The sequence below is a fragment of the Pagrus pagrus genome (assembly GCF_965226575.1).
Source record: "Pagrus pagrus genome assembly, chromosome: 9".
NCBI classification, from domain to species: domain Eukaryota; kingdom Metazoa; phylum Chordata; class Actinopteri; order Spariformes; family Sparidae; genus Pagrus; species Pagrus pagrus.
This window is the reverse complement of record NC_140193.1, coordinates 21,766,588-21,836,995: the sequence shown is the minus strand read 5'-3', so window position 1 is coordinate 21,836,995 and position 70,408 is coordinate 21,766,588. Positions and strand designations below refer to the sequence as shown.

General features: G+C 41.3%; 3 protein-coding genes across 5 annotated transcripts; 2 read left to right on the top strand and 1 right to left on the bottom strand.

The window, feature by feature from the left end:
• Nucleotides 1-20,411: 20,411 nt before the first annotated feature.
• spryd7b (SPRY domain containing 7b) lies at nucleotides 20,412-48,424 on the top strand. 2 transcript variants are annotated; one of them, XM_084361473.1, is made up of 6 exons: nucleotides 20,412-20,499; nucleotides 31,965-32,031; nucleotides 40,074-40,190; nucleotides 40,603-40,769; nucleotides 43,511-43,613; nucleotides 47,185-48,424. In XM_084361473.1, the coding sequence occupies exons 1-6, from the start codon at nucleotides 20,488-20,490 to the stop codon at nucleotides 47,280-47,282; spliced, it is 564 nt and encodes a 187-aa protein (XP_084217599.1). In that variant the 5' UTR covers nucleotides 20,412-20,487; the 3' UTR covers nucleotides 47,283-48,424. The 2 variants fall into 2 exon arrangements, with proteins under 2 accessions (XP_084217599.1, XP_084217598.1); XM_084361472.1 differs by lacking the exons at nucleotides 20,412-20,499; nucleotides 31,965-32,031 and adding an exon at nucleotides 38,752-38,977.
• On the bottom strand, nucleotides 35,684-38,205 carry trim13 (tripartite motif containing 13). 2 transcript variants are annotated; one of them, XM_084361470.1, is made up of 2 exons: nucleotides 37,887-38,205; nucleotides 35,684-37,222 (listed from the first exon to the last, which is right to left on the bottom strand). In XM_084361470.1, exons 1-2 carry the CDS (start codon nucleotides 37,917-37,919, stop codon nucleotides 36,020-36,022), a joined length of 1,236 nt encoding a protein of 411 aa, XP_084217596.1. In that variant the 5' UTR covers nucleotides 37,920-38,205; the 3' UTR covers nucleotides 35,684-36,019. The 2 variants fall into 2 exon arrangements, with proteins under 2 accessions (XP_084217596.1, XP_084217595.1); XM_084361469.1 differs by lacking the exon at nucleotides 37,887-38,205 and adding an exon at nucleotides 37,322-37,869.
• Nucleotides 48,425-48,533: 109 nt separating the features above from the next.
• On the top strand, nucleotides 48,534-67,867 carry kpna3 (karyopherin alpha 3 (importin alpha 4)). Its single transcript, XM_084361976.1, has 17 exons — nucleotides 48,534-48,833; nucleotides 51,320-51,364; nucleotides 56,326-56,415; nucleotides 58,884-58,913; nucleotides 59,037-59,089; nucleotides 59,181-59,276; nucleotides 60,671-60,756; nucleotides 61,905-61,991; nucleotides 62,079-62,248; nucleotides 62,570-62,614; nucleotides 62,758-62,889; nucleotides 62,998-63,126; nucleotides 63,792-63,896; nucleotides 64,189-64,260; nucleotides 64,570-64,732; nucleotides 65,533-65,627; nucleotides 65,741-67,867. Exons 1-17 carry the CDS (start codon nucleotides 48,765-48,767, stop codon nucleotides 65,837-65,839), a joined length of 1,566 nt encoding a protein of 521 aa, XP_084218102.1. The 5' UTR covers nucleotides 48,534-48,764; the 3' UTR covers nucleotides 65,840-67,867.
• The last annotated feature ends 2,541 nt before the right edge of the window (nucleotides 67,868-70,408 follow it).

Genomic DNA, 70,408 nt, shown 5'->3' with positions numbered 1-70,408 from the left:
ATCCTTCCCTTTCAGAGAGGTGAGCTGCTGTTTGGTGATGCCTTTTATTGTCAGTTTGCAGTGGGATCCATTGAAAAATACAAAGTGTTATTTTTGTGAGTTGAGGAGATACTGGTAAGTGACTCGAGAATGTCCACCCCAGAAGTTGTTTCTCTTTTTCAAGTATTACCACATTGGTGCAAAAGCCTAACACGCTTATCATGACAATGAAGGTGAAAAGCTCCTCTAACCATAAAAAGCTGGTCATTTTAACCGAAATGGTTAAAATACCATAACCTTTGCACCGTCACGTCATAAAACTGATTCGTATTTCATCTGTGGTTTGAAACGGTTTGGGAGACGAGTGATGTCATCCTGTCGATCGGGGTGTCAGATCAGAAAACGCTGCCATGTGTCGTCCCAGAGGTTGTGTACCGACAACATTTTTTGACTTTTAATTTGAAGGACTTGTTGCGTAGTTTGCTGCTGGGAGTAATAGGAGAAGATCAAGACCACTTTCATGTCTGTAGCATAAATATTAAATTACAGTAGCAGCTGGTTAGCATAGCTTAGCATCAGGACTGGAAACAGTGGAGAAACAGCAAGTCTGGCTCTGTCCACAGGTAACAAAATCAGCCTGCCAGCACTTCTAAAGCCAGTCTGTCCTCACCATGAAAACAGCCATTTTGGTCGTATGTGTAAGCAGCCTATTACAACACATATCTGCGTTTATTTCTGTTGGGGACATAGTAATTATGACAGGAGCAAATGATGAAGTCAGGTGACCAGAGTGACGACGTTTGCATAGGAGTGAGGAAGTGCTGGATGGATCACACACACCCAGACTTTCACCCAGTAGTCTGCTGTTTGTGTCCTGTGCAAAACCAAAAATTAAAGTTAACTTATTTTAAAATATAATTAGGGTACGTAGCGCAAGTTACAAGTTAGTGTACTTGTTTTAACTCAAACCATGATCTATTCCTAAACCTAGCCAAGTAGTTTTAGTGCCTACACCTCACAAAACTACAACCATTTCATAATGTTAACCATGTGACGGCAATGATCCAATATGCCTGTCACTGGTGTGCTCCCCAGCAGTCATATATACCATTCAGTCAGTTAGGTATGAGAACATGTTGTCTATAGTGCGCTCATTTTCGATGCAGTATGCAAGATTTTAATACACTGACAATCGAATAGGCCTTGCAGAGATATCTATTGGAATTAGCATGCTAACCAGCTAGCCCCAAGCAACTTAAGAGGTGATAGTCCACCAACACTTCTCTGGTGCTGTGAGCTCCCGGTCCAGTTAGTCAGCTATACGATCGCTAGCTGCATGGTTAGCTGAGCTTACCAGCAAATGGCAGCTACAGTTAGCAGTTGATACATGATCTGATGATATGCTGCCCCCCTTTTTGTTCCGAGGTGGACAATTCTTACATATTGTTCCTTTTACATTTCTACATCACATTATATTAAACCATACACAAATCCAAGTGGAGTAATTGTGGTTTTATGGGGGGGGTTCTTGGCTGTGAGCAGCGACACCAGGCCGTTTCCCTCTGCTTCCAATGTTTGTGCTAAGCTATGCTAACGGGCTGCCGGCTGCAGCCTCACATTTAGCGTCATCATGTGAGGTATCAATCTTCTTATCTAACTCTCAGCATTAGTGCGAGCTACCCAAAAAGTCTGCACAAATTAAACGGCAGAATGCAATCGAAAGAGGCATATTTCCCAAAATGTCCAATTATTCCTTCAAACCCTTTTGTTTATCACATTTTACACCAGACTATGAAGTCTCAAATACATCAGTGTTAACAACAGACAATAGAGCCAAGCAGAACCCAGACAGTCTGTGGCACTCCTCCATGTACTAGTTTTAATCTTAATGACAGTGTTTGCTCAGGCTTTGTGGTGTTATGGTAGCAGTAATGTTGTGTAATTAAACTAAGTTGCCCCCTCGGAGCACATCCCCTCCCTCAGTCCCCGCCACACCTCCACTCTTCTTTCTCTGCCCTCACATCACACCACGACTGCTCCGAAGACTAGCTCGCCTCTTTCTTTGTGTAAATGCTTCTACCTTCCTGGCAGTCCCTGTCTATCTCCCTCGTTTTCTCTCCCTCTCCCTCCCTCTCCACTTGTGCTAGCGAGGCAGTTTGGCCGATGGTCTGGGTATAGCGGGTGTGTGTCAAACAGCACCTTCCCTCTGAGGAAAGAAACAGAGGGAGGGCTGCAGGAGGAGGAGGAGGAGGAGGAGGAGGAGGAGTGGTGGGGGGGGCACAAACACACATACACTGCATGGTGATGTCATCTGAAATGACATCATCCCATGGAGGGGAGCCAAGGGACCTGATGGGTTAGCATCCTCCAGTGAGTTAAAGCGAGAAGGAGACAGAGAGAGAGAGAGAGGGAGTCTTGTAAATAAAGGGGAGGAAAGAAAGAGGAACGGAGACGACGAGTGTGATGTGAATTTTCACTCTTTGTTTTCCACACGACCGCTTCTTCTTCTTCTTCTCCTTGATCTTCACGCGGCCACGCTTCGCTCTTTTAGGAATACTTCCTTCATTTCCATTTGCAGGTGCTACCGTCCTGAGGGAAGCATGCATGAGTGCTGCTAGAGTGCAGCTAGAGTGCAAGTGAATCAATACCAGTGAGCTAATACAAACACAAACACATTATACACATAATATCTGCCAGGTACGAGCACGCGTATTGCAGTAGTGCACACGCGGTATATGAACATATGCCGTATGTGCAGCGACATATTTACACACGGGCTCCCGAATAAACACACTCTCTCACACATTGGGTTCTTAGCAGGGACACCTGTGTCTCTGCGTGTTTCCATTGTTGTCCACTTGGCTGTGCTGTGCTCCACACTGTGCTCACAGCACGCCTGCCATCTGAAACCAGACACCTATGGACCAGTATCCTGCTGGAGTGATACACCTCGCCTTCTCTGGAGCCACTGCCGATGCTGAGGACGTTCCACTTGGCACGCGGTGATGTGCTCTTTGTAAAACGCCTACTTTACTCTGTTTATTTGATAACAAGGTTATGATTTCTTTGCAGCCGGCCCATATCTTTTAAACACTTTTAATGAACTGCCAGTAACACACAGCGTCCTCCTTTTAAGACAGCACACTGCTAGATGAAAGCTGGTGTTTCTAATGCACGATGATTCAATCTTCCTTATCGCTCAGTGCTGTCAGTGGCAAACTGACTCAACAGTATAAATAGAGAGGCATGTAGTGTGGGACAGAGAGGAGCAGGGATGAGAGATAGGGAGGGAATGAGGGAGGGCTCGTCGTGATGTGAGGGTGTGAGTCCACACAATGGAGGAAAAATTTGGTCAGGGATAACCAAATAAAAGATGGAGCTGTGAAGATCCGTTTTTGCCCTGACCACAGTCTATTCTTGGCAGGGATGTTACTCACAGCAACGTATCAATAAACAGCAGCGTACATGTGCGCTGCACAGATTTGACGGCCTTGTACTTTTTTAGAGTTTTAAAAAAGTTGGCCTCAGCGCAGTAACTTGCGTCGAACTGAGTTAAAGATATACTTAGAACAGAGAAGAGGAAGTGGACAATTTTAGTGATTACTTCCCCTTTAAGTGCCTTCACTTTGTGTTGTGTTTTGCTGGAATAAAAGCTTGCATGCTATCCCATCGCTGACTCACAAAAAAGTTAATAATTCACAGCGGCAGGCATTTCCATACAGTATGTACTGTACCAACAACACTGATCACCCACACACAACATGACTAAATATAATTCAGCCTGTGGGGTCATCAAAATGTAAATGTTTACACCACTGAGGGGGAATCTCACCACCAGCCCACGCCACACACACTGCCTATTTTTGGTCTTATTTGGTGTATTCGTGCCCGCTCCGATCGACATCCCCTCTGTCCCACCTTCTCTCTCCTCTCTGCAGTATTGGTATGGCAACATTGGCACAGCCACACTCCTACTCCCTTCCGATCTTAGTCATAGGCCTCACTCATGAGGCACCAGCTGAAGCCCTCCAACAGTTGATATGTTTGGTCACTTCCGTGTGTTTTCTCTCCCTGCGCCTTTATCACTCTCGCACACACACATACTGTACGCACGGAAATGGCGCCTCAGTCCAGCTCTCAGCTGAGAATAAAAGGGGAAGCAGGATGCAAATTAAAGGACAGTCCCTTCTTCGTTTGTTATCCGGTTCCTCAGGTAGGTTGGGTTCAGCATGAGTAACGATGAGCCTTTGCAGGTCAGCAGAGAGGGAGCATATAGGACACTGTTGTTGATTAGCCATTGTGTACAGGTTTTCTGTGCAAAATGTGTTTGGCTCAGGTCGCCTGGTTACCTGTTGATTGCCATTGTGCTGACAGAGAGAGCAGGGTAGGTCGGGAAACTTAGCGCATTAACACCGCGTGTCCCTATGGACACCAGCCCATAAGCACCGTGTGAATATGGGACACCTTTTGTGCATGCAGTTGTGGTGCATCGCGGGTGTATGTGTGTGAGGGCTTCCTGTCAGCTTGTGTCAGGTTCTGCTATCTTTATTACATAACCGTACTCAAGATTACAAAGTACGCAACAGTAATTGATTCACTCACTTCTACTTAAATAAAACCGCATTCGTGCTTAGACACCGTGACACTTCTATTGACGTCAAGAAAACTCAGCTGTCTGGCCACTGAAGTAGAGCTGCTAAGACTAATCGATTAGCTGTCAGCTACTGTATTGATCTGCAACTATTTTGATAATCAGTTAAGATTCAACATTCAATTGGCTGTCATTTCTTTGTGTACCTGCATACATAAGAGAAACAAAATGCTGCTCCTCCCAACCCACAGCAGTGTGACAGAAGAGAACAAAAGAAAGACACCGCTGAATATCCTCTTTAAAAACCATATCTGAAATCACAGGCAACACTGATGAGCAGAACAGTATGTTAAAGTGCATTAAAAGTTACAGTTAATCATTTTGAGACATTTCTTCAGAAAACAAGTCAAAATTCTCTGATTCCAGTTTCTAAATGTGAATATTTTCAGGTTTACAACTGTATGATAGTAAACTGAATATCTTTGACATTAAATACTTACTACAAATTTTTTTATTAATTAGGACATTTTATAAGACCAAACGATCGACTGGTTTATCAACAATGAAAACTAGAATAGAGAGCTTACCTTTGTGAAGCCCCAACGGCCTTCTTTAATTCAATCACCTACAACCACAGACCACAAGATCTAGGATCCACATCAAACTGCGTTCACTCATAGATACCAGCCACCTCAATACAGCAGATGTGTTTTTTAAAGATCCAGCCATTGTTCCCTGAGAAATTAACAAGAAGTTGAAAAAGAACCTCGCAATGTTAAAGAAAGTCAGAAAAAAAATCTAAAATGTAATGGGGTTGCGCTAAAAGTGAACGGGGCCTGTTCTAGGCTGAGACCCATCCTCCGTCCAAGTTTCATGGAAGTCGGTTCCATAGTTTTTCTGTAATTCTGCTGCAGAGGTAATGGTCGTTAGATGCAGCCCTACTTTTAAGGCACAGTGAGATGCAGCTCTCAGTGACAACGTGACGATCTCTGTCAGAGCTCTGCTGGTTGTTCCATGAGGTAGAGGAGTAATTACACCAGCTAATTAAAGGCAGACTTAAAAGAATATGAACATATCCTTTGTGAGCGTGTTCTCTAAGGGTGTTCTTATTAATTCAAATAGCCTCTCAAAGCACACCTTCACAGAAAATCATCATTATTATCTTGTTTTAAAGGCACAGTGTGTGATTTCTAGGGGTCATTTGCACTGGAGACCCTGAGGACGTGTCCCCACCGCTGTTTGAAAGGACCAATTTTGAAAATTTTGACATCACTTTTACTTAAAAAGCATAATTATCAATGAAAATGTGCTTTTACTTAAATAGTTTTGATCATGAAATGTTAACTAACAAATTAATTTGCATGCGCCAATATGCAAGTTATTTCCCGCCATTATCATCTACTCTGACCTCATACAATCCCCTCATTACTTTGCCTAAATTGCAAATGTGGAAGAACATTTTAAAAATGGTTTTCCTCTGAGCCTTTATGTCCCCGCCACTTTGCCGCCCTTGCCACTAGGGGTCTCTCGATTTAAAACAAAGCAGAGGACGTACGAAGCGTGGGATCATGGGAGTTGTTGTCTCCATTGTTAAACAACCAACACTGCTGATGAAAATCTATCTGATGTGAGCGCAGAAAGGCAGGTCATGTTTTAAAGTTTGATTCACGTTATGTTTATTCTCATCAGCCGACTTCCCTCCTCACCCTCTGACTCTCCCTGAAGTCACAGCGACAGGCGACTAAATGACGCGCACCGTTACCTCAAATATAATTTGATTTTACTGCGTTTGAACATTGTTAGAAACATTTGGGATAACCTAAGTATGCAACGCAACATAATACAACAAAGGTCTGGTGTTCTTTAGACATTTGAATGCAGAAAAGTTACATATTATATCTTTAAGGCCTGTTTTCACTGTCTCTGTCCCTGACTACCTCCTTTTCATCATTCTCACCTTTTGGTCCCCATTTTTCTGTGTAGTTACATCACAGCAGTATCCTTGTGCTTAATCTGCTCCGTGAAGCACTAATTCAGTCTTAGTTTGTCATATTATCTCCACCGAAGCCGGACTGTTCAACACACCCTCCTGCTTTATATGATGGCAAAGACTGTGTAATTGACTGAACGTCTCTGAATGTTAGTTGTGTCAGAGAAAAAGAAGGGGAGAGAATGGGGAGACCTTTGAACTTAGTCGGGCAATTTGCCATTAAAAAGCATAATTGGAGGGGTCCAGCGAAGGGCTCAGTGTGCTCTCAACCCACTCCCAACTAAATGGCCAACAGTTTATTTAAGGGGACAAATAGGTCAAACAGTCTCTAATTATCCCTCAATCGAAGGCAAGGATTTTCTTCTCTTGCTTTTTTTTTTTTTTTTTTTTTTTTAAACCTCCTTTTCTTTCCTGTGTGTGTGAGAGAGCAGCATCGTTCCAACTCACCAACCAGCGGTCTCTGTTGACCTAGTTCTGCTCTGGACACAGGGTGCTTTGGAAGGGACAGGCCTCACCCACTGTCTCCTCTCTCCGGGGCCCGTCAGTCCGGGACGTAAACATATTCACTTGGAGAAAAAAGAAAGAGCTCTGCTGCACTCACATCCATAACCTCGGTGACATCTGATCCATCAGGTTCATTGAGTGAACATCATTGATCTCTGGATGCGTCCCCACCGCTGACAAGGATACCATTGACAGAGTGACAGTGATTATGTTTGCATGCTGGCGGGTGGGTGGGTGAGTGAAGTGCACGGCTGTCACATGAAGTGTGTTGTGCAATTGTCAGATTCTTTGAGATCTAAGGCTCTAATTGAATTTACAAGAAAATCACAGTCACTCCGAAGCCATCAGATGAAGGCCGGCAGGTTTTCTTTGACTTAGCTGATGACTTGTGCTGAAAATATGAGTTAGGACAATTAACTCAGTGATTCTGTTCTATGAAACAATTGTATGCATTCATTTTGTCACAACTAATAACCTAAAAACCTTTTAAAGTCTGAAAAACCGCTGAAATGTTGATAATTTGATCATGTGTGATTTGCGCGATTACACACACACACACACACACGCCACACAAACAAACACACACGGGCTACTGAGTTTTTCGTTTTGAGTCACACAGATTCCTCCCACACAATATGACCTTTCAGTTGCTCCTCATATTCTAAATATCTCAACCAAGTCACACAAAAGGTGCGATGTGTTGACTGGCCCGCTCTTGCGCAACGTGGATGCGCTCCTCCGTGCGCGCTCGCTCCTCGCTCGGCCATATCTGCACGCTGAAAACGGATCAGATAAGACAATCGATGGTTAAGAACATTTTGTGAACAGCTGCTTCAGAGCGCAGAGGAGGGAATGTTTGGATCCGGTCGTGGTTGTTTTGTTTTTTTTCCCTCTCCCTCTCTTCTTTGTAACGCACACGTAGGTTAGATAATTCTCCTGTTGATCCATCTCTCAGACGCACGGTTTTTGATGCGTCTAATTTGCACGAAAAGTGCGCTAACTACCAATTTCTAAAGCGAGTGACACCTCTTCCACAACTGACTTTAAAAGGTCAGCCCTGTTGCGTGAGCAACTCGGAGTTTGGAGGGTGTATTTTATGCGCATCTGTCTGATATTTCCCAAAAGTCAGCTGTCAAGTGTTAAAGCAGAAACACACACACACACACACACACACACTGAGAGAGAGAACGAGCCTACACAAACGATCGTGAGCACGTGAGTTTGAAACATGGGGTGGTGGACGGATTTTTAAAGTCGAAATTATTTCTAAACAAGCACATCTCTCCACAACTATTTTGGCGCTCTGGTCGCAGTCTTGTTCTTCATCGATGACCTTTAAGGGGGAACCGCAGCCCATCAGATTATTGTGCCTGTTTACTGTTTCTTCTTTGCATTATGACTGTGCATCAGCCCACACATCGGGCAAATATTCAAATACTGCTGCATAACTGTGAGCGTGACACTCCCAAAAAACTCTCTCTCTCACTCACACACACACACACACACACACAGGCAGAGAGAGAGAGCAAAGCGTCCGCACAGTTCTGGTTAGTATTCTGTAATTTGCGCACAGACCACAGGAACCTGAAGGTAGGTTAGCGATTGCACACAGTCACTATGTGTAATTAACGGCAAATCCAATTAGCAGAAAATGTTTTTTATGTGTTTGAGGACTCGTCCGTCTGGTTGTTCAGCCTTCAAAGCTTCAGGTTTTACATTATGTTTTATTCCTTTGCACTGTTCTGTCAAACTCGACGGATGAATATGTTCAAATCTGCTTATGACAATTTATTATTTGCAGTTTTGCCACAATTGAATCGTTTAATTGGCTGATCAGGTCCAGTTTTCAGTCAAAGTCTCTGTTTTGGTCAAAGATTAAAGATTCATTCTGTGCGGGTTTTTTAATTTGTACTTTTATTAGTCATCCACAGACCGAATACGATTTCAGTACCTCCTCCAACCATCAAATTCGCCATTTAAGCGCCCCCCTGCACAATAAAGCCTGCATATATTTAATTGCAATTGAGATTTCTCACAGAAGACTGCAAACAAGCTCTGTGGAGTCTACAATCAAATGAGTGACAGTGTTTGGTGCGTGTGGACTTGTTAAATATGGCTGACGTGTTTTTCTTTTCCTTTGTATATTTTGTTTTTTTATATATTGTTTTCCTTCATCGTCACAGCAAAAGCACGTGCAGCCCAGATGACCTGTGGCGCGTGTCAGGCGCACAATGGCCGCCGTGCACCTGCTGTTACAGGGATAAAGTCTGAGTCAAACGTGCATGAGATCGTTGTTAACTTGAGGTCTAAAGTGTTCTCACCTTCTCATTGAAGCTGTGGTGGCGCAGCAGTGTTTTCTGGACAATAAGGACGGTGTCCGTGGATTGCTTCCTCCTAGGGCTGCTGATAAAAGAGCAACCTTTTGAATTTATGCTTCTGATAACGAGCAGCAGCTTTCACTCTCATGCTCTCCAACATACAGGATCATTCAGCGTAGACAGCCTCTGAAAAAGCCTCGGGCACAACTGGGAAAACAAGTGACAAAATTAGAAGTTTCCTGACGGGTGATGCGTCTTTTACGCACGCACACTTCCGCCAGTCCGGGGCTTATTTTGGAGTTCCTTTTGCAGAATCTCCCAAAATCATCCTCCTGCGGCCTTGTTTATTATCTTACTGTTAACCATTCATATTAGCAAAGCCCTAAAGGAGTTTGGTAAAGCCAAGATACACAGTAGGCCTCAACTCTGCAGGCCTGCAGCACTGTGCGTCTCGCATGAGCTCGTTTTATAAAAGCGCTTCACAAACACATTTCCCCCCCTCAGTTGTCTTTTTTTTTAATTCATCTTCCACCTCCAAAATCCACCTCCTCCTCGCTGAAACCCGCAGCCTTTTATTTCCCATCGTACCAAACATTTTGTCACAGCCTCTAACGCCGTGAGGTCAAAATCCTTTCAAGGGCATCGAGGAGCTGAGGGCACCGGGCTGCTTTTTTCATGTGCGATAGAAAACTGATCTGAGCGCTCTCTGTCTAAGCATGTGCTGCCACGGTCGTCAGGCTGGATGGAGAGAAAAAGGGCGTCTTGATGGTGACTTCACTGACACCACCAACAACTTCCTGACGCAACGCTACTGTAACAGCGGCGAGGAAACAGGGAGCTCACCTTTTTATCCGATGAACCAACATGATCCTATTTCTGCATAGTAAGCCGCCTCAGCTCTCCCTCCCCTCGCGTCCGAGTACAGTGACGGACTCGTTACATCAAAGAGTAGAGTAGTGTGTGTTCATGCTTCAGTTTTTCTGCAACACGAGGGGCACGGTGCCTCGGCCGTTACTTGTTGCGTTGGTCCTGTCTTTGGCGCCAGAAAGCAGGAAATCCAGCTAACCTGACCCGTTTTTGTCTCTCCATCCTTTTTGTTTGGCGAAAGCCGGAGAGAGTAAACTTTTTTTTTTTTTTTTTGTGCCACCTATAATCTGCGACAGAGAGCCGCCAAGATGGACTCGACCTCAGCCCGGCTTAGGAGCCGAGAGAGAGGTGGACTTCGTGTGACAGCGAAAAGAGTTTTGGAGCGGAGGGATAATCGTAAGTCTCGGCGGTAACGCGTTACTGAGCATCTCGTTACCGCCCCGCGCCGTCCGGGAACTAGTTTGAAGTCGAGAGGCGTGTAGGCTGCGTGCGCTCTCGTTCTGGAGACTCGGTGAAGTGAGACGGAGAGCCCGTGCGAGCGCCATTGAAAGCCAAGAAGGGACGCCTGTGTAAAGAAATCCCGAGTTACACGCCGCGCTAATGCAAATGTGTCCGCTCCCGTATACGCGCGCACGGGGCGCACCGACCTGTAGTAGCCTGATCTTGGGCAGCCTATCGGACCCGTGCGCCGTGTGGCTTTGCCTATTTTCACTTTGAAGGGATGCTGGTCGTCCAGGACACGTGAGCTGAGCCGATGAGACGAGTTTATCGCGGATTTGGACGAGGGTTTTTTTTTTTTTTCTCTGTGCGTTAATGGCCAGGCGTGCGAACTAGGCTACGGTGCGCTCAGATGTTGTTTTCTCTCTCTCTCTCTCTTTCTCTCTCCCTCTCTCTCTCCCCCTCGGTCGCTCTCTGTATCCACCGCTCCGCCTCCCCCCCACCACCACCACCACCTCCTCCTCCTCCTCCTCCTCCTCCCCTCCTCCTTTTCGCAACATTGACGCAACCAAAAAATACTGGAACAAAAGAAACAACTTCCTTGAAGCTTTGCTGAAACTGCACTTAGTCGGGGAAAGGAAGCTCGTTGTCAACTTGGCTGGATGGAAACGTCGAGGAGGAGGTGAGGGTGGCACCAGTGGCCGGGGCTGGCTTGGCTGGCTGACGGAGAGAGAGAGAGATGCGGTCGATCACTCCGAAAAGGCATCCAGGCTGTCGCGTAAGTGCCATTAAAACACTCAGTGGAGTCATTTCAACTTTTGCTGTGTGACCTCTCGACTAGTTGAGTTTGTCGCTGCAGAGGTAAAGTGGTTTCGGTGGATTCTGTGCGACGCGGGGCACAAAGTAAAGTCCCTTTGAGGTAATGTTGTCGAATCGCCGCTGTAGAATATAAGTTACGGGCCTGTGTGTTCACCGTCGACGTGCACGCTGCTTTTTCAAATGACAACTGTGTCATCTTTCCTACAACATTTGGACATTTAGGGAGCCGCTGACAAGCGAGCCTGTAAACTACACTGCTGTCAGCGGGGTTTGGAGGTTTTGTTCGCTTCATGGCCAGTTTTTTGTTTGTTTTTTCTCTGTGAGGAGAGCGCGAGTGTTGTGTTGGTGACAAGTCTCCAACGCGGTCCGAGCTCCCAGTTTATTATTGTTATTCATGCAGCAGCCCGGAGCAGTCGCCGGTTGCGTGAAGATCCTGGTGCTCAACAAACATGCCCGCAAACAGGAGCGGCAGCGCGGCGCTTGTCGGTTAAAACAGCGCCTCGTGTGAGCTCGCGTGTCTGAACTTTGCTTCCCGGGCTGTTGGAGCCGCAGGTTCGGGGCGGACGGGGCCGCCGTGCCGCTTTTGTCGCGTCGGTGCTTTCGCTGCATGAACAAAGGACTGGATGGAGTAGTCGGCTCGGCACAGAGCGTCGGTGGAGGAGCAGGCGGGCTGTTTACAATAATAACACGATCGCGGTGACGTCACGCGACTGACAGCGGCCTCGGCCAGTGGCGGAGCCGCGTCGCCATCAGCAACACGCTATATTTGGAAAGTGGTTACATCATCGAGGTGCAAGAGCGGCCGGCGGAGGGCGGGACTTCCGCATGGGATTTTCAATTTGTAGTCCAGAAGCAGGACAATGAGTTCAGTCGGTTTGTCTTCGGAGCTTCAAGTCGGGTTTTTTTTTTCTTTTTTCTTTGAGAGCTAATCATCATTTCACACTGTCCGAGCAGCCAACATCCTGTTAGGTGTGCCTCCAACACTGCGTCTGACTGTGTCATTACTGCACAGGCATGGTCAGGTAGCCTATAATTTAATATAACCTCCAGAGTGTCAATGGAAAATGTGAGTATCTGTCAATAGGGTGCTTACAGTTTCACTGCTAAAAATACCTGGCTGTGGAAACACTAAGGAGGTTTAATTTTTCACACATACATCACATTTCTCAGTACCAGCCTACTCAATAGCCTAAATGTTTACCGGTGTAGAAACTTCTGTTATAGAGGCTCTATAACAGAATAATTGATCCTTTTTTAAAGATATCAAATTCTTGTATCAACAGTACGGGAGCGTTGAGGCTACCAGCTGCCTCCGGCCCTCCTGCCCCTCAGCTCCCTACAATGGCCGAGTGACACAGCATCAAATTTGGTCGGTTTACAGTCAGACACTCGGCTCCAGGACTACAAATTTGTTCCAACACGTCAGAGTCAGTCGTTAGGAGAGCCTACAAAGCTGCAACATGATTATTGTCGCTGATAGATGCTGTTTGGAGGGAGTCTTGAGGTGGGCTGCACACAGAACCTTTGTTAGGAACTGTTGCAATTAAATGCCGGCTGCCTTGTGACAAGCTGCATTACGACTTTATTGCTAGTCATAGTATATTAGGCAGTAATGTAATAATAAATGCAAGGCTGTAGACAGTATTCACTTCTTGTCTAAGTTAGATGTGAGCACAGGAGCCAGGAGTGTGCAGGAATGTTGTGTGATTTTTTTTTTTTCACGTCAGTTTAGATGGAAGTCCTCTTCTACATTGAATTCAAAGATTTATCGATGCAGACTATCAGAATCAATTATGAATTATTAAAGTATTCAACCATCACCACTGCACTGTGAGAACGGAGTCACCTGTCCGTCTTAACACTACTTCTCATGAGAGCAGAAGATCCTGAAATTCAGGCAGTGTACATGAGACAAGCAGCCAGGCCCTTCATGTAAATATTGGCTTAACGTTTCATGAATATCGGGCTTCCATTAGCTCAATGCGCTTGAGAAAATTTTAAACAGACGTCTCACTAGAAAACATATTTTTTTTCCAACATTAGAAAATATTACAGTACCAAGAGACGGTGCAGGCTTTACAATGAGCTGACATTTGGCATAACCGCAGTCCAATGTAAAGCTCCGGTTTTGAGCATCGCCTAAAAGTCAGCTGTATCTTGGCTGATTGTGATAGGTGACTCATTTAAATCTAACACCTAGCCTACAACCGTTTTCTGTGTTTTCAAAACAACAACACTGACAATGGAGTCTCAGATCAGATAGTGTGATGAGTCAACGCATATACGCTTATGAAAGAAAAAAAAAAAGAGGACCTGCTCGGTTTTGAAATGTGAAAACAGTCACTCTAGACATTATCTTAAATATTTATACAGTATGACGATATGCGTGCTATGAACGCTCAGAAATGCAATTAAGGAAATTTGCTGATGGCTTTTAAATGCTCTCTCCGGTCTAGAAAATATTGTTGCATGCCGTTAACTAAACACCACATAGGTCTGTATTGTGCTAAATGTTATAGATGAAATGAGAATTTGGGGGAAGAGGCACACGCACATTTGTGTAAGAAAAAACAGTGTCCATTATAAGTGTCTTGCAGGGCAGTCTATTGGGATGCTTTTGTTATTTGAGTCTCCTTTAGTCTTTTAAATGTCACTCGAGCTCATAATGTCAGAGAGATACTGTTGTAAAAATCATTTGCAAATGATTCACTCTACCAACAGTCTTCTGAGGCTTTTGGCTGCATTTCTTATGTGGTAGTTGTTTTCAGGCTTGATAACAAATTGTTGACAAAATTTCACCTGAATCATTTATTAATATTTTTTCCATCCAGGTCTCAGTGGAGAAACTGCCGCTCACACCGTACTCGACATTGTTTTTTTTTGGCACTGTCATCATCAATTTAGAGATAAATATCGTAGGCACAAAATACTCAGTCACAAGCTTCGGAAAAAAAAAATGTAAAAAAATATCGCTGTTAACATCGGCCTTCCTAAACTTATTCTTCAAGGCTTTTCACTCACCCTGCATGCCTAGGATTAGATCTTGCTTGTGTTTAGCCCTCTCTGTAATCCCTCTCAGCAGTCTGCCTCAATAAAGAAAAAAATACTGAAGGGTGTGGAGAATCATCAAGATAAAAAAAAAAAAAAAAATATTCGACCAGGAAGCAAGATGAACAATGTTCTGTTGGGAGATTTAAAGTTTTTCCCCAAAAATGACATTTCTTTTGAATTTCATCAGCAGGACGTCTCTCAATATGTGTCTCTGAAGTTACTGGTCGAATTGTATCGCTTCCTGCATGAGATTCTATGGGCTTTTTTTGTCCGAAAAACACAGTATTTAAAGATAAAAAGTCTCGGCGATTGTGTCCCAAAAACACAATTCAGGCGTCTTTTGAGAATCTTGTCGGCGACGTTCATGTGTTGGCAGACAACGCGGCTTTTACGGTCTCTTCCGTGAAGTTTTTGCTGAGCCTTTTGCTATTTAAATTATAAAATGTTTATGGGAAGTCTCAAACCAAAGTATTTCTGAACATCCTCGGCTTGTCTTCCTCCTCTTCTCCCCTCCTCGTCCTTATTAACAAACCAGCTAGTCGAGTTTTTCCCCCTTAATTGTCCCCAGTTTGTAATGCAATTTCAGACTACTCTATGAATTATGCCCTCTTAATTTGATTGCCGTGTGCAAGAAAGTCTGTAAGATTACACAGAGACTAAATAAAAAGGGCTTCTGTGCTGTAATATTTGAACTTTCTCTCTGAGCATGTGATAGTGTTTAGCAGGACTATAAGAATTTGTTTTATGCTTTTAGTCCGAGCTAAACATTTTGTTTGTCGTGGGATTACATCAAGTCGAAGTTTGTGGGGAAGCGAGAGGAGAAACAATATCTGATCAGGATTTCTGATGGCAAAAAGTTGTGCGAGTGTGTGTGAGCGCCCGCGGCCTGACGTGACCACCTCGCAGCTTTTGTGCTAAAAAGAGGTCAGAGGTCTCTGTTGTGTTTTCAGGGTGACCTGCTAGTGACTATTAGCCATTGATAAATGTGATGTCCCACAAGTGTGCAGGGCCAGACCCTTCCAAAGGGGGAGGTGTCACAACACGCCCCACACTAACCTCCCGGCCAACCCCACCTCAACTAGTGCACACACACACACGCAAACACACACACTCGGCCCTGCTGACAGGAGCACAAGGGGGCAGCTGCTACAGATGTCTCATAGAGAGAGGGGGAGGGGTGCCGAGGAGACATCAATGGAGAGTCTCTCTTCAGTATGGAGTTCTCAGTGGGGCTCATTGTGTTTTCTAAAGACCAAGACGAGGGAATAGGCCACGTTAATATAGTAAGCATATAGTCTCTTATACTTTGTTTCACTGTGTTGCTCATTTTGACTGGCGGGCTGTTTTCTGCATGTTTTACTTTTGCTATACACTTCAAAATATCCCTAAATATTACACAGATTGATATTTGTTATGAATAATTTAAGAATGAGATGGGTTTTTTTTTTTTTTGAATGAGAAAATGATTCACTTGACGTGGTCTCTGATATTTTTCATTCAAAAAGTGAACAGGCGCAAACTATATTTAAAAGGATGACAAACTTCAACTCACCTCCGCAGTGAGAAAAGCAGGGATGATCTTCACACTAATTTAGTTCAGGGATCGCCAGCAATGCACCACAGAGCGCTGACGATGTGTGCCTGCTCTCATTTCAGCCAACGCCTAGTGCTCCCGTGACAAAATGTGATTTCAATGTATGGCACTTCCACCTAAAGCGAAGTGAAATCACCTGCTGCTGCCTCTAACGTTCAAGCTTCAAACTGTTAGTCTTCTGTGGCACTTGTCACCTTTGACCTTAATCAACCTTTTACAGTGTTTTCAAGCTGTCACTCAGTCTGTTTTCTTCACTCGAGTGAAATCGAAGGTTTTGCCGTTGAGCTCCTGAAGCGTGGTGCGAGGGAACATTTTGCTGCTGTCTTATTTCCCTATCTTTTTGATGTGATGCAGTCCCATGTCTGGTGGTGGTGTGAAAGGCCATCTTTTGAGTCACATGAGTGAAGAAGAGAGAGAGAGAGAGGGAAAAAAAAAAATCAGTAAAACTCCTCCTTGAATGAGAAGCAGCAGAGTGTAACAGCCAACCATGCACGCAAGACATCTAACATGAAATCAAATTACATCGAACTTAAACTGGCCCGGCGTGGCAACTTTTGCAGCCGGGGTGAGCGCGCTGTGGTCAAACACCACGATACATGACACTGTGGCTCTTGTTCGGCTCGTCTAGCAGAAGACAAGGGAGAGCTCCTCTCTGTCTCAAACCCTCCTAATGAAGAGATGCATTATGATGTGATTTCATTTGGGCGCTTGCAGAAAAGCTGCTGTGGATAACGGAGCAGTCTGAGTAGCATGGTTCATTTGTGTAGTGACATGTGACTTGTGTTTTCGTGAGTCATAAGGATCTCCTGCCTAATGGAAGGCAGTGTGTGCTCATGTGACGGTGACACAATGCAGGATGAACTGTATAGTATTCACTGGAGCTCAGCTTGGCTACTGTGTGGCACTGCTAATAGGGACCCATGAGCGTCTTTTTATCTTGTTAATTTTTTTGTCACAGTGAAACTAAACAAACCACAATTTCTGTCCATGTCAGTGAAGGGACGGCCGCTGCGTAATCTTTTATAAACTCTGACAGAGGCAGAGGTTTTCGACAGTGTGTTAATCTGTAAAGTACTGCATAAGTGTAGATATGAATATGTGCATATGCGTGTGTTTGTGTGATGTCTTTGAGTACCGCATCATGATCTTCCCTATGGTCACGGTGGTGTTTTTGCTGGCTCATCCCTGCCTCTCCACATGCCTGTTTAACAACACAGAGCTCCTCCTTACTGGCTTCCTGTCCAAACCAGTTTATCTGTAAACAAGTGTGTTTTTTTCCTCTCCGCCCCATTGTCCACACTACACCAGAATGCATACACAATGGGCGCCCTCTCTCTCCCAGTCTGCTTTTGTACTCCAAAGTCAAAAAACATTATGTTTTCACCATACCACGCACGGCAACGCAAAGAGGTTATACGCTTCGTGATGAAAATAAGTTTTAAAAAGCTATTATCATGAATGAAAAAAAAAAGTCAATGACGTCTTTAATAGTGTAAACAGTAAAAAATAAGACAGGTACGAATATTAACCTCTGTTGTTCTTTTTCAAAGACAGGCCTCCATTCACTTAAGCACATCTTAAACCCTAATAGCAGGTTGAGGCTAAGTCTTTTTCCAGTGCACCCTGGTGGAGCCAACTCCTGACATAGCAGGTGAATGTTGTGTATTGTTATTATGTGTGCATTGGGATGAAATGGCTGTCTCTGTTTATCTTGCCTGAGGTACACTATGCTACAGTAGATACGATAACAGCAGGGTTATTGTGGCAGAGCCCAACCCGTCCCTGCGTTGGCCGTTGCCTGTACACTCCAGTGTGTGTGTGTGTGTGTGTGTTGCCAGCTAATCTTAAATCGACGAGAAGTGCTTATGCCACGTAAAATACTTTTGTAATTTGTTTCTTTTACGCCACGCATCCACGTGTCTGTGAAAGGTGTGGAAAACAAATCAGTCAAATGTTTCAAAAATGGGGAGAGTGAAAAGGAAACTTCATTAAAATTAGAGAGGGGCAATATGATGTCACAGCAATTTCAGATAAGAACGCCTTAAAATGTCCTCATTCAAACTCTGGGGGGAAGAAAAAAAACCTAAGACAGAGTGTCTCTAACCCAACCCCACATTATGATTTAGAGGAGCATGGAAGGAGAACATATCTGCTGACTGAGCCTCTGTAGCCTAGCAGCCCCTTTACCTCACTGACTCAAAGTTGAGGCTTTTATTGCTTTTTGTTCCCCGACATCCTTCGTGATTTCTTTTGCATCTCCGTGGCCTTAGGAGTAATCTCATCGATTCCTTTACTTCCTGACTTAACAATTCGCATATAGCAGATGTTGTACAATGCCATGTATGGCGGCAATGCTGTTTTACTTGACTATCTCTTGATTGCTTTTGATAGGCCTGTCACTCCGAGACAAGCACTATTGTGCTAACTGCAGATAAGTCCCCGTTCTCTAAACAAGGAACACATTTTGTATAGACGTTCATGATGCTTGTGCGAAAGATGTTAATAAAAATGCTGCAACGTATTCAGCAGCCTTTTACGCCCATAAGGTAAAAACTCTCCTTTTATGTATGATATGCTGTAATAAAAGCTATATGTAAACAGGAAATAGTGTGGTTACTAGTCGACAATTCAAAAGGTGTTTTTATGCATTCTGACAAAAAGCATGTAAAAGGTCTTTAGTCACATTTTTATACAGGATGCAGTGAAGAGGGAGTTGTACTCAGATCCTTTGCTTACGTAAAAGTACAAGTACAACAAATTAAAAAGTCATCCATCACAAGCCCTACTCAAATAATACAGTATTTTCGGCAAAAATATACTGAAAGCATTGAAAGTTGACTGATTGTGCAGAAAATTGTTATATTATCACCTTAGAATATTGTTAATAGTGATGCAGTGTGTATATATTCTTCTATAGTGTTGTCCAGTGGTTCACAACGTCAGTACCAGGCCCTTCCAAACGGTCACAAGACAAATATAAGTGGCCATGAGATGATTAATGTGAGAGAGAAGAAAAAGAAACGGCATTAAATTGATAATTCGACCTCTCCGAGCCTCAAACAGTTATTCGAAACCACGTGAGATGCTATGAGGGGAAATGTATCTTTGGTGGAACTGCTAATGACTCATCTGAAACATGACAAGGGGCCCCAAATAGACACTATACTTCTATCTAGAGGTCACAAGTCATAAAGGTTGGGAACCACTGGTTTAATCCTCAACAATGTGTTGTATTTTATAAGCATATGATCTGCCTTTTTAAAATATAAATCTGAAATGTAACTTTAGGGGATCAGATAAATGTAGTGAAGTAAAAAGCGCAGTATCTGCCTCTGAAATGTAGTGCAGTGTACAGCAGCAGGGCATGGAAACCCTCTCGTAAAGTACAAGTACCTCAGTCAGCATAAACTCTGAAAGAATACTTGAGTTAATGTATTCAATTACTTTCTATAATCAGTGTGTTAAAGTGCATTACTTTATTACTGCTGATACTTGTTAGTCGTCCGAGTGAAGAAGGGTGTATTTTAATCACGAGGCCAATGGCAGTTTTGTTGTGGATGAAAATGGAGTGAGGTCTTGGAAGTTTGCTCAGTTCAGTTGGTCCCATGGACATTTATTCTGCTTGCAGGTACAGACGGCAGAGCCTTCAGTCAGTTCTATTCATTTATTTTCAGCAGTGGTAAGAACATGAACAAAGGAGGACGTTAGGTATAACATTAACCCTTAGAATCTCATGCAACTACACTATTTAAAAGATATATTTGATATTTACTTTGCCCTATACTGTCCACTGTGTCTTATAATGCCACTGACTTTCCTGCACTTATGATTTTTCTGTCTCCTGTTGTGTCACCATAGAGTTTGTGTGGTACAATTTCAGATTTTAAAAAAAGCTGCATGCTGATAATAATGGTGCGTAGCCGTTACTAAGGATCGTGGCATTCATTTCATGTCAAAATCCCTGGTTTATAACACGTTTAACGTACAGGCTTGAACTCTGCTGATCGCTGTAAAAGTCGTTGAGGGAGCTAAAGAGTTAACCTGTCCCTCTCTGTTCAACGCTGCGTGGGCTGCGAGATCATTCGAGAGTGCATTTTCAGCGACCAACCAGCTGCGCGGACTCCGCTCCGCGCTCAGCCAATAGGGAGAATGGGAGGCTCTATCGAATTTGAATGAGGAGTGTATCTTTCGGCGCCATTTTCGAGTGAGCAGCGATTGCCTCAGCAGCTGCGGAGAGAGGATGCTGCGAATGTAGAAAGCTGTCGCTGAGACGGGGGAGAAACCGAGCGCTCAAAATTAAACTGCGCTTTTAGAGAGGGGGCACGCCGTATCTTCAATGGAAACGCAGGTAATTGAAGCCACAAAGTATTTAATTTGATTTTAACCGGACAATGTGAGCGGACTTGAGGAGACGAATACGTGGAAAAGAGGAGAGACCGACCGTGGCGGGGAGACGTTAGCCATTTGGCCAGCTTTGCCAGCTTCTCCTACTCCTAGCAGCTAGCCTGCTAGCTTAGCGTGCTAGCACGTACAGAGGGATTTCTGACTTTGCTGCGCTGTAATGGTAAAAAAAAAAAAAAAAAAATGCGCTCATACAGCGGTCCGTTTTATCCAGGAGGCGAGGAGGACATATTTGGAAAAAAAGGAGAATAGGCGGAAAATTATTTTTGAATGCAGGAGACACCTAACTTAGCCGTTATAAATCAAACTTGAACTATAATGGACAATTTTTTTTGGCATTGGAGCCCGGTTTTGAGCGGGAGGTGCAAAAGCAGCCAGGCTCGAGCAGAGGAGCACATTCGGCAGTGTCAACAAATGCACACGGCACCTTCACTGGGTTCGGAGGGAAAAAAATCAATACGAGAGACCGGGACAGACACAGTGCCTTTTGTGGTAACTTAATTTTACCAAGCTTGTTAACTAAGGCAGACTTTTTTGGCCGAGCTGGCAAATAGCATACGTGTTGTTGCAAGCGGGTTTTTGGATCGTTAGACAGAAAACACCTGGTAAGTTTGACATTATATCGCAGTTTGACCTTACACTCAGTGATAGCCTTAATAATAATGAAGGAGTTTGTTTTATTTTCCTGTCTGTGTCGTGAAGTGGTCGTTAACGTGTATTTGCAGGACAGCTTGTGTATTAACGTAACTCCGATGGCCAATAAACAAGTAATTACCTTAAGTTTTATCCAACGTTACATACGTGCTCCATATATCTGTTAATTGATTTGAATATCTTACATCGATGATCAATTTATCCCTCAGCCAAGTGTCAATAATCATAGGTCGCAACTTCTGACGGTTCAACTTTAATAGGTCTGTTAAACGTGAGACGGATGGCTGTCATAACCACAAACGATGCAATAAAGTTGAAATAACGTAAGTTATTAAAAATAAGAAGCGCATTGCTGGTTGCGTTGCTGCTCGTGGCTCGCTGTAATGTTGGGGTTTCTTTGCTTCATCGTAGTTTGGTGAAGGGTTTTCAGTCTCTGCTTTCTGTCTCCTTTTGCCTTTTTTTTTTGCCCTCACTAGTCTCGCTCCACTCTCTGTGTGCCCTGGACCCTGATTAAATTCAAGAACATTGAAGGGGGGAAAAAAGCTTCTGCGTGGTCTAATCGGTTTAGTAAAGAGTGACAAAACGGACCTAGTCATTAATTACTGGAGAGGTTGCATGTGTGATATTTTATGCTGCCTAATGCTTCTCATGATGAACACGACTACTTGACTAATAAAGCATAAGAGAGGAAAAGAGAGGCTCCATATAATTGTGCGTCTGAACCCGCCCCTTCTACTTCCTTCTAAGCAGAGATCGGTTTAATGTGTTACATAATGTGAGGCCTTTCTATATTTTACAGTGTTGCTTTTATTTAAACAAATAGTTGCTTACATTGTCGGATACCATGTTTAGATTTGTGTATATAAAATATCTAGTTCAAATTAACTGCATTGAGAAAGTGAGCTAGACCTCTGTCCATTTTCCCTGCAATGCCTTTTCCCCCATGGCCCGTCACAAATGACAGTGTGCTTACTAATAGCGTTTTTCCAGGATTTTTTTATTTTATTTTGTCATACATACTCCGCTGCTGTAAGGTTAAGAGATGTGCTGATTAGATTTGCATGACCTGAGTGGAAATGTAACTAAATATAATTGTCTTAGGCATAGTTTTCATCACTAAAATTGCAGATTGTAGCCTTAGTATAATAATTGTGATAGAAGTGGGACAGCATCTTCACGATGAAACCGCCCACCTCATAGTGAAATTCTGTTTATTTATTTTTGAGGGCATCTAGTTGGTGGTAAATTAGCTAAAATGACATGAGGGAAGGACCTTTCACAGCCACATAGCAGAGCGAAGAGGAGGAGGAGGAGGAGGAAATTGCTGTACTATGAGATATGATGTGTCTGACTGACAAGAAAACTTAAATTTGTGGGTGTATGAAGCACAATGAATAGTATTTAACTTAAAAATGTGACAGGCATGTAATTATCTCCTTTAGGAATAAATACTTTTGTTGATATGTATTGTACACCACATGGTGTATTTAAAAATTGATTGGCAAGTTACATAGCTTTGTTATTTGTTATGCTCCAATATGACATAGATACATAATGTAACAAAAAAATCCTTTTTATTGATAAAATACATTTTTTTGAAAAATCTTCATGAATTGATCTACAGTGTAAAAAATGTTTTATGTAGGTCGCTACACCAAGTTGGGATGTGTTTTGAAGGATACTTTTTCATCCCGCCAGATGGAAGGGGTGTAAAAATACTGCATGGAAAAAGTAATTATTCAGAGTTCAATATCAAATTTTTTCGTTGGATGGATTCACAACATTTTGGATATTACTACGCTGATCTGACTGTGTGTGTGTGTGTATACTTGACAAACAAAGTAGATCTGCCTGTTTGTTTAGTGCTAAAACAAGAATAAGTCAGTCTATTGGTCTGACAGAGGTAGGAAGTCAAATTGCCCTTATAACGCAAATGGATAAAAAAACATTACTGAATGCTTGGCTGTTGAAGTGTAGACATAAAAAAAGATCAAATTGAAAATGTCAGGAGTCACAGTGTTTGTTTATGTGTTAAAATGGAAAATGGCTAAAATATACATGTAAAAGACAGTACTTTATTTTTCCAGCCAATGCAGCATTAGTGATTATTAAAATCCAATTTCATCCAATTTAGTTGATGGAAGCAATCTTTTGTAATCAGTTTTACAATATCAGCTGCAATTTGTGTGCTTGTTGCTGATATTTCTGTGTCATGAAAACTACAGATTTGAATTTTTCAGATATCATTTCTAGAAAGAAGGAGGTAGCACAGTGTCAAAGAGAAATTGTGTGATCAAGAATCTTAGTAATATGTGAACTGTAACATACTAATCTTCTAGTTTGTGACTGTGTATCTCATGTGCTCACACAGGTGAACTGGGTGTAAATATTTTGCTCATATTCTTCTAATGAGGACTTGACACTGTCTATGTATGCAATTGTCAAATTAGCACTGGTATTCTATGACAGTTTTTATTCCAATTTTGCTTACTGTTGATCTCCTTAAAATACTACAGGTCTGTCTCGCCTCGGTTCTCTGGTATTTGCCTTTTCACTCTCTTTGCAGAGCACCGTTGTGCTGTTTCAGACTGTTAGCATGACATTCTGTGACTCATCATTCTGTCTTCTCAGACCCCTCCGGCAAAATGGGCTCCCACCCCCATTTCCTGGTGAAACTGTGCCTCTCTTCTTGTACTTGCTCACATGTGTTGTAGCCAGGCTGCAGAGAACCCCCACCCTTCTCTTCTTTCTTTCTGCACCACTCAGCACAAACTTTATAGTATTCAAATTTGCAGTGATGGGAACAGGTTTTCACAATTCTTGTTGGTTATTTTCCAGAAGCTGACCTTGGTTTCAGTTCTATGCCTCAGCAGCATTAAATAGAAGTCAGATTATTTTCTGTGCATCAGTCATTTCTCTTAAACATAATTGAAGTTGTGGAATAATTTAAATAGTGGTCAGTCCAGCTAAACCTTAAGTTTGGATGTGATTTTTTTTTTTGTGAGTGTCCATGTATTTTCCATGATTATCTATCAATTTAAGGCTGATAACACTGGCAGCATATGAGGTTGCCAGGTCTTTGCATGCTTCTTACAAGCATATGTTTTGCATTGGCTTTGATTTTTGCATACAGTAGGTGCTGCATCACTGTAGTGCATAGACTGTGCACCTGTTTCACTGAAATGGTGACAATTTTGAAAAACAGTGTATAAAGGTGGACCTGACATTTTTAAATAATTGTCAATTACTGCTGTTCTGGTTTGTGTGCACTACACCTCTAGTAAGTTGAAACAGTTGGTGTGAGTTTATGGCCTGTTAAAATAAGGTCATCTGTTATGACCATTGATGTATTTGGGTGGAATTTAGAACCTTTAAAAATGTTAAAACATTTCCAAAATGTGGCTCTTCTCTTAAATCAGGTCTTTTGATCCTCGACAGCTACACTCAAAAAGTTGCAGACTCGCTTTTATTGTTGTTTTGTTTAGTGACAGGGGTACACATGGACTTGGATGTCAAGAATATGTCAGCTGTTACAATGCTAGTGAATTCTCTGCTAGATAATTAAGTTTTAGGTAGTAATATGATAACCTGCAACAGCACTGGCAGTAAGATCTGACATAGCAAGAGTCTGCCTCCTCTGACTACACACACATGGTGTTTTCATTTCTGCTGCACCAGCCTTTTTTTCACCTGAGGGTGCTAGATTAGCCCAAAGTATTAACTTGTAAGCAGTTAAATTGGAAAGATTTATATGGTCCTAAAATGTTGGTGGTTGATTTGTGTATTTCTGTGTTAGTTGCCCCAACTTGGTAAGCAGGGAACACCTCACCCTCTGCCCCAGTCAGACAGTGTGCTTGAGTTCAGAGAGACCAGATATTTTCACACACAGTGTGATCAACAATGTCTAGTTTTGTCAGTTCTCAAAGTTTGCCTCAGTCAACTTATTTTACGTATTTTCAATTGTCAAATCAGTATGTATAATTTTAGATTTATTTGTGTGTATAATGTTGGCTTGCTGGTGTGTAATTGTAACTGCCTAAACAGTTAGTATTAATACTAGGTAGTTCAAACTTAACAAGCGATGTAGTGAAATCACCAGAAAGATTATTCATGCCTGATTTTTTAATGTAATTAGTTTAGGTTTAAACATACACAAGAGCCATAATAGATTTATATATTTTTTTAATTTTGTGGCAACATGTAAACTCAGTCAACAATGTAACAGCAAAACTGGAAGTGCCTGGAAAGCTTCATTATTTTTTGTTGGATAAAAAATTGGTTGTGATGTGGGTGTAACACACATTTTTTTTCACTGTGAACCAAATAATGTTGGTTTCTGAATTCAACTTAGGCATTGGCGTTGGAAAATGTACAACAACAAAAAAAAAACTAAACCAAAAAAAAAAAACAAGTATAGGCTGAATGTTTGTGTAATTGGTGTATGGGTGTGTCATTCATCTCACACACACACACTTTGCTTCCTCTTTTGTCCCTCTTATGTGCGCATGTACATACAACATACACACTTACTAGGATCCTAATGTCAGTCTTAGTGGTGGTTATGTAAGTTGTGTATTTTTAAAAAAAGCTGTGGTGTCATCCTAAAGGTTGAGGTAGTTATAAAAACTTATTTTGTCTAAATGGGTCAAGCCATGCATTTTGTAAAAAAAAAAAAAGTTTCATGCTATTGGTCAACTTTACATCAAGTCCTCAGGTCGTGCTTTTGAAATTGCATCACAGTGTACAGCTTTGTCTGCATCCTGTTTATGGCTGCTCTGGCTTTCGTGGCAGAAGGAGGAAGCTTGAGATAGTTGAAATGAAGTAGTAAATAACTGGGGAGATGAGAAGTTAATTTGTTGTGGAATGTGTAGTATTGAGTTGAAATGCATTGTTTGTACAGTGACAGGTACAGTGAATGAGTTTTCAGATCAAATATTTCACCAAACACACTGGTGTGTTTATATGACAGCCACTGCTGTTGGTAATTATGGGGTAACCACATAATGTGGTCCACTCCTTCATTAGAAGTGGTTAAAATGTCTTTTTTAATTATAAATAAACCTTTGAAGTCATGTACTGTCCTTTTGTGAGTCAAAACAGTACAATGAATCATATTAACATTATGTTCCATGTAAGATGATTGTTGTGCTTTCACTAAACCAGTTTTAGATATTAGTTATATCATGGTGTTTGTGTATTTATTAAAATTGTTACTTGAATTCTACTCCTGTATTTCACTCAATTTTAATCATCGTATAGATTGTGTACCTAAAATGTGAAGAGTCAGTCTGTCACACTCACACCTGACAGTACATGGAGGGGGTGGTGTATACCTGTAGAGTGGCTCAGAGGTCACTCTCAAATATCAGCCAGTGTTGTCCTGTGAAATTGGTTTATTCTCTCGTGGATGCCTGGTATGTGTTTCCACATGTTTGTGGAGTATTCTGTAATTCATTTGACAAGACATGGCTATAGCTTCCAGGGAATCACAGTCACTCTCCCCGTGCTATGCTGGACATGTTTTGCTGGGTGAGCAGATGTAACAGGTTTTTCTAGGATTAACACATACCATTACAGTACTGGTGTTTGTACCAAACAGAGCAGGTCTTTATAGGTAGCATCCCTGGTCTGCAGTGAACAATAAAATGATTCACCACCTCGTGGGCTCCATTTAGACTTACACACCCTCTCAAAGTATTTTTGCTAAAAACGTATATTTATTGACATGTCATCACCATTGGTTGCTCTGTTATTATGGATAAATTGGTTTTGTGTTTGCTTTTACGACTGTCTCGTGGTATACATGCTGCCCCAGTAGCTGATGAAACATTTTATCATACCTTGTTGTGGTGCCGTGAAAATGTACTGTCTATATTGTCTTGCCAAATACAAAAACAATGATTGGGCCAGCCCATTACTTGGTGTTTTCTGGTTTAAATTGTTCAAGTGATGGATTTGTAATTTTGTGGGGATGTATGTAGCTTGCAAGTGAAAAGAAACAGTGTGCTCTACTCCTACATTCATTGTATTCCAAATATATTCTGAAACTAGTGTTAATCAGTGATGTTTTTAACATGTTGGTGCTTTCCAACAAGGCAGTTGTGTCTGCAGATATTTAACTCGGAGGAGTTTCCTGCCTTGTCCCAGTGGCTAAAGATAGAAAGCTTTATGAACACAATGAGAAACTCAAATTTGCATAGATCTTTTCTTGTGGATGAATGTGATTGCCATTCAGGGTTTTTTTCCACGGCTTACGATGTCATTGTAGATCTCCATTTAGTTTGTGCTTATACAGGCAGAAGACGGTGTAACACAGCCCAGAGGAGGCCGGCCCAGACCACTTCTGGGGAGGTGATGAGTTGTCATGTCCACGTCTCTGTACCCGATGGGGTGTAGGAGGTTACTTGACCTTCAACCTCGGGGTCAGGTGACTCTTTGAGGCTATTGTATAGGGAGCAAATGTCATAGGAATGGGTTAAAAAGGCTGAGCAGCGAAGGTGACACGTCTGGGCATGCTTCCTTAAAGGAGAGGGAGAGAAATGGGGAGAGGTTAGAGTCACTAATGTGAACAATTCCACCTGGACTTGTAAGGATATTATCAGCTTAAAAAATACACAGCTTACCTGATTTGTTCCTTTGTGCAATTTTTAAAAATAATTTATACAGATGCACAGGGTAAAATAGTTGTCCCAATTTGATGCATACAATAGTGTCTCTGACTCTGCATAAATGAGCTAAAAATGGAAGATAAGGAAATGATTGGGCAAATTTTTTGTATGTGATTCCAAGTTGGCGTATGTTGTGTTTCCTGTGTTTTCCCACATTGCATCATGTTGATACACACTATGCTCCATATGTTTAGTTAATGCAGGAGGGGTGTAGTCTGTAACTGTAGCTTATAATTATGGCAGCAAAAAACAATTATTTTTATTACTGATTAGTCGTTTGAATTTTTTCTGTTAATTTATTAAATAATTATTCAAATGTTTGAAATGATGACAAATGCCCCTTTCCACCTGCAACTTTCATGAGTCCATTCATATCTTCAGTGTTCTTATTTTTAAACAGCTAAAACAGGTGATTCAATTCACAATCCTGGAGGAGCTGAAACCAACAAATATGTGGCACTTGAATGTAACAAACTTGTAATTGATTTTTAAAATAGTTATTTAATTATTTGTTTCTCACAAAAATGTATTAGGCACTGCTTCAATTAGTTCACATTACGTCCTCTCTTTTTTTGCCAGGGGGTGTGGACCCAGGACTAAAACTAGGAGACGTTGTCATGCCCCACAGATCAGACAGACAATTACACACCCCTGATGTAAAGTTAAAAATCAACCACAGTATAAATTTAGATGTTTGAGTCTCGAATGTCTTGAGCATAATCGGTGTGAATCCAAACCAATTCTAAAATTGGTACTAAATGTAAAATATGAGTTTTCTTGAGGAAGTCTGTCATTTTCATACTAACAGTGTTTTCCCATTATGTGGCTGTAAGAGACTTTTTTTTATGTTGGGGCATTAATGTCACCATGCATGCTTTAACAGGACCAGGCTTCTAAACACCAATTTATTAATGACAATAATTTGAAAAAATATATATATATACATTAGACACTGCACTCACTGGTCCTCACTTTCTTCCCACCCTCCTGAAACTGTCAGGTGTATTAAGATAGAAAGATAAGTCAATACTAGAATATGTAATGTACATCTTAGAATTTCAGAGAGAATGTTAGCATTGATTGCACATAGTCCTAATTAACAGAAGAAAGCAAAGCTTATCAATTGTCCGACCCTGCCAGACATTAGAGTTTGGTATTGCAGAAACTTTAAGCAGATGAAGCCTCTGTGCAGTGATACATGTAGGTAATGATGCCACTGGAATTCAATGAACATGTTATTTCAGCAATTACACAGTTAATGTAACTGCCATTTTTTCTAAAGCATACCACAGGGTTTTAGATTGACTTTGTTCAGTTAGTTGTTGCTTGAGATGTGCAATATATCACAGTGAAATTTTTTTGCGGTCAGTTATGTTATTGCTGTACAGTAATGTAATTAAGAACAGGTACCATCACCCAGCTAGTGTTTGAGGGACACCAAAGTTTAAAAGTCAGATTCCAAAATGCAACTTTTTAGATGCAAGAAACAACCACAGTCAGATGGTCTGACATGTATATGTTTGTCGTCTGGGCTGAATTGTCAGACAGTATAACTAATTGAAGCAGGTGCAGATGACCCTCACTTTTTCTCTTTCTTCTTCTTCTTTTTTAATTATCTCAAATTGCGATGTCTTCTCTGAGCTGCACTGAAGTGTGTGTGTCTCTGTAGTGTGTTTGTGTGTATGAGAGAGAGGACTGCATGTCTTGTCAGTGTCTTTTTTTGGAAGGGAAGTATGTTTGAGATGTTACTAGGTTCAGGATATCAAGTCCGTTTCAGACAAAGGTCATAATTACAGGTCCATTGAGACCTCTAGTGGCAACACATCCATTGGACCCAATCTCCTCCAGGATTATTATCATGATAAAGTTTGTTTTTGCTTACAAAGGAGATTTTGTTATGAGATTATGTCGTTGAAGTTAACAGGATGGCAAACAAATGAAAGTTGACACTGCTATTACTAAGAGCAACTTTTTATGATGCATTATTGATTCTTCCTGTTCTGTCTTTCAGTTGCTTTCCTCTACATGTGAGGTCAGATATTGAACAACACGTCTGTTGTTGGTAGGTTTTAGTGATTTGCTAAATGACAATTGAATAGACAAAATGTGTCTCGTCACTTGTGCAAACTTGAGATTTGTGGTGTCTCCAATAACTTCGCTGTTGCTTCATTAAAAGGGTTAAAGTGCATTGGTAAAAATCAGATGCTTGTTTCATTATGGTGAAACTTTTCTTGGAAGTCAGCCTGAATGAGAGATACTAAACTCTCCTTAACACAAGCACCATCTCTGAAGCCAGTGTCCAAACCCCCAGGCCAATGGGACTAGTAGATAAAAAATCCACTGGCCATCATATTTTCTACATGCCTAAATAATAAATTGCCTCTTTGTACTACATATACATACATTTCTGTCTATTTTGTTAGGATAATGTGCTATTTTTAATATGAACCTAAAAAAAAGAGGCAAGATTGATTTGATCCATAAATTAAAGCCTGAATAAAACTCAAGAAAACTTGATCTCCAAATCTTACTGAAGTATTTGCTTTTAAATGTACTTAAAGATCAAAGATAAAAGTAAATTGGAAGGTTCTGTAAACCTATCGGCTGCTTCATGATGATTATAATGATGATAATGATGATTTTAATCAACTTAAACCTCCTCATCAGACTCCTTGCTCTCTACTGCAATCACCCTCCTCCTTGCACAGTCTGGCCTCCTGGTGCCACAGCATCACAGCTTTTGTGGGATCATACTCGGCAGCAAGTTTAATAGAGTAGCTGATGTCCTGTAGGGTAAACAGTGCCGAGAAACTAGGAGCGCTCGAGATGGACATTGTGTAGGCACTGTATGATGCGCATCAAAATGCATAATGTGTGTCAAACTCGGACACAGAGAGGACAGGAGCAGTGCGCCCATAAATGACACATGACTATTTTGGTACAATCATTTACCTCCAAATGTGGCGGAATCCCTTCAGAGATTTACTCACCAAATGGAAAATCTACTTGAATGTGGCACTTGGCGGTTGTTAATTTCTGGCCCTGTTTGTTGCTTAGACAAAAATTCTCACGCTGAGGTGTCTATAGAGCACCTGTCCGTCGCACTAATATATGTCACTTGGCTTGAAGATGACAGTATTTTGAGTGATATGGCGATGTCTAGATTTTTATCCTGAGTCATTCAATGTACGGACTTCTACTTTTCTCCCTGTCAACACTGCCCCCTGTTTTTTTCAGTGACTGTGTGAATGTTGTATTTATTTTTACCATATGACAGTTGTAAAATTATTGGGAACATTAGCTATGCTACTAAATAATTTGAGTCTATTATGTCAGATTGGCAAATGCAGTTTCTCCTCCTGATTGTTTAAAAGTTGTACAGCTTTTTTTAATGGCAGTATCAGACTTATTTTAAACGACTGAATCAGCTGTGCTGTTTCTACTAAAATGCAATCGATTGTTGTGTTAAAAAATCCTTGGACTTGGATGTGAAATTACTTGAAGCACTATATAACAAGTACATGAACAACCCATGTCCCTAGGTTGCTTGGTTTGAATTAAGGGGAATCCTAATGTTGCAGCATACAGTGATATTTTAGACAACAGTGTGTTTCCAGTGTTGTGGCAACAGTTTGGGGAAGGCCCTTTCCTGTTTCAACATGACAGTGCTCCTGTGCATTAGGCAACATCCATAAAGATTTTTTTTCTGCTTTTGGTTTGGAAAAACTTTACTGGCCTGGAGAGAGATGTGACCTCAACCCAGTCCAACTTTGGGATGAATTGGAAGCTGATATTGAGCCAAGCGATGTTGGGCGATGACCAACATCAGTGCCCAACCTCACAAAGTGGCCAAAATGGTGTAAATCTCTGCAGCCAGGCTCCAAAATCTGGTGGAAAGTTTCCCCAAAAGATTGGAGGCTGTTTTAACAACGCAGTGATTCCCCGTGGCTATGAAATTGGATATTCAACTACCATGTATGAGTGTAGTATTCTAGTGTCCACATACAATATGTTGAACTTGGAACTGCAATTTTGACAGGTTGACCTCAGACTAACATTAAACTGTATTGTCTCTTTGTATGTGTTTCAGGTGGTGAACCTCCTCGCTGCTGTAAGAGTGGACAGAAGATGCTGCTCATCATCTGAACGTTGTTTAGGTAGATACATGATAGGAAATAAGTGTATCTATACGCATGTGGTCTGGACTAGAAGTCCAGAGGATGAAGGATGGAGGATGAAGCATGAAGTGGATGAAGCAGAGGGACCATGAGTACAGTTCTGGTGATGCTGTAGCAGCACGGAATGGTTTGTGGTTTACACTGAGATGCAGGCCATACTGTGCTGCCGCAGTAAAATCTGAATATACAACCTGGCTGTCAGCTTGCAGCTCTTCAACTTGTTGACACTTTTTCACTGATAATTAATGTTGTTTACTTTTTACTCTTGCACACAGCCTTCACTGTCTGAAAAATGCCACATAGACAAATGTTTTTCTGAAGAGTAAAAAAAAATAAGTTTGTTGGGTTTGCCTTTGTCATCCTCTGGTCGCCTTACTGTAGCAGCACGTAAATATTGGAGTTAAGACTCTAGCTGAAGTCTCCAGTATTGATCGTGCTGCTGAAGCAAAGCTGACCACTCACAATCAGCGCAAACAACCACTGAGTGTACTCAGACCACCAAACAGTGACTGACGGTGAGAGATGCTTACAGGTAGATTGTTTACACTCAGGTTTTGAGTTAGCCTCCAACACTGCCTCGTTTTGATAGTTCAAATGTATATCCATCTTCCTGCTTTTCACTGTAATGTTTGCACACTTCAAGAAATAAACTTTTAAACTGGCTTTTGTCTGTAATGTGTTTTGAACATGACATGCTAAACTTGCCGTTTAACAGAATGCTTTCCTCATATTACATTAATCTATTATTCTAGTTTTACTGTAGTTGTTTTGCGACACTGAGAGCCCCATACATGGATTTTAATAGAAGCGCCATTCACAATGAAGAAACGCGGCACGCGATGGCCCGCGCTGATGTCCGGCCTGTTCAGCATGAGCCGTGACACAGGCAGATTTACGGCGGATTAAATTTATTACAATCATTATACTGCAGACTGAATACACCAGACTTCTGTCTGAAATATCAAAAGCATTCAGTTTGTAGAAGGAGAGGTTTATTTTATTTGTAACATTTTTTGAATTTCTGCTCGGCCCTATAAACCCCCTTCATTATTGGTTCACTCAATCTCCTTACATATTGTATTAGTGTATTATATTAGTGCCTTATGCCTACAAACCTATAATGATATATTCTAATGTTCAATGAAAAACCAGCACTGCTGTAACGAATGCTGTGATGTCCCGTAACATGGCTAAAAACCTCCATTTTAAGTCGTATGCGCACGTAATGCGGACATCTCAGTTGGATCAGGACATCCGATGATAATCCCACCTCACACTGTTCCAGTGAGAATGACTACATTCACGTTGTCCCTGGCCGTTAGGATAATGTTTTACTAGTTGGTAAACCTGTGGATTTTACTAAATTTTACACAACATGCTTCATGTGAATTTACACATTTAAAAAAAGAAACTTAAGAATGAGATGACTGAGGAGACGAAACTGGTTACACCTGTTTACTCAGCTCGCTTTTAATATAAAAAATAAATACATTTTTAACATGATTACTTTATTGATCACATTTTTTGTGATGACCATGGATATTATAACAATGGCTAAGGCCCAGTGATACTTTACCGTCCACTAAACAAACGCATGTTGCTGCAGCCTTTCTCCATTTGGCCTTGTAGGCCTTTTTTAATGATAATCCTGAATTGTCAGATTCGTTTTCGCAAATATAATTATACATAAACAGGAATAAGGACATTTGACAAAGGTGAAATATACACAGAATGACATTACAAAGAAAACAGTAAGATTTGTGCGCAATTTTAGGATTACTTTTTCCCTGAACAGGAAGGCTTGCATTTTTAAACATGTTTTGAAATATTCATATTTTAGAAATTCAGGCCTTTATAGTTTTATTTTAATTTAAGAAATGATATGCTTGAATATAAAATGTATGATTTTATACCACCAAGGCTGCAGACAGAATACATTTTCGGTGTGTGTGTGTGTGTATGTGTGTGTGTGTGTGTGTGTGTGTGTGTAAATATAAACCAAGTCAATGTAATTCATTATCATTCATTTCGAAAATCATTAAATTCGTGTAACCTTTCCCTGGTGCAGTTATATAAATATAAAGTTTTTCTGATTATTTTTTTTGCGTGTTCACAAATACAGCCGATGTGACCTAATGACGGACGGCCTGATATTCCACTTTTCACATCTTACACTTGTTATTATGCTTAATATTTTTTTTGTTGTATATTTAGCTGCTTTTCTTAAGGTCGTGCTTATTTTAATTACCAGTAGAATTAAAGACTAACACATCGGTGTTGCTTGCGTTTCGCAACCACATATCCAAAAAAAGGTGAAAATGGACTTAAGTGTAAAATGATATTGTAACAATAGGAAATATCAAAGAAAAATGTTTTTTAATCGCAGGAATAATAATAATAAAAAGTTTTTACTTTAATAACCATCACACACTCAGACCCTCGGTGTGTCAGTGTGTAAGAGTGCGGAACATCATCCAGTCCTGTAATTACACACTGATACACGAAAAAGACTTTTGATATTATGTGGATGTTTAGTCATTTCGAAAGATTGAATAGATGAAGATTTGAAGTTTATTTGACTCCATCCTCACTACAGGCCCAGTGTTCACACACACAGTGACCGTGCGACCTGACTTTATGGAAATATATCAGAAGTCACTTATAAACACAATAGTGTCTCCTCATCTGAATTGAGTTGACATTTTGTAGGCTATATTTAAATTTGCGTGCAGTGACAATTAAAATATTAATGTAGAGTGATACATTTATTTTTATCCTATATTTGCCTGGCAACAGAAGGCTATATATATGTACAGGCGTGCCATGACGTACATCCTGAATTATGGTCAGTGCTGACATCACGGATTCACTCTGTGGTCTGATCTTAGGATTTTTTTTCTTTCTTTTTCAAACTGCTTCTCTGCTCAGGAGAAATAAATAAATAAATCAAAGCATAACTGATCAATTCACGATCCACGGCTCGTCCTTTTGCTCTGACCTATTTTAATAAAGATCACTGCTGGCGATAAGCCACACATCTCACTGAGTGTCCCTGAATTTACAAGAACTTTAATTCCATTTGCTCTCACATTTGCATTTTGAATTCAGGCTTACCACTCAGTCTTCTACAAATTGAGATGCACAGCAGAAAATAGGCCTGCACTGTACATTTAACCCAACAGCCTGCTGATGTCTGACTTTATAGACCGGACAAGTCGTGCAACGAATGAGTCACATGAACCTCCGCAAATAAATCTCGTGCAGAAATGAAGTGACTGCCTGGCATGCGTGAGAATCACGTCCCCTTACCCGTGTCTTTATTATCGGTGATGGGGGAATACAGCTGTCAGTTCTTTAGTTTCATCAAAAACATCACAATCAGGGCTGTGTTTCTCCTCTTGCGCTGTGTCTGCAGCCTGGTGAATATTTCACACGGGCCCTGTTATGCAACGTTTGTAACCTTGAAGAGGTTGCAGCATCACTGTGGTGCGGACGCGCTCTGCGGGGAAGAGGCCAGGGATTGCACTGTATTTGTCTTTTATTACTCACTTGTGTGCTTCATAAACAGGCGTGTGTCCCTAAATAGCTGGCTGACTCTGCACGTCGCTCTAAATAAAAACAAACATGGGAGTGACTTCAATTTCTCCGTTTTATTTGTAGAGATCGTTTGAACAAGTGTAAATGTGTCATGAGAAAAAGAAAAGAGATTGCACATTGGTGGACAGAGTATGGGGTTAGTGTCTCTGGACTAAGGGTTGATTCCGTTTGATTCGATGGCTTGATTAGAGGTTTGAGTTTTAGCAACGACAAAATAAGGCAAAAAGAAAAGACACACAATATAAAACAGGTACAAATGTGTTTCCACGTGGACTGAGGTGAATATCTCACTAGTTACATGCACCTCGCGGGTGACTGTGATAACGATCTGTAGCTGTGAGTGCGTGGCACAGACGCCACAGCCTAATAATTAAAACAACTTACAACTGCCAATAAAATTGACAGTCGAGTCAATAAAGTTCACGATACATTCCTGACCTGCGCCCAATAAACTCGTGTACATGTCAGTCATTTCCCGCAGGTACACACCGGTGTGGGTAAGGTGCGAGGAGACTGCAGTGAGAAGCGGTTCGACCTGCGAAGGCACGTAGGCTGCGAGGTTGTGCGGCTGCAGCAGGAGCAGCGTTGGCACCAACAGGCTCATAAATAAGGTGATCCATCTGCGCGCTGCCACCCGCGAGCCCCGCGCTCGGTAGGAGCCACTCTCGTGGGGGACCGAGATCTTGTCCACTTCTCTGAGCTTCAGCGAGTCCCACTTTTTGACGTCGAAATTGCGCACGAGGGGACCGACGTCCATGTCTTTCCGAGAGGGCAGTGGAGTCTCCTTCAGGACCCCCAACTTCTCCCGAAACTCCTGCATCTGCTGCAGAAAGCACAGGGGGTCGGTGACGCTCCTGAACGAGTCTGCGATGCTGAGCGCCCGGCTGTGCTCCTCCATCGCTGCGCTCAGCTTGGTGATCTCCGGGTCGTACGCTTGCAGCACCACCAGCTTCAGTGTTTCGAAATCGGACAGGATCTCGTTCTTTTTGCATTCGAGGGCACTGATGAGCTTGTCGAAATAGTCTGTCACCTTTTCTGCGTCCTTGGTCACCGACTGGAGCGCCCTTTTCTTACTGGCTTGTAGTGTCTCCAGGCAGGACAGGATATCTGCGCTCTGCCAGCTCTCCACTCGGTGGAGCAGCTCTTCAAAAGCCTCCTTCTCTCGGTCATATGCCACCTCCAAGGAGCAGAATGTATGCCCTTTGTGGTCTTCTGTAGTTGCGCAAAACCCACAAATGAGTTTCAAGTCCGTGGCGCAATATATGTTAAGAGGCTGGCTGCAGTGTTGTTTACAAACAGACATCTTCGGCAGAACCCTGATTCTGCTGTACTTCTCCACGATGCCGCGCAGAGAGTAGTTGATCTGCAGGCTGTTTGCGCCGTTGTGAGGGGTCTCTTTGCGGCATGTGGGGCATTTGAACGGTGTTCTGAACGCAGGACCTCGGTTCCCCTCCAAGAGTCCCTCCAAGCATTTCTTGCAAAAGCTGTGCGAGCACAGCAAAACCCGAGGGTCCTCGAAGAGACCGCAGCAGATCGGACACGTAAGTTCCTCTTCTAGCTGCTCCATGGTATCCTGTAAACACATCACCCAGGCGTCAAATCGATGCGTCATGTAAGTAAAGAAAACCCAATAAATCAACACTTCATGAAAACAGCTGCTACACATACGCACCCACACTCGGAGGGATGCTGCCCCGCGAGGCAGTACAGGCAATAAATTACACACGAAAATGCTGTAGCATCGCAAAGGATACAGATATTTGCAGTCATGATCCAGCTGTGTCTGGAGTATTCCCATCTTGAAAGTGAAAACGACTCGCGTCGCTGTGCCCGCGTAAAAGCTTGGCACGGGCTCTGCCAAAGCCTCCGTTTGCCCATCTAGCGTTAAACAACATCCTGCTGTTCGGTGTCTGTGACCAGCTGGAGGTGTACAAAAACACTCGAAACCGCGTCCCAAAAACAGGCAGCATATAAGTCAAAATCTTTAATCTAACTTTATAGACGCAGACTGTAAGAGCAAACGATTTTCTCCTAGCTTTGTATCACACAGAAGCAGGTCAGTGGTTAGCTGAGCTGAGCCCTGAATTACAGCCGTGTAACCAATCCAATGCGACAAATTATCGACAAACAGGGTTCGCGTTTGCGTTGCTCCTGTTGGCAAGGTACTGAAGTAGGGCTGTGACAGATTTTGCAAGCGCATAGTAACATGCAACTACTGGACCAAAAGAATCACTCACCAGCTGCTGAGACGCACAGTGCAACGCAATCATGGCGCTTGTTGCTGTGCAGACTTCGCCCTTTCCGGGTAAAGAGTTAACCGTTTCAGAGGCGCACGGGAGATTCAAACACAGCTGTTTCTTGTGTAAACCCGCACAGATAAATCGGGAGATGTACTATTACGCATCCAACGTGAGAGCAACGTGTACTGAGAGTCATTTTGTCCACTTAATTTCAAGTGTTGGGATGTTTACGCTTCTGTCGCGGCTGGGTAATTTGCAGAGGGTCCCTGCCGGTCGGATGGGGGAGGGGCTGTTGCTATGCAAAACATTACAGCGTGAAAAACTGTCAACTAGGTTTTAGTCCCATCTTTGCATCACGGGCTTTTTTATACTGGCCCACTTGAGTCGCTCGTGTGAGTACTTGTCAGTATAATACATCTGTAAACAGTTAACACGATAAGAGGCAGCAGCTGAAGGCGCCCAGCTGCATCAGCTGATATCAAAAAAGTGAACTTCACTGCGATGTAGCGCCGAGCAGACAAGTGGCACAGTCTCTTGGCGCCGTGAGATAACAGATACTGAGAAAGACGATCTGCAGCGCACATCAGCAACACTGTTTCTGGCTTCACGTTTCAGCCAGCTGAGGATGCTCTTCATGATAAGTGGCCAACTCAGCGTCTGTCCACCAAACATTTGATACATTTTCTAAAAAACCCACTTTATTTCCACTTGTGGTTATGTAACATCGATATCCAATAGTTACTTAGTCACGTGTAGAAATTTTGACCTTGATTTTCTTCCCTTGTTTCCATGCCATCAGGAGCAACTGCCTATCTTTGCCGCTGTGATTGGATACAGTTGGGTAGCAGGGGCTTATGCAGCTCCGGGCTCTGCCGCGGGGTGTCGCTGTTGCGTCGGGGCAGCCTGACGTTTCGACGTCGAGCACTCTTTGGTCTGATGCTAGGAGTTTGTTTCCGGATGTTTAGCTAGTGTCGGAGCAAGAATGGCTGCGATGTTTACGTGTTGTCTAGGCTGCTGCGGAGATGGCGGAACGGGGCATATTCCCCTCAAAGAAATGCCGACCGTTCAGTTAGACACCCACCACATGGGTAAGGAAGTTTGACTTTAATCCTCACAGCTGGTGTTGAGGCAGTTGGTGTCCGCGTGAGTCCAGTTGGCAGTGTGTGACATGATGTTTTGCTACTTCCGCTGTGACTATTAGCTACGTTAGCTAGCCGAGAGCTAGTTGTTGTGTAGCAACCTATGCTGTCAGATCTGTTTTAAGTACAATGGAGTGGTTTTTGTTTGGTGGTCTAACATTATCCACTTAATTTACTCCCTGTAAGGTTATCTGTGTTAAATATAGTGCGACCTGACGTTAATACCAACAGACAGGGCAACTCGTGACATCTGAACTCTGGACACTGGTGATAGCCGTTTGGATCGACGTTTCCCCGTTTTTTCAGTAGCTACACCAAAAATATACCCTCCACACATGTTGTAAAACATATACAAGAACTCTGCTTGGATAATTTGTGTCTGAGGTGTTTTCACCAGTTCAATTACCTCGTTAAAAACCTTCCCCCACGTTGAGAAGAAGATTTTTCATTTCAAATTTGTAACCTTTGGACTCAAAATGTCTCCTCCACTGAAAAGTTTAATCTTATTGCATACTGGACCACGATTGGCTACCAAACTAGCTGTGATGTCATAAAAATCCTGCTCATAGGTCCACGTCTTATACTGAGATGAAAAGTAAACACAGAGACACTTTATTGTCCTGTTTATTATCAGTATCCAAGAACTGCAACTGATTTACAGGCTAATGAACATAAACTTACTCATAATAGAGAATTCAAATTACCAATCACCAGTCTGCTCACTGCTGAACTGATAAGTCAATTGGTCATCCACAAAAAATCAATCCGAAACAATTCTGAAAATTATTCTGTTCATCTTTTGTCGTTGATTATGGAGAAATCTCGAACATTCTTTGTTTCCAGCTTCAGGTGTGAGGAATTGCTGCTTAATTGAATAACTTTGGGTTTTTCTTTAAATAAAATAAGCCCTTTGAAATTGTCATCAATATTTACTGACATTTTATAAACTGAACAATTGACTAATCATAATAGTGAGTGGCAAAATTATTTTGTTGAATTATTCTGTGTTTTAACTTCAACGTCTTTTCTTGCCTTTCTGTTGCAGGCACAGATGTTGTCATTGTAAAGAGCGGCCGGAGGATATGTGGCACTGGAGGCTGTCTGGCCAACGCTCCTCTGCACCAGAACAAAAGTTATTTTGAGTTTAAGATCCAGTCCACTGGTAAGCGCCTGGCTTGTAGCTCCAGCCTTATTTTCTTCCCAGACTGAAATTTTCTGGTGCATTCCGAGAGACAGTTATTGATACAGACACGCTACCGTTTTTAGTAGCAGCACCATCTTGTGACTGCACGCTCACTTATAGAATTCTGTTTACTTAGAAAGACAAAAAAATGTAAAGAACAAGAATTTTTTTTCTTCACACTTATGACCTAAAGTAGCGATACCCTCTCGCCGCTTCACATCTACAGGCTGTTTTTTATTAGCGTTCAGTTGTGAATCTGTTATTCATCTGAAAATTGCTAAACATTTGTTATTGCAGATTACCTTTGTTACAAATATCAAGACGTTTTAGTCTTTGTGGTAACAAGAGTGTTTTAGAACCGCGGATACTCAGTGCTGTGCTTTGTGTTTAGGTGTGTGGGGAATTGGTGTGGCTACACAGAAAGTGAATCTTAATCAAGTGCCTTTGGGCAGAGACACAAACAGCCTTGTCCTGAGGCATGATGGGTCTGTGTACCACAATAATGAAGAGAAGAATCGGCTACCCGCAAACAGCCTTCCTCAGGAGGGGGACATTGTGGTAAGTGCAAAATTAATTTTACTTGCTCCTGAATTTAAATCTGATGACCATATCGTTGAATCATATGAGTCAGTTGGTTTCTTTGAGGGCTCAGATGGTTTCATTTAGACTAGAGTATATGTGCTTCACTAATGATTACTGAGATCTTACTCCCTTATTGTTATTAGTTTCGCCTGTACTCATATTGAGCTGTTTCATGCGAGTGAATCAAACCCTTCACACTAATTATCTGCTAGAGGCCTGCTGGCCCTGTGAGTCCTGCTGTAGAAATTAATATTATGAGGTTGTTGTTTTTTTTCCAAGGCCATGGCTGACATCGATATTCACATGGTCTAATGTGGGCCGGATAGCCTTGTGTTTATGCACCAAATTACTATGTGGCGCCAGTTTATTAATCATAAAGAATTTTTCATACATTGAAAAACCTTTTTTTGTTTTTTTGTTACAAGGCTTATCGTTCAGGACCTCAAAATCATTTTGTAAAATGGGATGTTAATGAGCACAGACTTGGGATCTGGAAAAATGGATTACGGGAGTGGGCTGGGGACTCAGAGAATCCTGCGGGTGCAGGCAGCTACAGTGCAAAATCCAGCAGGGGCTGGCACACATGCAGACCTGTATCTATCACTGTCAGCAGGCATGTCGTCATCTGCACAAAGTGGTGTTTGACAGCTTGTACCTCACATAATAAGACAAATCTTGATTGTCTTTTTCCCAAACCTAAAATATAATTAGTTAAAAACCTAGTTGTGGTCACTATATGTTCCTTCTAGTCTTGCCTCAAAAACAACAACGATAAGTCTCGGCAAACATTTGGATCGTGCAATAAGGCATCCCTGCTTGGTTCTTTTATGGGAATTTAGTTCTTTTAATGCTAGGGCTAGCCTCATCATATACAAATGTTCAACCAAGAAAAGTTCCCCCAGACACTATTTTGTAGAGGCGAAGTGGCTGGTTCCTGGGATCAGCACTGCCTGACACGATTGTGATTGGTTCAAGGAGCTAAAATCAAGCCAGATTGATAATGGGTTCAGTCAGACTTTTCTCCTGGGCTGACACAGCACTAAAACAAAACGTGGAGTTATAAGAGACTATGGTCCTTCTGAAGACACCACAACAGCTTAAAAATGTCTACTGGAACTTATAGCTTGGTAACTTGGCGACCCCTCGAGTCCTTTAGTGGCAGTACTGTATTTATGTGACCTTTACCAAAGAGAGCCCACAACCCACAAACATACAGTTACTCAGACAGAACAAAGACATGTATACAAATAAACTTGTCATATTGTCAACTGAGCATTTTTGCATGAATAAACTTGTGTAGAGAGAATTATTTCCTCATGATGCAGGCCAACCAACTGGTAAATGCTGCTTTTATTGTTATCACACAACTGAACAAAAAGGTTGGCTGAACTTAATTTTTAACTGATTTGCATGTAGGTACAATATTATATAAGATGCTGCCAGCACTGAATGATGTGTGCATGCAAATACACATTTTACTGCTCAAGTTCGTTTGAGAGCTGTGATTGTTCATGAGCCAGGAAAAACAAACTCTGACTTATTATATATTTTCAGTGTGAGGCTTCATTTGTGATTCAGCCTATTAACAAATATTTCAGTGCAACTTTATCTTTGGCAAAGACATTGACCATGAACGCCAATCTTAGACTGATTTTCTCTCGTTTTAAATGCATATACATTACTTCATTGTACTTGCTCAGTCAGCACAGTGGCTATGTGCAGATAAGCAATATAATGTATTTCCAAAGTCCTTGATATCTGAAGAAATTGACTGTAAGCTACATTTTTGATTCATCAGAAAATGTTTAGTCCTGTTTTTATGTCTCATTTTGTTTCAGATGCATTTTATACTTGAAGGGGCGCAATGTTGACCATAATTATAATGTAAGCTCAAGCCACCATGGTCCATTATGACAAGGTGTTACTGCACGAAGTAGAGACAGAAAAAGAAAACTGTGGGATAAAAACCAGGGGTTTCACGATTTCAATTCTAAATCAAAAATTGTTCAAAATGAGCTTTCAGTTTCGATCATCAAATTCAAAGGCGGCATCGGCAACATCCCAACATACCCCTCTGTGCAGAAAGCTGGCAATTTTAAACAGACGAAACAGCTAGCTTGCTCTTTGAGAAGAGGGTTCAGTCCTGGGGGAAGAACTGAACTGATAACATTGCCAGAGATAGTTTATTAAATTGCTTGGGAAGATGGTTTACTTGGGACAGGTTTGAGAAACTGAACTTTTAAACATATTCTATTTCTGTCTGTTGTTTATTTATTGAATCACTGAAGGATGTTAATCTTTGTTTAACTCTGAATTCTCTATTTTTGGTGAATATTACTTGTCTAACCATAACCTGCAAAAAGTCTTTTTTAAAAGTTTAAAAACGTAACTGACAGTTGCCAGGGCATAAAACCAGTGATCTGCTGATCTTAACAAATCCATATGTGAGTCTAACAATAGCTCAGACATCTGTGGTAGAATTAATCATAGACAAAACTAAACTATTAAGCTTTCCCAAGCTTTTCCTGCTCCTCCTGACTTCAGATGGTCACGGGAATGTGGACTCAATGTTTTTTCTATTAATGGGTTACAGTCACAAACTTCAAATAGCCAGACTTTATGAATGCTTCATCTTTTATGGTTCAACTAGCTTTGAATATGTAATCATATCACATGCAAATACAGTGATTAATTCCAGTCTTGTTTGTGTTCCTCAGGGCATCACATATGACCACGTGGAGCTGAATTTATATCTGAATGGAAAGAACATGCATTGTCCTGCCTCAGGGATCCGAGGCACTGTATTCCCTGTTGTTTATGGTAAGCTTAGTTAGTTGTTGGTTTGATTTGCTGCCTTGGTTACCAGGGTTTGTTAATTATTATTATTATGTGAACATTATAGAACAACTTTCTCAGAAACGCCATTAAGGCAGTTACAATTTTATTCCACTAGAGGGCTGTATTTGTAAATTTTTACATAACACTGCTCATGTTGTATTTTTTATTCACATATTTATCCACAAACAGATTCCACACATCTAAGACTGAGTGATGTGGACTAATCCAAACAAAGTCTCTAGCAGGGAGGGTTAGTCAGGAACAGACATGATGATTTTCTTGTTTTGACTTGTCCTCTTTGGTTGATGTAAAACTTGTTGGTGAAATCACTGGGTGATTTAATGTTTTGGGGGGGGCATGGAGGATTTCTGTACTTAGTGGCAGCTTTGCCTGTTCCTGTCCTACAGCAAGACTAATGCAGAAAAACAGTAACTTGTGACTCATTTGGTTGAGCTTTCTCTTGCAAACACCCTCTGTTTTTAGAGCACCGCAAATGTTTCAGAGCTAGAAAATGTATCAATGTAATCAGAAAGTCACTCAGGGTGACCTCTTAAGTATAATCACAAACTTTCCACCTAATTTTCTGTTGTGTGGTATTTTTGACGGCCTAATTAATGTTTAAGGTGCAAGCACAACTTTTTTGGCTGAATGTCACTTCACTATTTTCTAACAAGCATTGGCAAACATGCTTCATTCTCACTTAACCATAAGAACCTTGTTAATCTGGTATGTTTTCTGTTTAAACGGCAACTACCTGTGCATAATTGAATACCAGTGATGTCATAAAATATAGATTTTTCAAAGATTCTATCAGTGTAGTTTGAGTTAGGTTTATAATTAGTCTGAATAAAAATGACTGAAAATTTAATTAAGCTAAGAATAGAAAACCCTAAGATTATAACCTAAATTAGTTCTATGAGCGGCAGTGGATCAGCTACATTTTTGTTACTCCCCTTATATTATAATCCACAACAATGTCCTCTTTGTCTTATCAGGTTTTTGAGAAGTCTTTAAATATTCCTACATAAAACCTACGTCTGCCTCTGCTACATACATTTATACTTACCTGTAATGCTTGAATAAGAACAAGATTAATGTGTCCAAAAATCAGCCTTCAGTTTGGTTAAAAAAGTAAATAAATAACTAGAAGAGTTTTTAAAAGCATTACATTTTTGTATCGGACATCTGTAGGCATCCTAGTTTTATCTGAACCTCATAGCTTTGTTTCCAAGCGCTTCAGAGTTTGTATTGGTTTATATTATTGTTTTTAACTGCTTTAGAAAGCTGTTGCATATAAAGTAGCTTTATGGATCAGTGACTTGATTTTGAGTGGTTAAGAAGGAGACCTACAATCATCTCCTGCTGTTACCACACCTCAGGGGGACCCTAACTGTGTGAGTAGGAGAGTGTTTTTTGGCCGGGAACCGATTTATGAGATTATGCTAACTAACCCTAACCCTAACTGTGAAATCCAGGCTTAGGTTGTGTTAATAACATTACGGCACCTTGAGAACTCACTATAAACAAGCTCAGACAAAACATAACATTGTACACTGAGAGATTATGATCAAATATTAGCTGTTATTAGTCATTTGACCTAATTCCTGCAGAACAAATAACTTAGCAGGATAAACAAGAAAAATGTTGGAATGTTGTCTATTTATCATATTATTACTCCTGAGTAGTAGTAATAATAATATTATAGTGAGTCACTCCTAATTTTGACTCGGAAATGGTGACTTTTCATCAACTCTCACTATTTACACATGGTGTGACCGAGCACCACCCATTTGATGTAGCGGTCCAACCAAAACAACATACATCCAGGGTTTGAATATTTGACTTAAAGGAGAAGTTCATCCAAAAATGAAAATTCAGTCATTATCTGCTCAACCCCATGTCGATGGAAAATCAGCTGAATTTTGTAGTCCACAAACATTTCTGGCTCTTCACCTCAAAACCTCTACTTCACTTATCTAAGACAATGCTCCAGCGTTGTTCTGCTGTGAAGTTACAGAAATGTGTAATGAAACCTGACTTTCCATTCGGCATGGGGGTGAGTAGATAATGACTATAATTTCATTTTTGGGTGAATGTATCCTTTTATTTACATACATTAAAGGGTAACTACAACAATTTAACACATTAATGTCTGTTAAAGCTGCTGTCGTCATTTTAGCTAGCTTCCTGTCCGTTTTGCAGTTAACGATCCCCTCCCTCCTCTCTACATCAACACACTTGCAGGACTTCTTTCTATTTTTCGAGGCAGCTCTCTTTGCCTCTTTCTTTTCTTTAAGCGTTTTCATCACTTGGCCTGTTTGGTGGTATAAGCCGTCAACGGGAGCGCTGGAATTGGTTGCTTTCCCTGTTCAACCATTGCTGGTGTAGGTGCCAGAACAGTAGGATCCTGCTCTCAGCACCGCCTCTCAGAGTTCTCTGTCCTGATTGAATAAAGTGGGCAGGGATACTAGAAAAAGTCTTTATTCTTTCACTGCATGAGCAGGGAGAGGAGAGACGTGGGTTACTGTCCAAACACTCTACAGCAGTGATGACTGTTGGATTACAGCGATATTGAGCACTCATTTTAACAAGAAAATAACCCTTAGAGCAGCAAACGGCTCTTGGGGCCTACTACTGCATATGTGAAAAAGGTAGTATGCCTTTTGTGGCTCCAGAGGAAGCTGCATGTAATCTGATAAATTGCCTTCAGTGATTTCACTCAATGACTAAGTTGCATTGTAGGTAATGTAGGTGCCAGGTTTTGAAAAGGAAGACCAATTTGGGGAATAAAAAAGGTGATATCTCTAGTTCTGCAATATGGATTTTGATTATTGTTTTTTTAAACTGTCCATAATGAGTCCAACAAGTCAACAGTCCAATGCAGGACCAGTGGACTACTTTTCAAATCCAGTGCCTACATTAATCACACTGCAACTTAGGGTGCACTCACTCTTGGTGCAGTTGCTTCGTACTGTGCCGAAGCACGGTCCCTCCTGCCCTGCACTCACATCGCTCCGGCTGCAACAAAGCCTGAGGACAGTTACCTCTTGTGCATACATCATCACATCGTAGTGCAGTCGCAGCACAATCGAGAACAACACAGAGAACATGACAAACAACTGACTTTTTTGTGGCTTTGTTTTGGTCATAGACGGCCCTCTCACATCCCTGGATTTCTTGAGTATGCAAGGTGGCATAATATGCATGATTATACTTCATATCCACATTGCGTACCCATGTTTGTGCTCATGCATGAGCAACTGTACTGTGCTGAACACACCTCTTCCAACCACTTTATCAGATTATGCAGCTTCCTGTGTAGCTACAGAAGGCTTTATACTACTTTTTCATGTCTGCAGTCGAACTGCCCAACACCTGTAAACACACTTTAATGTGGAAAATTGGTGGAATTACATTTTAACTTAAAAACAATACTGAAACAGGGATATGCACAATACATGATGTGATCTTGTTTCTTTATGTTTTGACTTAAAGTCTTCTAATAGTAACAATCTGTTTGAAGGTTTAACACGATGTCTTTCTCTTGTTTCAGTGGATGACAGTGCCATCTTAGACTGCCAGTTTAGTGACTTCTACCACACAGCTCCACAAGGATTTGAGAAGATCCTGTTCGAACAACAAATCTTCTGAAGAAACACTTCAGCTTCAGCCCCGCTTTACGTTGTCATCCCCCCTGTATATCTCATAGCAACCTCCGTGACACTACAGTTTGACCTCGATCGGATTTTATGATTACATGTGGCTTGAACGCCTCTTGTTTTGTTTCCTGTGATTACTCTGTCTCTGCTGCTGTGATGGCTTTACTGATGTCGGAGTATTCTTGAAGAAGTGGGTATTTCTTATCAATGGTCGGCTCTGATGGGCCGTTAAGAGTCTGTGCTGATGGAAAACTGTCAAACCATTACCTTGTGTCAGTGGTAATCACCCTGTATTAACTGAAACACTTTGAATCGCTGCTTTATTCATAATCTGTGTGTAGATGCTGGGCAGTGGATGTAATGGTAAAATGTTCCCATTGTTCAAGATCAGACGCCATGTTTTGTTATCATTTCTTCATACGTACATGTAATCCCCTAAATGCCACACTGACATCCCAGCATACGCCCCTTTATTTATTTGTATTTATTTGAGTCACAGATCAAAGTGACATGTCTCTTTGGTTTGACAAAGCATGAATGTTTTCTTTTCTTTTGGCCAGAGAGTTTGTGGACTGATGAAGGATCAATGGAGGTCAACACTGACGCATCACAACATTTTAAATTGCCTTCTTCAATTAAAAATACAATTCAAAGCTGAGATATTGCAACACTTTTTAATTCATGTCACAGACATGGTTTCACATCCTGACTCCAGTAAAGCAGTACACATTCCAGGTCGCAGCCAGTGTCCGAGGTCAACTTTTCGCTGAGGGGTGCTGAAAAGAAAACATATTCCAAAGTGAAATATTTCTTAAATGGCTGCCACCAACATTTATCAGGATCGATTCCTAAATCATCGTAATGAACAGCCCTTTAGTTTCCCCAACTTCAACCTTTATGGTGTATTTTATTCTAAATATCAGAATATTACCTGAGCTGGTGCTGCTTGTCTCTGATTAGAGATTTAAGGTTAAAAATGTCAATCTGTTGTGTTGTATTGGCATTGCATATCCGCTGCTGAAGTGTGACAGTCAGATATTTCAAAGTGCTTGTCTTTGTTTGCACTAATGATGTTATTGTACAAGCAAATCCAAAATATTGTTGATTCATTAAACTTTTGTGTCTGGAGGCATACTTCTCTCAGAGTCCTGTCATGTTTTTATAAAGCTGTTTATTCACTCTTACCTGCAAATAAACAAAACGACCATTGAGCTGCACAGCTGTCACGTCTGAGGATGTCTGTTGTGGACATCAAGTCGTGGGTGAATGTATTATTACTGCGTCGAGGGAGCCGTGGAAACCAGGACAGCCCATGCAGGAGGTATGCAGTAACTCCTCCCCTCACTCTGCGTCCTGTTACGTCCTCCTCCTCCCCCTCTCTGGAGCCAGCAGCAGCACAGGAGCTGCCGTGCCTCGTCTCTACACGGAGGAGATCCCGTAAAAAGCCGGAGTAATAGCAAAACCCCATACAGCCATGGCAGAAAACGCCGGCTTGGAAAACCACCGCATCAAGAGCTTTAAAAACAAGGGACGTGATGTCGAGGTGAGCTGACATATCAATGAGAGTGTTAACAACATGAATCCAGTTAGTTTAACGTAGAAAATGACAGTCTTTGGGCCTCGTTGGAGAGCCTGGCCCCGGCTGCAGCTGCCAGCTAGCTAGCAAGCTAGCTAATGTAAGCTACCTTGAAGAGTTCGCCATCAGTGCTTATTGGCCTGCCTTGATAACGGCACATTTCTACTGTAATTAAGCGTTTGTAATGATCTTTTTCCAGTTAACATCAGTGGCCTACTAATATTCAGTAGGTAATGTTGGTAAAGAGTAAGCAACATCACAGTCGGACTGTTGTAAATGTGAGAATTGAGGGCATACGATGTAGCTGTCACTGCCAGCTAGCGTTAACTAGCTTGTTGGATGGACACCGGTCGCAGGCGAGGCTGGGCCCGGCCGGCTCCATAATCTTGACATTTGCTATGCTTTACAGTCAGCTGACCTTAGGTAACGCCAAGGCTAATTTGTGAACGTCACGTACATTTGTCATTATTAATAAAAACGTGGGTTTAGTTTGAATTACATGGTCGGTCCACATCCACCCTAACCAAACATTGCCCCTCCTTGTTAGCTTGCTAACGTTGACAAGCAGATAGCTGGCGTGTAAAGCCAGGTGAGGCAGCTAAACTGAGCTGCTAGCTAAGCCACTGAACACTTCGCAGGGTAGTAATGATGGGATGACCTCAGTTTAACGACCTACTTTGATTTTATAAAACGGCTAAATGTGTTGCTAGCTAAACCAAATGTAAGGTCAAAAAGTAGCTGTGATAGGGGTCCATTAGCGAGTGATTGGCACGTTAGACTTGGGAAACATTGAACAAGCAATACTATGTCATTATAGTTTGACATTTTCACGCGTTGACTTTTCTATTTTAGCGTGAATGTGAAGGATAGTTGTGTGGCTGTACTGACGAGTAACATAATCTAGAAAACACCACCGGTGTACAATGTGACCCACTGGCACACCGACTGTCGTCGCTGGGTTTTGCAGCATCATTCAACTAACATCTAATTATAAACCTCTGTGACAGCATGTGTCTGTAATGCTCATTGACATGATGACCAAACCATTTGGCAAAGGCTGATCTCAGACGAGCCCAGACAGGACATATAGCTGATGTAGTTGAACCAAAGGTAGATGTCAAATATCTAGTCTTGCTTAGATTATACACAGTATACGATTTATCAAAATGCCCCTCTCCCAACCAAAGTGTCAACCAACAAAGACGTAATCACAAGCGAGGTCTGTAAGTGTCCCTTCACAATCCATCTATGGAGTTTCAGCCTCAACTTGCCTAAAAACACAGATCTACGCCCCAGAGGTGGTTGTTTTGATACTTGGAGTCAGTGTGACAAGCACATGGCTACTATGACAGACAGACTTTGCCAAGTGCATTCCTGATGCTATTTCAGGCATCTTGGATGTCTGGGCCCTCTTAAGAGCCTCTGCATGTATTTGAGTTTTACCTAAATGGATGACTCAGACTACAGCAAGAAGAAATGCCAGTTTGGGTCTTATTTATTTAGGTCAGGCACAACAGACTGCTCTTCATTTCTAACATCATTAGAAACAGATTTGAATTGCAAAGTAGTAAAGTCTCACTTGCTGCAGGTCATAAGTTCCTTCTTTGTGTTCTTGGATGTTACCGTACATTGGATTGGTTTAAGCATTTCTGGTGTCAGACTTGTCTTTTTTAGTATTAACTGAGGTGTTTCTATTGGTTCCATTAGTTGTGTCTTTTCAGGCGTATATTGTTTTAGGAGCGGTTCATCTTTTCTTATTCAACAGAATTAGGCAAATTAAGATCATTTCACTGTCCAGCGCTGGACTGTCAGGCTGGACTATTGGGTTTTGATGTTCTGCTGTCCGTAAAGGGACATTTATTTGGGTCACTGTAGTGGAATTATTGTTGTTTTGCAGTGGTTGGGAGACACCTCTCTGCTCCGCGGCCTCCTGAGTTATGACTGTCCCAGATTACGCAAGAGGCTATTTAGGAAGGCAACATGAACCTCTTCAAACAGTCACAAGATCTCAGTCCATCTCAAACGGTTCAGGATGAACTGGAAACCCAACCAACACACAAATACAGCAATTTAGTTACTGTCTTTTCTCACTTGTGCTGCTTTTGAGTCGCTTTATAGATCTCTGGTCGTCATATGGGTTGCTGGTGGTTACTGTTACTGTATGATTCAATCACAGATTTATGCCTAAATTGATTTTAAAAACAAAAAGTCATCTACTTACCCCATGTTGTCAAGGTTGTCCCATTTTAAAAGGTTATAAGATGCCATAATTAAAATGTTGAGTGTAATCTAAACTTATGGAAAACATACAAATTGATGTCTTTTGCCTTATTACATCATTTTGTTATCCGTGTAAAAGGCTTGTATGTTCTTCACTGCAATGAAAGGTTGAATTACTGAAAAATGTGGGGAAAAACACCATGTCTCATTTACCGTCTTTCTTTTTGTTTCAGACTATGAGAAGACATCGAAATGAGGTGACGGTTGAATTGAGAAAGGTGAGAAAAGATGCACCATCTGTCTACACACACATACACACCAGGCCTCAGTCAAATCTTAGAAATTTGTCCGGTTCCAGGCTATTTAGGTGGAGTTGGAAGTGTAATCAGACAGAACCATTGTATGTTAGGAGGCGACCATACAGTCTATACAAAATGGTTAGAGAAAAGGTAAAAGCTGCAAATAGCAGCAGAATTGGGCATTTCAGATACACAGCACCTTGTAACACGTTCCAATTAATTCATTGTTAATATCAAAAACACAGCTTGAACCTAAAATGAATTGGCTAATTATTTGTCATGAGAACTGTTGCAAGCCATGTGTTTTTAGTTTCCGTCTACACGTCAACTATTTCTTTCAGTTCTGATTTAAAGCACACTTGTGTAATTTCCTGTCACCCCATACTTATTTGTTGTATCCCCTAACATCTTATTGGTTGGTCCTCCAGTATCTAGGTCCCTTCCAAACAGACACAAAGGCTTAATCCCATTTCCAATTTTTACTGCTACCACTCATTTTCGAGTGCCCCTTGCCCCTCAGAACAGAGTGTGTTTTCAATCTCCCAGTACAAAATAGGACAACTGTTCAAGACCCTCATATGTCATCATTTGTCGTCGATGGTGTTTATGTACACACCCGGACAATCCCAGTATAATATCGTCAGCTGTGGCGATTTGTCTTGGATTACTCTGGCAATCCTTGTATTATCACAATGCCATTTATCTGATAAAGACAGAAAAAACATGGACGCTCACAAATCGTTCGCAACTTCACACTAACAATCAAGTCATCACATAAAAAGGACACTGCTTCATTACCTGGCCACTAGCTAACATTAGCAACCTGTGCTTGTATCCTGTCATTCTCTGCACTGATATTAACGGAGCGATACCAACTGCAGCAGCTTCAATGCTCGAGTTAAATTTCAGATGTCATAAACCATCAGAGTGGGGAGATGCAACATTGTTGTCCGTCAATACGGGACCGTCATACACAAACCCGCAGTTGCAGTGTAACATTAGCTAGCTTGCTAGTAAGCTACTGAGATGTCAGCACACTGGTAGTGAATGTTTTATGCCTGTTACAAAAAAAAAGGATCATAATACACTGAAACGACACAGAGTTCTCATAACTCTAGGTTTGAAGTGTGTCTCTGAAAAAACCTCAGTTTGGAGGCCATGTAGCCCGAACACTTCACCCTGCTTCTGTGTCCCAACAAGAATCGGGACGCCCTACCCCTTGGCTAAGTGGTCAAGACAAGGGGTGAATTGGGATTGGACCTAAAGCTAGGATCTATCAAGCAATACAGATTTCTGTTTTTAATTTTTTCGTACAATATATTGTGGCAACAATGGTGCATTGGATCATAATGGGGCATTCACGTTAATGTTCTTTATGTGACGCCTGTTGATTATTTACTCTTGACTGCTAGCAACCCGTTTTTAAATGACATGATGTTTGGACTCTTAATTGTTTCAAGTAGGATATACAGTTAATGGTTAAGTTTGTTTCTTTGGCGAGGAAACCACCTTTGGCTAATTATTTATGGCACAGACAGCACATTACCCACACAGTGGAGTTTTTATTTTGTCGTTTGGCAAACTGAGAATTTAGACCACTTAACTACAGCTGATTAATTACAGCTGACAATTACCTTTTAAAGTTAAATTGCATTACATTGAGTTGTAGATGGAGTCAGAGACATTATACCTTTTTATTCTTACTGGAGAACAAGCCACATCTAACACTGTTACAGTCTGTATGCTGAAGGTCTGCTCAAGGCGCTTCGATTTGCAGAACCAGAAATGGCTGAATTAGCTGCAGCTTCTCTCAGAAATTGTTATGCCTTCTGCACATAGTTTTGTGTATTTTGCAAAAAAATTGATTATTCATTGAAATTGTTTTTGCCACGGGGAACAAATGTGACTTTTTAAAGTATTTATAGCTCAACAGCAGAAATAGCACATAGAGGCTACAAGGTATTGTACTTGGCTCGCATCAAAGTCTGGGGTCACTTTTTGTTACAGGGCCACCATGATTTTTTTGTTTACTTATTGGAATTGAAAAGAAGGAGGAGCTATCACTTTTTTGATGTGGTGCAGTTGTCTGGATTGTTTTCTTAACATATGAAGAACAGGGTCGTACTTTCAGTAGGTATTGTGTATGTGCAGTTTGTGTATACAGCATGTTTATTGACGTTTTGGTCTTTTAATCTGCACAATGGGCCTTAAATGTAACGAGGGCTAGAATTGGATTTAAATGCCACCTGGCAGCTTTAGTTTGAAGTTGTGTAGCGCTACTTCAAATGAACAGTGTCGGGTGGTCATCATGTTTTCTTGTGAGTGCATATTCTTTGCAATTACTAATTTCCTCCAGTCTGCGACCCTTAGACATCACAAGATGCAGGCGTCCTCACTTATTCAGCTTCCCTCTGATCTTCAGTGAATGAAGCCAATGCATGGGGTTGATGTTAGTTCAGGGCGTTTTGAGTTGTGGTGCTGCTGCTTTATGATGACGTTGTCTAAAGAGATTTAATACATCAGTTTGATCTGAACAGACACAATGTATGCATTTCTCCTTCTGCTGCCTTCAGCAGTGACCTCATCAGAGAACAGATATAAGATATTATATATATTATTTTGTTTCCCAGTCCTAACATTTTTGAAGCGCTTTGGAGGATTGTCTATCACAACGTAGCATAAAAATATTGCTTCTATTATTATTTTTTTAAGGCCATATCACCCAGACCTTCCCTGGAGTCTGAAGGAACTGGGCCTTGTCTGTGTCTGGAGGACATTCTTCTTTTCTTTTCTTTTCTTTTTCTCCGGTCAGAACTGTGAACAGAGACTCACTTGAAAACAGAAGCTTATAAATATTCAGTGGTCAAATTTGTCTCAGTCTTTGAGAAGATCCTCAAGATGCTCCTCCATAAAATCAGGATTGAGCACATTGATTGCAGTTGTGGCATCCAGAGTTGTCTATATCATGGATTGAAATCAATGGCCACACTGTCTTCAGACTAAAAAAATATTTTTTTATTGAAATTATGGGGCTTAAAGATTTGAATATAGTTCAACAGCAGTTGAGTTTTGATAGCTTTGAGGTCTTGTGTTGCCTTGGTGTGCTATTTTTGTACCGCAAAATGAGTTCTGTCATACACCTTTTTAACTCGCTGATGAGGTCTGAGGCTGTTTCCATTTACACACAGTTGGAGGCTGATATGGGTTTGTAACTGATGAACAGATCAGTAGTTAATAAAAAATATTGATACGGCAATATATCATATTGTTTCCTCCTGCGATAAAGTTATCAATACACCGGTGCCAATGACAATATTTTTTATTAAAACGGTCTGGTGCTGTAAATGGATTCTCCTGACACTTTGACATACCAGAGTCACTACTTCATGACTCGTAGTGGTGCAACAGATTAAGAAAGAATTTTGTGAGCCATATTTGTTTTCTTCCTTTTAAACATTTTGACTCCAGAATTGTTCTGCTTTATTTCAATTCAACTTTTTGCCAGTCAGTGTGGATGATAAAGAGGCACTAAGCTAAAAGTCTATGAACTCTTTCATACATTGTTTCCTCTCAGTTTATGTCAAATTCTGTGAAACTGACACCTCAATGCAGTGAATAAATACATTATTCCTGCACTTTTCCTTTATTGGGGCATTTTGAATTAAACAGTTAGACAGACATCATGATATATCATTACATGATTGTCTTGCGATGTATAGATTATTGCAGAATTGCTGTATCGTGACACTATTTTTATTGTGGGCAACACATCATGAATGGTCTCGTATCGTGAGGTACTCTGTGATTCCCAGCCCTGAAACACAATACTAACACAATCAGTATGGCTCATTCATCATGGTTATACCCACTGCAGAGTCCAAAATGACTTCCTCTGAAGAGCATGGATACCCACAGCACAATAAATTATCATTCTAATAGGATTTATCTATTGCTTTACTGATAAATTTTACCCACATGAATCTTATTGGCATTTGTTTTATCATATGGTTTCACTTGTAGTTGTTCGTTCTCAGTGTCCTGGAATAAGGAAGGCATATGTAGGTAGTGGAAGAGGAAGGTGCCCTCTAGTTCTTGGAAGCAAGTGCCAGACATGAAAAGATAGAAACAGAAACGAAGCCTTGCCAAGTCTTCGCTCCGTAAAGATGTGTTTTTCATAGCTTGGCACGGCACAACATGAACACCGTTTCCAGCATATTTGGAGATGAACATTCTGATGATGGACGGATTCACTTGCAAAGCATGACTTGGTGTCGGGCCATCTGAACTGATTATTCTGATAAACCAAACTCAGGGGACACTTTGTGCTTGTGGTAAACAGGCATGTAGAGCAGCAGAGCTATCAGCAGACATTTGGAGGACGCTGTCGCAGACGGGCTTGTTGTAACGTAGAACGTCACTGCTATGAGTGCTGAGGTGTTCTCAAGTCTAGCACATTCCATGTAGCTGGATCAGAGCAGCAAGAAGCACTGCACTAGCTGATTAGTCATCAGTGACGCACATCAGCATGATGCACAGGAATGTAGGGCAAGGGAATCTCCTCCTACCACTGACTCACATGCCCTGTGAATTGATGGGATGTGTGGGTCTCTCTGCCGCTGTGTATGTGCGCTGAATGAAAGTGTGCTCGCTGGGGGGAGGTTGTGGAGTGTATTGAGGGTGAAGGTTCAGTGTCCTTCAAAGATGAGTGTGTGTTTGCTTTGTGGACCAGCCTGCAGGCAGATTTCTCTCACTTGCCCACTCGGTGTGGGATTTCTAACATCTAGGCTGCTCTCCTGAAAGTAAAAGTTTGAGAAAGAGAGAGATAGTTTTTGAGGAGGGCCTCGATTCACTGTTGCTTTAAGAATTCATGAATGCACTAATGAACACTTTCATCTCCTCCCCTCATAGCTTTTCTGTCTTTTTTTTCCCCCTCTTGTCAGAACAAACGAGACGAACATCTACTGAAGAAAAGAAATGTCCCACAGGAGGAGAGTCTGGAGGACTCTGATGTCGACTCAGACTTCAAAGGAGTAAGTGTGGGTGTGCTTGACTGAGAGATGCAGTGAGACTGGACTGTCTGGGCAACAGGTCAGAAGGGTTAAATCAAGTGCTCGCTTAGAATAAAATGCATCGGTGGGAAAGTTCTGTTTTTATTTGGGATTTCCACCCAAACAAAAGCATTTACAGTGCAAAATAAATATCTGATCTGATTTTTCTCTGTTAGAAATATTTATCATTCCAACCTTCAAAGAGCTAATTCACCTGAATTACAATAACAGCTTCTCCTCAGTTAAGATTGAAAGTTCATTCTTGATCTTGCAGCAGACAAAATAAGTCTCCATAAAAGGTTTATTTAGCAGTTGTTCATAAACTTTCAATCATACTACACATTCTTCCTTAGCAGATGTACGGTAGTTTTCCCAATTGTCCTTTTAAGTAGTGTTTCACAAGACTTCAGCAATATTACATAAGTGTGTGTTACCGTCATTTGTGGCATGACAGCAGTGGCGGTCCTAGCTTGCATGACGCCATGGGTGAACCTCACCTTCACCCCTTCTAAATTTCTACTTGGCCAATTAGATAAAATACGTTTTAACATCTACAATCCCATGACTAGTTGAACTAGCTGCTGAGGGTGATAAATAGCAGGAATGTTTTGAGGCTTCATAACAGCTACATGATGTCTGGTTTGGTGAGCTTAGTTTGTCATTGTCTTGCCGTGTGTTTACATGCTGAATTTGAGTTTTGTAATATCTGCTGCTGAATTGTTTGGCGCCATCACGCTAAAAACTAAAAATGAACTAAAATTGTTCCAACAGAAAGAAAGAAAACAGCTGATAATGTTATCTGTGGATTATTTATTTTCTTACTTTGAGCACCACGAATGAAAGAGTTGGCAGCAGAAATCAAAATTTGAGACAAAAAACTCAAAATAGATGAAACCAGAATTGAAGGAGTTCATCTTTTGTAGAAGATGTACTTATATCTCCCAAAATATCTTGAAATTATTTTGAATTGACCCATTAAATCTCCCTCACTGGTGGTAGCTTTTACTGTATGTACAAATATACCCTGGTTGATGAAGTCTGGTTTGTAGATCCAGCTCTGTGTTCTCTCTGTGCCTTCTTGTTCCTGCTCATAATGTAATGCTCTGTATGTGGGCAGACTGTAGTAATGTGCTGTCCAAAATATCTCGAAAGCAATTGACTTCTGATGACATTGTTTTAGTAGATTAATGAAATCATGAAGAATGGCCTGCAGAGAAAGCCAATTTGTGCATTTTAATCACAAACAGGAATTTCAGTGTCAATTTGTGGCTCACAGGAGCGTCAGTGAGAGAGGAAAGGGAGAGTACTGATCAAAAACTGGATGACCGTTCTGAGTGTACTGTGTGTGTTTATCTTAGAATATTGACAGAAATCCAAAATATCACTTGACTCTAAAACAAGCTACCTGGAAGTGGGGCGGGACTTCCACGCTTTATTCCTTCAGCTCTATAGAGTGCTCCAGGAATGACCCCTAAAGCCTGGAAATTATTGATTAGAATTATTAATTGGTTTTTATTTAAAGGGTTTTTGTCCGTGGTTGACTCAAGCTTAACAGATGTTAAATGTTTAGTTTTATGACAAACACATCAGTGAACACCCCACTCATGAATTTTGGAGCTCTGACGTGTCTTAAAATAGGGGATGCTAACAAATGGCGAAATAGAGTGGTGTAGCAATGACGTATTTTTGTAGGCTAACCCAGAAGTTAGCGTCACCCTGGATTTTGGATTATTGCAGAAAATCAGCTCTGTGGCAAACACAAGTTTATGATACGTTTTGTTCAGCAAGATAATCTTCACAGATGAACTATGTAAATGTAATCACTAGAAGTAAAAAGCTAGTGTTAGGTTATAAACAGACTACAATGTGGTCGCATTACTTAAACTTCAAAATATTTAAGTATCATAAACTTGCCACAGACCTTATTTTCTGCAATAATTGAGCCTTTCATTGCAGGAACCAGGACGAAGCTACCTTCTGGGTTACCCTTCAAAAATAAGCCATTCCAGCAGCTCTCTATTGAAGGTTCAGGGTCACTAAGAAAGACACTTTTGGTAAAACAGAAGTTGCAGCTCATGAATCATCCCTCCAGCATTTTTTATATTCTGGACCACTAATGTTCATGTTAGACACCAAGATGCAGCGAGCTGTTAAAGTCTCTTTAGATGTGTTAAAAATGTAGCACATTTATGTAAATACTATAATGTGGTGTCAAGTAAAGGTCGGTTACATTTGGTATTATTGTTTTTTTTTTTTTAGTTTGTCAAGATGCAGAAGTTAACCCTGCATCTGATGATGTTTTTCATCTATCCATTCCATATACTACATTTTGTAAATAATAAGTGAGTGGCACGAGATACAAAATGTTCAGGACATTAGGTTTGCTTCAATGATGGCATACGTTCAGCAACTGTGACTGTTAATATTCATCTCCATTTCTCTTTTTGCAGCAAAATGTCACGCTTGATGCCATCTTACAGGTAAGAAATGACATCACTAAAACCTTCAATTATAATTATGAGTGTACTGGCAGTAGCACCTGACCTGTTGGCTGATTATGCTGTGCTCACATTTATTATGGCCATCCCTCCTTGTCACTACAGAACGCTACCAGTGATAATGCAGTTATCCAGCTCAGTGCTGTACAGGCAGCCAGGTGAGGGATGGACAGAACACAGGCATGCATACAGACATCAGCTGTCTTTTGTTTATGAAGTTCTTGAGTTTCATTTTCCATCCTTTGTCAGAAAACTGCTCTCGAGTGACAGAAACCCCCCCATCGACGACTTGATAAAGTCCGGGATCCTGCCTATTTTAGTCAAATGCCTGGAGAGGGACGACAAGTAAGTCTGCTTCCAAAAACAGTGTGTGTGTGTGTTTGCCTCCAGTGTTGTTTTTCTCTGACGCCATGAACGGAGTGTTCTAGTTGTTAAGACTGCAGACTGCTGTGATGGATTACTGACGCTGCTACATGAAGTCTCTGTCGCAACTGAGGCTTTGTGTGTACGAGAGAGTATGTGCATCCTACTGTGTCCACACGTGAGTGTGTGGAGGCGCGCAGGGCAGTTGGCTGGTCTTGTCAGTCCAGGCCAAGCCAAATATAACAGCATTCCTGTCCCTCGGAGTTCCCCAATTCCCAGGACCTTATGTTCACTGAGGGGGGAGCATGAATAGTTGGGGGTGGAGGAACTTGTGAAGAAGTTGTAAGAATTTTACCATGGCAACCATCAACGGATCACGTCATGTTAACATGTAACAACTGCTTAAATGGGATGTTTCTGTTATGTTTGAGTTTATACAAAATGCAGCAATGCATTTAAGCCCATGTGCTTCTGTCAAGAGAGAATAATTGTCTACTATGTTGCCATAGCATTATGGCACAAAGCCAGGTCAGCTCAGCCTAATGATATAATGAGGTACAGAGTCACAATGTACAGCATGAAAGTGAGCACGATCAAGAATAGACAAAAAGTCTTATCTGAGGCCTTCAAATGAAAGCTGTGAATGCATGACACAGCAGAAAATAAAACTATTGGGTCCACAGGCAGCCAGAGTGACCGGTTACATCACAAAGAGCGCCACGCCTTGTTTCCTGTTTTACATCCCAGCTAAAGCTTTAGAGAGCCGTAGGAGCTGCAGATCATGGTTGGTTGCCTGATGAAATATTTAGCGGGGTAGACAGACTTACCACCCTGTGCCATGATTTACCAGCATTTGGCTGGTGGGCGGTGTGAGGATCACTTGCAACTGTGTGAGCTCTATTATTTTGTGTTGCATCATTAAAAAAAATAAATAAAAAATCTTCCCATGACAGTCTTCCCTTTTTGAGTAGAGTTCACCAAACAGCATGATATCCAGACCACTGATCCAGAGTCAGATGTATTATCCACCACATGTCTGTTTCCACCAGGGATTCACATGATTTATTATTGTTATTATTAGTCCTTTTCTCTTTTTAAGGAAACCTTTTATGGAAAATGCCACCATGAGTAACAAGCTTTTCATTAAAATAATTTTTAGTGGGAGGCTAAAAACAGACAATTGTATTATGTGCTTGGGGGAAATCTAAAAATCAGCCTTGAAAACATGTGATAGCAGCTGGGAACTCAGGAAGTGTTCACATCAATATTTATCATTATGATTATTCCCCCCGTTTTCTGTCCCACTCCACTGTGGAAACTAAATTAGCTTTCTTTCTGTCTGTAACTTGACTGTTGTTGTTTTGTTTGCCCTGCAGCCCTTCTCTTCAGTTTGAGGCAGCCTGGGCTCTGACCAACATTGCCTCTGGGACATCAGCACAGACTCAGGCTGTGGTCAAATCCAGTAAGTTGACCCCACATTCTGTCTATGTTTGTATACTGTCTGCAATCTGCAGCGCTAACATATTTATTTGTTTTTTCACACAACGGGGCAGTCAGTTATTTTTTGGATTATGTTTTTATTAGATAACAGTGGACTCTTATTTTGAAACAAAGCCAACATGGCTGGAGACTGGAAACCATTATGAGAATTAGTTAGTGCAAAACTGAGGGACAGCGACTATCTAAACACTAAAGCAGATTTAAAAACACTCTAAAGTTAAACGGTAACTCAGCCAATTTTTTTTTTTTTACAAATTAAAGTGTGTTTACAGGCCTTAGAGAGTACTTTTGCATATGTGATAAAAGTAGTATAAAGTCTTTAGTGGCTCCAGAGAGGGCTGCATGCAATGTGATAAATTGCCTACAGTGATGTCACTCAGTGGCTAAGATGCATTGTGGGTAATGTAGGCAGCAGGTTTTGAAAAGAAAGAAGAATGAGTGAAATCATAAAGCAATATCTCAACAGTGTTATAAGAGGGCAATGTTAGACCAGTGGACTGTTTTTCAAAAACCTGGTGCCTATATTACCCACAATGCAGCTTAGTCACCCAGTGAGCCACTGTTTTATATAGGAGTCGTGACAATAGGCTGTTTGAAATATGGATGGAGTTTTCCAGGTCTGAAAAGTGAAGCTAATGTGGAAGTTCCTTAAATCTGCATTTTTTTCTAATGGCCAGCAGCGGGCGACTCCTCTGGTTTCAAAAAGAAGTTTGATTGTATGTAAGCTTATGAGAAAATGACCCTACTTCTCACTTGATTTATTACCTCAGTAAGCAGTTTCCTCATTAGTGTGTGGTCTCAATCGCTAGTTTGAAGTTTTCTTCAATACAGCATGATGTTCATTTAGTAAACTGTGGTCCCATTTAGAGTTGAACAGACAAGGAAGGTTATGCTTTAGGCCCAGAGTGTACATGGTGATTGACAAGTTGCTACCACGGCGTGTCCTAGCAATAGTCCGTCAGGGTGGGCTTACACTCAGTTGTGACAAAGTCATGGATTAGTGTTTATTTGATTTAGCTTTGAGTGTGACCAGGCAACAGCTTGTCACTGCAGTTGAACAATCTTGTCGCCTTGGGCAAGTTGTTGATGCATTGATGTTTGTGTGTCCAGATGCAGTGCCCCTGTTCCTACGACTGCTACACTCTCCCCACCAGAACGTATGTGAACAGGCTGTATGGGCTTTAGGAAACATTATAGGTGAGTAGTCGTCCTCTAATTGAAGTGTGCATATGTTTGGGAGCAACTGTTCAGAGACATGCTGACCTCTGTCCCATGCCTGCCCAGGTGATGGTCCACAGTGCAGGGATTATGTCATTTCCCTGGGCGTGGTCAAGCCCCTGCTTTCTTTCATCAACCCATCAATCCCCATCACCTTCCTCCGCAACGTCACCTGGGTCATCGTTAACCTCTGCCGCAACAAGGATCCACCACCGCCCATGGAGACTGTGCAAGAGGTGGGTGTGTGTGTGTGCAGGCTTTCATGTGCCAAACAGATGGATGTGTTGCAGTTGACGGTTTCTCTGCAGGCTGAGTCACACACACAGTTGCAGCGTCTTTTCAGTAGCCAAATCAGCCTCATCACCCAGGGGAGTTTCTAACTATAAAGCTCTTGTTGCGACATTTGAAGTCTGGATTTGACAGCTATTCCTCTTTGTGATTTTCTTCTTTTTTTCTCTATTTGCCTTTCACTCTGCCCTGTTTTTTGCCTTCATCTTATCCAACTACTCCTCTGCCTACATCCAACCCACTCACAACCTACTTTTCTTTCCCCGCAGATTTTGCCCGCTCTCTGTGTGCTAATATATCACACCGATATAAATGTAAGTATCAGAGTGAAGGGAGATCCTCCCAATTATTTTATATTTACTGAAAAATCACTTGCTTTCTTCTGAAAGCCTGACATTTTCCTAACAGCATAATTACTGTAAACGGTCTCAGGAGTTTCCTGTGTCTGTGTGTTTAGATCCTAGTAGACACAGTGTGGGCTCTGTCCTATCTGACGGACGGGGGCAACGAGCAGATCCAAATGGTCATCGATTCTGGAGTCGTTCCATTTCTTGTGCCTCTCCTCAGCCATCAGGAGGTCAAAGTTCAGGTGAGACTTTGTTTTACAGTTAGTCCACAGTCAGGATTAAATCCTCAATAAATGAAGCAAAGTAATATCTCATTTTTTAAATTGCCCTCCTTTGTCTTCATATTGCAGACGGCAGCTCTGAGGGCGGTGGGTAACATCGTGACAGGGACAGACGAGCAGACACAGGTTGTGCTCAACTGTGATGTTCTCTCACACTTCCCCAACCTGCTCACACACCCTAAAGAAAAGATCAATAAGGTATCACAACCACAGCCTTCATGTTGTTGTTGCTTTAATGTTCATTTTCTAAATCTGGTGGTTTCTTATGGCTTAGCATGGAAATGTGAGGAAGGTGTGAGCGTCTGCGGACTGCAGTCAAGTTCATGACATTTATGAAAGTTATTCGTTTCACTTGTGAAGAAGTCTAATAGGAGCCAATTTGTTATCGTATGTTTCCCCTTACTGTGTAGGGAGGTTGTAGTTGTATTTTTTTTATTTTTATAGTTTTTAATGTAAAAAGGACTGACACGGCTATACATATAATAGATGGGTGGATGTCTTACACCCACCCCTTAAAACATTTTGAGAGGTAACAAAAACTGACATGTCTCACCATGAGGGCGAACAAACTCCCATCAGATGCAGTTGTAACAAACTAATTTAAGAAACAAACATTTTAAGTTGCTGTAGCTGGAATATATGCAAAGTCAAGTGTAAAAGATGTATGGAACAGGAGGATAATACAGAGTTATTGCACCAATTAAAAAAATATATATATTTTGAAGCCCAGTCATCTACTTTATTAGCTGTTTATTTATTAGCCCAGTGAGAAATATAAATGCCTTCTCGTTTTGGATAAATATCCATGCCCATGTGGAAGATAAAGTGGCGGTTTTGAACATTTGGGATTGTTCTGTTTGCAGGAGGCAGTCTGGTTCTTGTCCAACATTACAGCTGGGAACCAGCAGCAGGTCCAAGCTGTGATCGATGCTGGACTGATTCCTATGATCATTCACCAACTGGCTAAGGTTTGTGCATGATGGAGGGTCAGGAAAGAAATTCCTAAAGCTTTATGTTCTTTTTTTCTTTATATTTAGCTTCCTCAATAGATGGTGTCAGGCTTTAAATAAAAATGTAAAAAATCGATGTCAGTATGTACTCAGTTGCATCGACACGCTCTGTGTTTTGTAGCCAGAGAGGCAACACAGCTCTTGGTAAATGAATGAAAAGTGGCCTACATTTGTCTGTGTGCCTTGGCATGGTGCTGTTGTAGAAAAACTTGCTATGAGCACACCTCAGTGACAGCCTGTCTCTCTGCAGGGTGACTTTGGCACTCAGAAGGAGGCAGCATGGGCCATCAGCAACCTCACCATCAGTGGGAGGAAAGACCAGGTGAGCTGGACTTTGGGGCCATTGCTGCAGAAATATTGAGCTTGTTTCAAACCATGTACTGCTATGAGATGTATTTTTTATTTAGCATAATGGTTTCTATTTATTTTTAATATTCTACAATTTCAGTACTAAATGCTTACCTCACTATTTAACTTTTTCAAGAAGCAGCTCTGTTGATGTTATTAAAGAATAAAAAGAGTGAAATTGTATACATGTTAAGGTCATTGTGAGTAAAATACAAGGTAGTAACCCATGTTGCCTGTGTTGTAATCGAGTATGGACGTGGTGTGTATGTGTGGGTTTGTGTAGGTGGAGTTCCTGGTGGAGCAGAATGTCATCCCTCCATTCTGTAACCTGCTGTCAGTGAAGGACTCCCAGGTGGTGCAGGTGGTGCTGGACGGCCTGAAGAATATCCTCATCATGGCAGGAGACGAAGCCAGCACTATCGCTGAGATTATAGAGGAGTGTGGAGGTCTGTATCTGTCCGAGGGTTTGTTTGTACTACCCTTCAGTCTGCTCTCTTCATTTGTCTTGGTCTTCTTGTAAATTTACAGTGTTATATTTTTTTATTTGAGAAAATTGGTTAAATTATTTTGTTTTGATGTTGTCTGTTTATTGTTTTTGGTATATATAAATTTAAATTTCTACTAAGCCAGCAATGAGTGAATTTTCTGACTAGGGATGCACCGATTGTGAAATTCTGGGCTTATTCCAACGTTTAATCGAGAGCCAACAGATTTTTTGTTGTTGGCGTTTATCTTGTTTTTCTGCCATTGTTTACTCCCCGTTTCGTGCCAGGGAAACAAATAAATCTTAATTATAAAGACAAAAACATACACATTATGAAACAACCTCTCATATAACCTTCTCTCACATGAAAAATATTCTTTTTTCTGAATGGAACTGTACAATTTAAATGCTGTTGTGCTTAAATCACCGTACATTAGCCTTGTTATATTCATCTTTTTAAAAGTCTGACATACTTCCCTTTGGTATCCAACATGGTTATGAATATTGGTATTTTTCAAGGTATTGTATCAAAGATAGAAATTCCACTTCATGACAACACTTTTTCAAAGTCCAGTCTCATGTCATGTATTTTCTGACAAGCCGAGTTGCAAGCCACTGTTCAGCTGATGAGTTGGTGCATCCCTAGTTTTGACATATTTTTACAGTTGAACTATATACCCACACACACTCTGTCTAAATGTTGTTAATAACAGAGGAAAGGTTATATTTATGTTGTTGGTTTTTTTGTTGTTGTTTTTTCAGGTTTGGAGAAGATAGAAAACCTGCAGCAGCACGAGAATGAGGATATCTACAAACTAGCCTTTGAGATTATTGATCAGTACTTTTCAGGAGATGATGTAAGTTTTCCACTTGTGTGATTTAACACAAAAATCCAACTTTTCCTCAGTTTTTCCTGCTCAGTCAACAACTTTTTCTGCTGTGATCTCACAATGATATTTGTCCATTTCAGATTGATGAAGATCCCAGCTTGATCCCCGACACCACTCAAGGAGGGACCTTCAACTTTGATCCAGCTTCCAACATGCAAACGAAGGAGTTTAATTTCTAAACGCCAGGATGTTTGGTTCAACCAGCTGCACGGGTACTCTGTAATCACCCCAGACATTCATCCATCTCTCCTCCAACCTGGCAACCTGGTACCGAAGGATTTACTTAGCATCACTTCAACATGGAAACTCACCACTGAAGGATTTACCAACCTTGCCTCTGCACTGCGGGGTGTTTTTTTGTTTATTTTTCAAATGGTCATCCTTCACTGAACACGGCAACCCTTCACTGGAGTCCTGGTCATTCAACAGGCACGTCACCATCAGGCAACCTGCATCAGGAGGATTGCCAGCTTTCTCTGCCAGTGCTTCAAAATATCACACAAATAAAACCAGAAGGAAGAAAAAGCCTTCGTGGCAAGATTTAATTGCCAAATGTCAAGTCTTCATAAAGACAAACAAGCACATTTTCAGTCACGAACACACACACATATACACACTTTTTGACACTTAGAATTTGTGTGCATACTTCTGTTAGAAGCCATCATATCACTTGTGGGGAAGAAAATACTGCTGTTTGTTTGTGGTTTATTTTTGTGCTTTCCCTCCCCTGGATCGTCTTCTGGTGTTACTTCACCCACGCGCACGCACGCTAACATACAAGTACACACACACACACACACATCGTCACTTAGTCACACGGATTCCCGATGGCCGGGCCACCCCAATAACCCTCTCACCCAGTTTAAAGAGTTAATCCCAGAGCTAAGCCATGATTTAACCACGGACCCCCACTGCCCTCCCAGGGGAGTCCTGGGGCAGGTGGAGGGGCGAAAGGGCTCTAAGGCAAAAAGAGGACTCCGTGGCAAACTGACTGACGGGACTTCTGACTCAATGACGTCACTTTTTTAACGTGACCTCTGTTGAATTATCAAACTTGTTTAAAAAAAAAAATCATCAAAAATGTGAAGAAAATGCCATAATTCTCTTTTTATTTCAATATATACAACTGTAAGACCTGCTAAGCGCCTGCTTCTGATTCGGCAGAGCGACAACAGTTTTTGTGTTTTTACGGATGTGAATGCCTGTCACGGGAGGAAGCACCTTGAGGTGAAGGCGCAAGAGACTTAAGAGAAGAGGAACATGTCAGCTGTAGCGTTTATCCCCCTACAGGACGTCCATTTCTGCAGCAGGAGCTTCGTCACGTCCTGTGGTCCAGTGATTGCTCGGGACTCCCCTGTAATGTGAAACTTGGAAAAGGGGGGGTTCAACAAAGGAAAAAAAAAACAAAAACAAAAAAAAAAAGTGTGTCGAGCTCAGATATCGACCTGAATTGCTTATCTGATCTTATTTTAATTCTTTTAAATTCTCTCTTCAAACGAATATTTTAGGTTCATGTTTTCAGCTTCTCCTGGTTGAGTCTGTGGAGCGTTCATGTTTTTTTTGTTTTTTTCCTTTTCTTCAGTCTTATGCACACGTCTGAGAGGCATATCGATGTCTGCCTGCAGAAAGGGACCTATACTCAATGAAGACTAGACTTATATAACGAGTACAGGTCCTGACCTTTACAGTACTTAACTACTTTTTCGATGAAGAGGTCACATGTCATCACTCAATTTGAATAATTGTACAAAACAATGTGATGTGTATCTCTCCTTGCCGTCTAATGAATATATGAATATATTTACCTAAAGCCTGTACAAAGCTGCTGCAGCTGACAGTCGTTGGATGGACGATAACTTTACTGTCAAAGATGGCTGGGGAGGGTTTTTCTTTCTTTTCTTTTTTTTTTTTTTTTTTTTGAAGCAATATTTCTTTGTTTCATTGTTTTTATTTTTGACTTGCATATGTATTGTGATGACATGCTGATAAATTGGAACAGGCTGTTTTTTTTTTCTTCTCTCTCTTCGTAGTGGTGACGGGAAGTTTAAAATGCACCGTCCCATGTCCCAGTTGGTGTGCGGGTGCGGGTTCACGCTGTCAGATGGTGAACCTCACCCTAACCCTGGTCTCGAAGACTTTGTGATCCTCTGGTTGGCTGCTAACTACTGAGAGGGGGTCAGAGTAAGGTGGGTGGGGGCGGGTAGGGTAGGGTAAGGGAGGGTCACACTGGGGTTTTAAATATTGGGTGGGGGTTGTTACGAGCAGCCCGGGCTTGATTTTGGGACTAGCTGTTTATTACTGAACAAAACTATGGAGAGGGTGTACAGTCATGAACTAGCAGACTAGACCGAGCCACTTTAAAGATTTACAATTTCGTTGCCTTGTATCCAAATTGGATACAAGCTTATGTTTGTTGCAAGATTTTTACTTGCTAATGAAAAGTTGTTTTAAATAAAATAATAGGAGAAAAGCAACAGACAGCGTTTTGGCCTCTGATTGTTTATATCTTTTTATAAATTTTAGATTGAATTTCCTCTCTTTAAGGTGGCTCATTGATGCTTTCAACTCTTGTGCATATTAAAGACAAGAATGAGTTGAAAATCATTGTGCCTTTTGTTTTTCATTTCAACTAAAACTAGGTTTTATTGAATAGAAAAGATTCTTTGAGCAACTGGAGACTATTGAAATGGGAGATGTGGCTACAGTAACATGTGGCCTCCCTGTTGTTGGAGTTTGCCACGGGAAATGGTCAATGCTGCTCTCTGCTGTTGAGAGTAACTGCTCCCCTCCAATCTTATTCACTGAACATTGTAACACACCATTTCTCCCACTCATTGCCGCCCCTCCCTCTCCCAAACACCACAAACCATCATTGCCATATTTCGGTCATGGGATTTTGATCTCATCTCTTCTCATCTCACCCTCAGGACATGATCTGTGTTTCTGATCCTAACCAAAATAAACTTGCTGTTTAGCCGTTGGATCCTGCGTGCTTGCAAGTGTTGTGATTCACACATACAAAGGTTTTTAGTCAGATTGAAGTCTGAGCATTGATGGGTTTTAAGTGTTTTGTGATTTTTCTTTTTTTTTTATTTTACCCCTGAATTTATGGCCCATGATAAGAAGGCTCTACGGCGGGTAATTAAAACCACCCAGAACATCATTTGTAACGATCTACCGAGCAGTAAAATCAGTGAGGTGCTTGTGTGGAGCTCAAAGGATACTGAAAGACAACTCTCAGCCCAGCCGCAGTCTGTTCACCCTACTGCCATCTGGCAAACGATACAGAAGTATCCACTTTCATACCACCAGACTACAGAGCCGCTTCTTTTTTCGAGGTCCTTAAAGTTCACCTAAAAATGAAAATTCAGGCATTATATCATCATTTAATTATATAATGTATTTTTCTGAAATTTTAATTGTCAGGCATTGTATAATTTCTCCATTAATATTAGCATAAAGAGACTACAAACTCTTCGTTACACCACCGTGTGTTGTAAAATAATAAATGAACCTTGCTAAGACATGCTTCACTTCCTCTCCATGGGTAAGGGCAAAACTGACCATAAGTAAACGGACACTAACTCTGCTCTTACCTCCTGCCTTTGTTCTTGTGTGGTGCAACTTTTTCATTACAGGTCAGATCTGAGAGCAACCAATAACAGGATGGTGGTCATTAATGTTGATTCTTTTCTTTCTTCACGTGATGATGTTTGTGAGTTTATCTGGCAGCTCAGGCAAACCAGTCATGCTGCACAGATGATTCCAGGTCAGGGCCGATTAGGTGGTTGGTGCTAAAAAACGAGGTTATACTGTACACTTAAAATGGCTCATTGTATACTAAACATGTTTGTTTTGGAAGTGGCATAGATTCCGTTTTCTGATTGAGGGACGTTATGTGTGTGATCTGCTCGCTCCAGGACAATGATTAATTCGGCCTGAATTTGGCAGACTCTAACAAATGTAAAATAAGGTAACTTAACATTTACTCTGCCTGACCATGATCCAGATTCCCTTATTTACTGTGTGGTCATTTGATTGAAATTTGGGAGGACACATTCAGTATAAGTTGTAAACTGAAATGCTAAGCCTTAAGAAGGATTTTTACCTTATTATTGGGCCTGTGAGCCGTTATAAAAATACAGTTTTAATACTTGACTCCATCTGTTGATTTTATGCCTACATGATGCAATTTCCAAAATAAGTGGATGTAATTTAACTACCACAAACTAACACAGCTAACTTTGTAATATTCCATCAGAGGAAGTAAGATTTGAGGTTCATTAGGTCCACTTAGGCTGTTCTGGAGCTTTCAGTGGTGTTGCACAATCTTCCTCTGCAGATGGAGATGCCAAGTTGTCACCGATTACAGAACTGTATGTGATATGATGGAAACTCCAAAACAGTGACTGTATGGACTTTTGTCAGCTGAGTTCTGGGATGGTTTCTGTGGCTCTGGGCCAAGTCTAATTACATTGCCGTTTGTAGTCTGCCACGCTCAATGTACCTGATGAGTACGCAACCCAAAATAACCTAGAATCATTTGTGCCCAATGTTTTTTCCAAAAACCCAAGAATCCATGAATAAGCGTCTGTATTTTTTAATTAATTATTTGATTTTGCGCTCTGGACTCTTTACGTTTCTTTTTATTTATTTTATTTTATTGTATTTTTTGTATACTTTATTGAATATAATCACAAACAACAAGGCATGTCAGCCTTTAAAAGACCTGAGTGTGCTGAGTGAAA

Bases quoted from the DNA above. Each gene is read 5' to 3' on its own strand.
- trim13 (XM_084361469.1), bottom strand. From the start codon at position 37,447: ATGGGAATACTCCAGACACAGCTGGATCATGACTGCAAATATCTGTAT. The intron at 37,223-37,321 runs GTGCGTATGTGT...ATGTGTTTACAG, and splicing joins CAGCATCCCTCCGAGTGTGG to GATACCATGGAGCAGCTAGA.
- spryd7b (XM_084361472.1), top strand. From the start codon at position 38,872: ATGGCTGCGATGTTTACGTGTTGTCTAGGCTGCTGCGGAGATGGCGGA. The intron at 38,978-40,073 runs GTAAGGAAGTTT...TTTCTGTTGCAG, and splicing joins GTTAGACACCCACCACATGG to GCACAGATGTTGTCATTGTA. The intron at 43,614-47,184 runs GTAAGCTTAGTT...CTCTTGTTTCAG, and splicing joins TGTATTCCCTGTTGTTTATG to TGGATGACAGTGCCATCTTA.
- kpna3 (XM_084361976.1), top strand. From the start codon at position 48,765: ATGGCAGAAAACGCCGGCTTGGAAAACCACCGCATCAAGAGCTTTAAA. The intron at 59,277-60,670 runs GTAAGTCTGCTT...TTTGCCCTGCAG, and splicing joins TGCCTGGAGAGGGACGACAA to CCCTTCTCTTCAGTTTGAGG. The intron at 64,733-65,532 runs GTCTGTATCTGT...TTGTTTTTTCAG, and splicing joins GATTATAGAGGAGTGTGGAG to GTTTGGAGAAGATAGAAAAC.